Genomic DNA, 72089 nt, shown 5'->3' with positions numbered 1-72089 from the left:
AATTGCTCTTGCCCAGGGCAGGACCATCCCTATACTCAGCATGATGTTCCTCCTGGGATCAGCTCTTCCATCTCTCGCTTTAACCAGTGTCATGAAGGTTAAAATGCTCTTTTTCTAACCGCTAGAATGTCATTTTGTCCTTAATAGTACTTCATTCCTTTTGGCACCTAAGTAATATCCTAGATGTGGCCATACCAAAATTCTTTTTTTTTTTAAATATTTTATTTATTTGACAGACAGAGATCACAAATAGGCAGAGAGGCAGGCAGAGAGAGGAGGAAGCAGGCTCCATGCTGAGCAGAGAGCCCGACGTGGGGCTCGATCCCAGGACCCTGGGATCACATACCAAAGTTCTTTACCCATTATCATTTGATGAATGTTTAGGTTGTTTCCACTTTTGGGCCATGAAGAATAATGGTGCTGTGAACATTTCTGAACAAGTTGTTTTTGTGGACATAAGTTTTCAATTCTTTTGAGTATATGCCGAGCCCTACGGTTGCTGGGCCATGTGTATGGTGTGCACAGGCTTTCAAGAGAAAGGCTTCCTCATATACTCTTCTCTTAACAGATCTCAAAAAAAAAAAAAAAAAATCTCGAACACATACTTCTCTGGACCTCATTGTCTCTGGGATATTTACTACTTGCTCATGACACTTTCATGGGATGGATGTCAGGGTAAATTAAGGTGAGTGAAGTAGCATGAACAGCCTTCTCTTGTTCACTCTAAGGACTGAGAGCTCCCCTCTGAACACGTGTGATGCGTGTTCAGTTATGCCTCAACATTCTGGTCTCTCAGGGCACAAAATAACTGAACAAATCCTCAGGGTCAAAGCTGAATCACCTGTAGTGCTGAGTATAATGTGTCTGGTCCTTCTTCCACATCTACTCTCTAGAATGAGGGCTTAACTGAAAGTCGTGATTACCCGCAAACTCTACAGAGATTCAAAGACAAAGGCTGGCGCAGTTCGATGGAGGAGCAAGGGAACGTTCTCAGCACAGCACATCTTCTCAGATGCCACATGCTCCAGGGTCCTGGGATCACAAACAACATTTCTGAGACACTTTCCAAGGGAGGACTCTTAAAGCTCCAAGTCACAGGAACCGCTCAGGCCAAGTTTAAGCCATCAAAAGGGGAAACTAGCCTAGTGGGAATTTACTCCTATCTCAGAGAAGTCAAGGAAAGAGAAACCTGGCCTGAGGGAAGGGATAAGAACCGGGAGATAGCTTCTCCCTCCCCCTCTCAGCTCCATTCCTGCAGAATCCCTGTTTTTGTTTTCTTCCCCCCCCCCCCCCACCATATGTCATAGACACCAATATCTTCTTGGTCACGTAGCACAGGTCCAGCTGCCCGGAGAGGAACTGACCACCCATCACTCACCTAGCTTTAGATGCTTACAGATCTGATTCTGAAATCCCATCTTCCTCTCGTCCTCACGCCTCTTCCGGTGACCAGTGACCCAAACCAGAGTGACTGGCTCCAGACAGTGCTCCCACCACGTGATCTGGAGGAAGAGGCAGTCCCCGGAAGACGGTGCATGTATTGCAAGGCAGATCGCTGGCCAGACAAAACAACCTGGTAAGAGACCACAACTGCTTTCAAGTATGAATTTGTGGTTTGCACAGAGAGTATCCCCTGGTGTCAAGAAGACTTGCGAAAGCAGCATTGGGTCAGTAAGTCACTTATCTGGGTTGCATTCACCGGATGCTGATGTCTGAAATCCAGTGGTCAATGCGGTCCACATGGACCAATTATCTCTCTATGTCAATACCTCCCACAGTTGTTTATGTTCAGGGCTTTATGCTGGCAATAGGAGGATATGAGGAAAATAGCTAAAAACATACTATCAACTCCATCCATATTGCCAGCTTTAAGTCTTCCTAGATTTCAATTCTAGAGCCGCTTCTGTGTCCTGGTAACTCTAGTATAATTATATTCACTCAATAACACTATAAATACCATTTTGGTCTTAATTTCCTATCTTGTCTAGCTAAGGAACCTGGGCAGAACTTTAGCCAGTTCAGTTGGGAAGTTCTTTCCTGCTCTCAGCCAGATGTTGCAGCACTGAGATTTTCTTAATCCTTTCCTAGGGGTCCCTGTTAGCCTTTTCCTTTGCTGTTGCACTCAGAATATTTGTCTGCCTGTGTCTGATCCTCGCTCTTGGACTCCAAACCCAAGGTTAACTCTGAGCCAGCACAGAAAGAGAATCTCTATCAGAGATGTGGTTAAGGAGGCTGGGGTTTGCTTTAGCAAACTCGGCGAACCATGGGTTGCCAGTTCCTTACTCAAAATTAGAGAAAGCCTTTTCTCTCTTGAGTAACATTTAGCTTTCTCTCTTTTCTTTGGGGATATGCTGCTATTTCTAGCTGGATGCCCCAATCACCTTTTTGAAGCTCTAGGGTCAGTGGTGATATCTAATTACATTCTCAGTAATGGGAAGAGAAAGCTTCTTTGGTAAAATCTGGGTTCCCCCTCCCCCTGGTGCATAAGCACAAAGGCCTAGAAATTTCCTATATTCTTCTGTGACATACCCCTGGCAGACTAGAGCAGCCTGGCAGTTTATCCTGTAACTGTTTCCTGTGCATTCACATGTGGGCTATACTTATATCTCTGATGGCACATTCTTTTCCCTCATTAAGCTGGAAGAGCACGCTGGCAATAAAGGAGGAAGTGAATGCCAATCAATTATGGTGCTTTGGACAGCTACTGGCTGGAAGGCAGAATGGTGGATCATCTGTCCCTTCCTTCTCTTAATCCCCCATTTTTCAATCTGTCTACATCTAGCCAATGCATTCCATCCTCCCTACACAAATCTAAAGGGAAAATGAAATGGGGAAGCTTTCGTTTGGAATGCCAAACAGCTTTTGACATCCTTCTCCCCAAACGTCTCAAGGTCTTTTGGCAAAAGGAGTTTTGCATTCAAAACCTTTGGCATCGTGGTATCCCTGTCTGGGATTTCCTATGCTTGTCTGCACTGTGCTTCCTAGTTTCCTGTTGGGAAGAGCTCTGAAATGCTCTTTATTAAGTAACTGCTCTGATTCTGCAGCCCATGCCCCATCCCACCACTAGAAAATCACTAGTGTTTCAAGGTTGGCTACAATGAAGACTGCCCATTGTCACTTGTATAGAAGAAGCTGGGTTTATTTGCAAGGAAAAGATAGTTTGTTTCCATTATTCCATATTATTGAGAGGGTTGTTACAAAGATGAGTAGAGACCCCCAAATGATAGAAAACTTTACAACCACCCTCTACTTACTTGGTAAGAAGTATTCATTGTTATCTCTTAGGGCTGATGCACACTTGGTTGGGGGTGAGGGGTTGATAAGAGACTGAAGGACAGTAGTGACAGTGACAGTTGCCTTCTCCTTCCTTTTCAAAGTAACAACACATAAGGAATGCAAAACAAATCCAGAATCTTATTTGATGCCATCAATGACTCAACCAAATACCTCTCCAGAGACCCAGGCAACTTCGTACATTTCTCTGTGATGACTTTATCGACTCCACTGTTTGCCTATAAATGTAAGAGTCCATTTGAGGACAGCAGCTCCAATTGCTCCAGTGAACATGGCTCAGGCCATTTCTTCTAAACCATCCCCTGCACAGAATCCACAAGGCAACTCCATGTCAAATTAAAGTCTTCTCGTGAATGAGGCCATTGCCCTCAAAATGTATCCTGATCAAATCATGTGCATTCAAGCATGCTGTATGTGTTTTTCCCATTTTCTTTGTGTGGGAACATGGAGACGAGAGAGAGAGTCATAAAAAAAAAAAAAAGATATTGAAAGCAAGAAATTAAATGGAGTGGTTTAAATAAATCATATTAAGTGTCATTATAATGTATCCCAGTCACTTCATAGTCTTAGAGCAGGACCTGGCATACAGGGGCCACTAAATACTTATTAAATGAATGCATGACATGCCCAAGCAACCCATAATTAGGGAGGTGGGTTTAGCCTTACGTGACATCCAATGGGCAGAAATCATAGAAAAAGGAGCTCTCGTGTAGGAGTCCTACATTCCAAAAAAAGGGGGAAATTCCTTAATGTCTAAATATTATTCTAAAGAGACAGAGAAAAAGTGGGAAGCTCTTCTTTGGAATTCAACATTCTTTCCATATACACTCACCTGAATGGCTTGCTGAGTATAAAATACACATGTAGAGAAAAGTGCCAAACCACTGCCCCTTCCATCTCCACAACAGCAAGAGTCCTTTTCACCTCCTGGGTGGGGCAGCTCCCACCAGGCAAGCTGAGGACACGTTCCCCTTGCCGGGTCACCAGACAGAACTCTGGACTCTGATTCACCTGCCGTCTCCTTCCCATTCCCAAACTCAGTCTTGGCTTTTCTAGGATTCTGTAAGTGTCTCTTTTGCGTGAATTACCCCCAAATCCCCTTAAGATATGTGATCAAATTTCTGTTAATTGTGATGGGTCATGCTAAGGGGAATTCACAGACAACAGCTTATCTTTATCTTCAAGGTTATAGTAATCCAGTTAATCATTGAAATTATTCTGACATATGTATGGGTAACGTACCATATGCAAGGAAATGTGCCAGGTGCTGGGGATAACCTGTGAACAAGCCTTACCGATCATACAGCCAACTGGAGGATGCAGATAAGCAAAGAAGCTATTAGAAAGCAGAGTGATAAGGCTGTAAGTACAATGCGAGGATATTAGAGAGGCATACATTACAGATTTCAGGATACCAGGGAGGGCTTCCTGGAGGAAGAAACATCTGAATTAAAACCTGGAAGACAAGAGGAAAATGGAGAAGAAGGTTCCAACAGGAGGGAAAAGTTTGGGTCAAGATAAAGAACTTCATGCTAGTATGGGGTGTGCTCTGAAGAGTATTGACGGTGCAGGAGAAGCGGTGAGAGTGGGAAGGTAAGGACAGGAGACAAAGCCAGAAAGAAAGAGGGAAAAATCAGACAATGGATCATGAATGTTGGCATCAGCGTTCCCAGCAATGACCGCCCTTTTGGAAACTTCCAAACCCTGACCTACAGTCAGGTATGTGCAACTGTGCACCCAGCTAAGGTTATAGGCATGGCCCCTAGCCCTTCCCAGGAACCTTCTCCTTCTTAAAGGCAATCAGTGCTACACAGGTATGATGATACAACACTATTTTTCTAAGTGTTCTCTTTTCTTGAACATATTATTCATTCAATTTGGATTTTAGCTGAACCTCTGGGGAGTAGAATGCTGGTATGATCTCTCAGCTCAGACTTAGAGCTTCAGGCCTAGAATGAGTGTATTTCCTGAGCTAAAAGGGAGGAGTGCCCAGGTGAGGGCTGTCAGTGAGGATGTACCCAGGGATGGAGACCAAGAGAATCACCATGACCGTGCACCACCCTCCCCAACACCAAAGCACCACTTGGAGCTGTTGGAAGAAATGCAGATTTCTTCCTTACATGAGACCTCTTTATTTTTTACTTTCTATAACTTTATTGTGAAATAGTTTCAAATTTACAGAAAAGTTGCAAGTACTTTCATATGTCTTTTCCCAGATTCACCATTTATTAAAATTTTGGCCATATCTACAGTTTATTATTGCATATGTAATTTTATATATTATCTATAATTTTATATATTTTATTTTTATATTTTATATGTATTTTATAATACATGTATGTGTGTATATCATTGCTTCTCATTTTATATATGCCATTATATATATGCCATTATATATACTATATGTATATATATTATTCTCTGAAACATTTGAGAGTAAGTTACACACATCTGCTCCATTACCTTTAAATACTTTCATGTGTATTTCCTCACAACACTCACAATCACAGTGCAATTTTCAAAATTTTTAAAAATTAACATTGTTTAGGGGTACCTTGTTGGCTCAGTCAGTTAAGCATTCAACTTGATTTCAGCTCAAGTCAGGATCTCAGGGTCCTGGGATCAAGCCCTGTGCGGGGCTCTATGCTCAACAGGGAGTCCATTTGAAGATTCTCTCCCTCTCAATCTGCCCCTCTCCCTGCTCATGGTTGCTTTCTCTCTGTGTCTCTCTCTCCCTCAAATAAATAAATAAATCTTTTTAAAAAATTAACATTATTTAAAAACTCTTACCTTGGGACACCTGGCTGAATCAGTCAGTAGAGCATGAAACTCTTGATCTCAGTATTGTAGTTTTAAGCCCCACATTGGGTATAGAGATTCCTTAAAAATAAAATCTTAAAAAAAACAAAAACACTTAAACACCGTCCATTTTCAAATTTTGCCAACTATCCCAAGAAATAGCTTTCATTGCTATTTTTCACTAGCTAATGATCCAATCCAAGATTATACATTGCATTTAGTTGTCATTATTTCCTTGGTTTGCTTTAATCAGAAAGACTTTCTCAGCCTTTCTTTGTCTTTTATGACTTGATATATTGGAGGCACACAGGTAACTATTTTGTAGGAGCTATATGACATTTTCAGAACTGATTGTTTGATTTAAGATATAATTTTTTTTAAGATTTTATTTATTTGCCAGAGAGAGAGAGAGTACACACAAGCAGGCAGAGAGGCAGGCAGAGAGGCAGGCAGAGGCAGCGAGAGAAGCAGGCTCTCTGCTGAGCAAGGAGCCCTATGCGGGACTCAATCCCAGGACTCTGGGATCATGACCTGAGCCGAAGGCAGCAGCTTAACCAACTGAGCTACCCAGGCGTCCCAATATATAAATTTTTTGTAGACGAAAGAGATGTGTTATTCTCAAAGCCTTCTATCAGAAGGCACACATGAAGTCAGTTTTTCCCATTATGGCTGAGCATAAGACTACTTACAGTGGAATTTTGAAAGGTACATCTCAGCATTACCAGAGTTCCTAACCCCCAAATCTAGACCCACAAGTATAAGGATCTTCGTGGGGACATACCAGTCAGGATCAGAGGGAAACCCAATGTCTCTTGTATGTCCACCGCATAACAAGTTGCCCTCTACAAGCTATTTTATACTCATCATCCCCTTAGTCTTTGTAGTAACTCCCTAAGGTAGGTAGTCTCCCTGCTATGTTAGCAATTAAGAAAGTCAGAAAGACCATGGCCCTTGGTAAAAATCACATGAACTGGTGGGATTTGAATTCCAGTGTGTTTCACCTTAGATTACAGCTCACCATCAGCTTAAAAAACAAACACATTGAAAGTCTGAGGCAATCCACTTGAGGCAGGCAATTGGCTTTTGCTTAATCACCCCCTTACTATCGCATAGAACATTTCAGCCTCCCAGGCTGAGTATCCTGTCCTCCAACTCCACACCTCCCCCTGGAGGCTTCTCATCCTCAGCCCCTCTCTCTAGGGAAAATTAGGGCTGGAAATCTGCCCAAAGATCTCTTTACCTTCTTTGGTGTTTACTCTTTTTCATTCTTCCTGGGGCTTTGGAAACCCCAGGACCGTGGCCCCCAAAGCACAGGACTGTTCATCCTCATAAGTCATCCTGGGACTGCATTCCTGGGGAGGAGCTGTGTGCTTGTCTCCTCCCAGACGCTGTGTCCTACAGTGACCAAGGGGAGCCTCCCCATGCAGATAGCAGACCCTAACCCCTGAAAACTGTGAATGTTGTGTCATAGCGTAAAGTGTTGATAGATGGGAATAAATTAAGTCTCTTGCCATGAGGAGACTATTCTGGATTGTCCAGGTGGGCCTAAATGCTTTCACAAGTGTTTCTGTAAGAGAGAGGCAGAAGGAAATTAGACTTACATGGAGGAAACGGTGATGAGGAGACCGGGGAATGACAAAGCCACAAGCCAAGGAATACTGGCAGCCACCAAAGGCCATCAGAGGCTGGAAAGGCAAGGGATGGATTTTCCTTGAGGGACTTCTGAGTTTTCCTGGTCCTAGTGACCTAGTCCTTGTGACTCTAGTGACCCTAGTGACCTGGCTCTAGTGACCTAGTCCTTGATTTTGGGTTTCTAGCCTCCAGAACTGTGAGAAAATAAGCTACCACAGTGTTACTAATTGGTTAGAGCAATGACAGGAAGCCAGTGCTTCTTAAACATTTGTGGAGGAGGAATGTTGAGATTAATGGCCAAAAATGGATAAATATACAGCTCTTCCCATGGGAATCTGCACTTTGATAAGTCCTGACAATAAAACCTTAGGCATCCCAGAAGGCCACAGTGTTCTGGTCCTGGAAGGTGATGTTCTGAGAGAGCCCAGAGTGGACAATACCGAAATGGACCTCACCAGTCCTCCAGAGAGCCCAACCTGTTCAAAGATCCGTACCAACCACCACAGATGGAATTCAAGAGAATAGAGAGAATAGAATAGAAGAGAGAATAGAAGAGTTGGGGTAACTGATAACAGTCCTCCATGTTCACATTATTCACTGATCCCTCATCCTCTGGTTTCTCCTTTGACTCATTCATCCAGTTATCCAAGTAGTGGAGGAGGCCGACATCTGTTGACATGGGAGAAGGCAGAGCACTGAGTGTAAAGAGTATGGCTTTGGGAAATGCAGATGGACCTTCCACCTATCCCCCACTGCTCTCCACAACCCTGACCTAGTGAGGTTCTGGACTGTGCAGAGCCTCCATTTATTAAAAACATGAGACAATGCTGCCTACCTTCAGGGAGGGGATGAGGGCTGGATGAGACAGAATGTGTAAAGGACTGGACACAATGTTTGGGCAGATGGAATATTTAGTAGCTTCCAACTATCACCGCAGAGGGCCTCCTATCATCTAGAACTAGACTCTTTCTATCTATTTCTTAGTTGATTTATCAGCCATTACAGTTGTCATGTCTCTGGAGTTCACAAGAGGTAGATAGCAGACACCTGAACTGTTAAATTACAGTCCAGCAGGATGGCCGTGTGTGCAGGGCAGGACGGCTGTGTGTGCAGAACACAATGGGCACACAAAGGTGGGAAAGATGAATACACCTGGGCAAAGAGCAGGGGAGAAGCAGAGGGTCTGGGAAGGCTCCAAAGGGTAGTGACTTCAATGATGGGCATCAAAGGCCATGAAGGCCTGGATCCTGTGTAAGAGAACATCATCGCAAGTGTCCCTGAAGGTCTGTGGTTGTAGGTGGCATGTCCGTATTCATTTGCATCAACTCATGTGTTCTTGGGCAAGTCTGTTATTTCTGGTTTTCATCTGTATTTTTTCCTTCCTGATATTGGTTGATACATTGAGACAATAACTTAACATTTTTAGGAAGTTATTTATCCTTTCTGAATTTTGCTTTTCCTCTATAATGTGAAGGATACCTCAAGGGTGTGTGTGTGTGTGTGTGTGTGAGAGAGAGAGAGAGAATTAAATTTATACACACATATATACCTAGAAAAATGTATGTATTGAATATCAAACAGTGCCTGGAACCTAACAGCTGCTCAAAATTTCACTTATAATCCTCCTCTTTTCTGTTTAGCTCTTTTTCCTTTGCCTTTACACCACGGGGACAGTTGGATATAAAAGACAGTTGATTGGATTTAATGGTCTGGAACTTGAGGGCGACTTGACTTCCAAATTATTGTTGTCTCCCACAAAACCTAGCATGAATGGTTGGGGAGGGGAAGGGTGGGAGTAAAGTTAGAAGGGGAGAGAGAGAGAGAGATGAAGGGAGAGAGAGGGAAGGAGGAAGAGAAAGAGAAGGAAGGAAGACTGTTCCACATGTACCTTTACGAACCTGTATTCTGTAAGCTTTGTGTCCTTCTTCTCAAGAGAAAGCATAAGATAGCTTATTATTGTGGAATTAAGGGATTTCTACTTCCACTTTGCTGACTAGGGGTTCTTTATGTGCAGTGTCTTATTGAATCCTCACAACATGCCAAAAGTCACAGAGATTGAAATCCCAGTCTGGCTGATTCCAGAACCTTCTCTTTCCGTATATCATCCCAACTATGACTAAGACATTCTATTTCTCTCACAAGGAAACAAGTATTTCTCGGAACTATCAGAGAAAAGATCTGATTTCTTGTCCAAGACCTGTCATTTGCTAACTGTGTGATTTGAGGACCTCACACACTGCTCTTTGCCACACCTCAATTTCCTCTTTTGTATGATGAGAATTGTAAAGTAATGACTGACGTCGCCAGCCTCACAAGGTTGCCGCACAGGTCTAATAAAATGGGTGTGTAAAGGAAAACCACCTCCATAGATTGTAAAGCTATAAACATGCAGGAGCCTATTAGGAACATGTTCATACTAAGGTGTACATGACTGATAACAGATTTTACACTGAGCAGAGGCCAAAAGGGCAGAGCAAGGGGCCTTGAACAGAGTGGTCAGTCTACGAGAGCAAGCTGGGGACGTGTGAAGGACGTCTTTCGGCTCTTTCACAGCTCCTCTGAACCGGTCTTGCCCAGATCCCATGTGGTAGCCTTCACTTTTCCATATCCTGTTCCTACATTAACCTAAGAGTCCGGAATCCATAGGCTGCTCCTCACCCCTCAATACACACCCGTCCCTGGGGAGGAGATCCTTCCCTCTCCAAAAACATACCGAACCACCAGCCCCCAAGCTGGCTGTGGGCTGGCTGAGATCAGGGCTATTCTGGGACAGCCAGTTTGCATGCTGATAGGGGAGGATTAATGAGCCAGTCTGCTCATCCATTGCAATTAGAAACAACACTGGAACTATTCTGGGGCTATTTCTATGCAGCGAACTTGAACTGCTCATCAGCCCTCCTCACTCAGAGACCTGTGGGTAATTAGGGCCGTGTTAAATATAGGAGAATCAGCCCAGAGCCGTCCCCATCTGTGCCGGCCCCTCTGGTGCTGAGAATACGCTGTGCCCTCAGCTAGCACTTGGAGAGCAGTGAAAGGGGATTTAACTTGACCTGGAGGATTTGGGCCTCCCCTAACTCAAGTCGAAAATGCCCTGAACTTGTGGCCAAACATGGGCTGTCAGATGCAATGCAGGAGGGAAAAACCATATCAGCCCCAGGAAAGCATCCTGACATTTATGAGCCCTGATTAGCAAAGCCACAGGTCTGCCACCAGCCCATTAAAAAGGACAACCCAGCTGAGGACCCAAGGCGTGGAGGGAGTGCTGAGGCGTGTCTGTCAATCTTGTATTTGCACAAGAACCACTTACAAAACAAACTAACAAAGAACTAACAGGGGGTAAGCACGCAGTTATAGTGACACCCTCCAACTCCAAATAGCTCTGGGGGTACGGGCGTCATTCGTTATAAGGCAGTTTCGCATCCTTGTGAAAAGGCACTCTAAAGTAGGAGCTGAGAGTACTCTGGGTTTGAAACTCTTTAGCACCCATCAAGATCTGCTCCCATGATATTGATGAGGGGCTGAGAAGGAGCAAGTATCATGAGCTCCATTTCAGAGATTTTTCTTACCATTTCTATTTTCTTGGAACTGGAGTGTGGAGAGTGAAATCACACCTGTCCGCAGAGCCTGAGGTAGATCCCAAAGAGAGCGAGCGCTCCTGAGCTCCTGTGGCCGCTTATCTCCATGGCGATGACCTCTTTGTATAATGTGTCCTCAGAGGCCTGCTGCCCAAAACCAGGTCTGGAACCCTGGGAAGTGGGGTAAAAATGTAGGATTTCAGTCTTCATCTCTCAGCGAATCAGAACCGGCTTCTGCACAAGGTACTCAGCACATCTGTAGGAACATCAAAGCTTGAGCAATTCTCCAGAAAGCTCACCACCTTGTATCTGGGAGCAGTGGGGAGGAGGTGGATGAATGAGGCTTCCCAGATAAGTTCAGCTAGTCTGGGGGAAGTTGTGAGGTCATTTGCTGCAATGCCTATCTCCCTAACCTTCTGTTTATTTGTTCCTTTTTTCTTTGCTTGTTTGTTTGTTTGGATTTCCTAATGCCTGACAATCAGGAAATTTTACAACTTTTCAGCCTCCCAGGATGGTATCCTTGTAAACTCAGCTCATCTAATAACCAGTCTGGAAGTTCTTGATTGTCTGCAACTTGACCTCTGGGCATAGCCCTGAGATGTGTACATTTGAGGGTCCCGTGTGAGTTTCTGGGCCAAGTCCTGTTCATCCATCAAGCCTAAAAAGGGTTAAGTCATTCATTCTGGATGGGAGGGGGCGGGGGACACTCTCTAAATTGATTTAGGATATTCAATGGTGTTTGCAGTTACTGGATCTTATAGGGCCTCATTCTCCACTAATCTACAGCTCAGAGACGGGCATCTTCAAGAAAGAGAAGCAGCTTGGTGTGTTCCCACAGCTGCATACCTTGTCTCCACTGAACCCTTTTTCCCTTCCTGCCAAGTTGTCCTGGCCTGGTGAAGCCCCCGTCTGGTATCAGGCATCGCTCTACCCGAGGCAGACCCACAGGACTCCATTTTCAGTGGAAGCTGGCCTCAGCAGAGGTCAGCTGCCTCAGGTAGGCAAAGAAATTGCTGTCTATCAAGGTGTTTCGGGGGCTTGAGGGCCAAGGATGGTTATTCTTAGGACTTAAAGACACTACAAGCCAGACAACAGGCTCTAAGGCCACTGCAGCTCAGCCGGTAAGTCTGGTCCAGCTTCTCCATCTTGATAAACATTATGGGGTGCCTTTTTTGTAGACTTTTTTAACCTGATGAACTTCGGGCAATCGAAACCACCCATGTGATGCCCTCTCTTAGCTGCAGAGTACCCAAGGGTGACAGACTCCGCACCCCCTGGAGCACTTTGTCACACCAGTTTTGCAACTGCATAGACCCATCTGAAGCTGCCAGTGTGGGCAGCAAAGAGACTCACACGTAGAGGCATCTCTGAGAGCTCTAGAACTCTCTAGATTAACAAGGACTGTTATGATACGGGCAGGGGCTGCATTTCTCCAAATCCGGGGGATAGATGTGTGTCATCCTTTCACCCTACGTAGTTACTCAAGTCCTATGGCTGAGAAGGGCCTGGAGGGATAGGCAACGTCCAAATTATACGGAAGCTGGTGACATGTGGGGGGTCACTTCTAGGAGCAGTGTCAAATCCATGTCCCCAAGACATCTCTCTAGGCTCTAGGGAGTTCTTCACTCATATGGTTAAAAGACCACTGAAAGCTCTGATGTAGAGTATAGACACTGTCACCGTAATGAATGTGTTCGTATGCATATACAGTTTGCATGTGGTTCTGAGAGTTCACAGTCACCTGAAGTCTATTTATAATCTTTATAGTGGTCCAAAAGAGGGAAGGAGAAGAGACCCCATAGGCTATGCCTTCACCCCGCCTGCCACCCCCTGGCTCACCTGTTGCCTGCTTTCTGTCTTAGGTATTTGTTTTGGACTGAATTCTTCTTATACACCTGCCATCTGACAAAAATACTTCCGGCCTCCCTTGATTTTCCAGGAACAAAAGATTTCGTCTTTTATTGGAGTTCTGGAGCCACGTCATTTAAAATACCTCCAGCAAGAATGTGGGGCTGGGGGTAGAGACATGCTGGTTCTTGTTTTTCATCCCCATCTGCTTCCTGGCAATTGTCCCCCCATTATGTGGAAATGTGTTAGCACCTCTGTTTAATGCTCTCCTCAAAGATCCATACCACGGGACACCCTTTGTCAAAAATATGCCATAAAAATGCCCATATGTGTATGTCAATAATTCAGCTTCCAGGAAGTCCACTTTATATGAATTGAATTGTATGTCAGAGTAAAATTCTAATATAATTATGTTTTGCTCTGCCTTCTTCAGTAAATACTTTTGAATTTAAAAGAGATATTTACAAAAGCGTTGTGAGACCTTTGGAAAGAAAGTGCCATTTATATGCAGCACATTACAATTATAATAATAATTATGTTAGTCTGTCACTGATTCTGACATTGTCCCGTCTATCACTTCTACCCAGCAATTTTCTCCCTGCCATCCCAAAGAAGGGAAGACAGCTATAAGTTAGCTAAAGATAGAAAAATAGATCTTTGGGGTGCTGCCTGCCATGACAGCTTTATGAGGTAGAGGATAGCTTTTTGAATATTATCTCACATAAATACTCTGGCTCACACCAGCTCATGAAAGCCGATTTTTTAATATTCTGGAATTTTGTGAGCTGACAACTGTTTTAGATGACAACAACCAATGGGATAAAAATGTTCTGATTTCTTATTGAGCTCCTACTATAAGGAAGACATAGAACTAGATGTATTGGGAAACCCAAATGCCTCTTTGCCCCATGTAAACAGACATCTGTATAGTCTGAACAGACTACTGGAGGGGCTTTGGGCCTTCCCGAGGGTATAACCTTGATGAGCCCTTGTCATACCTTGGGCCACTGCAAGCTATCCATGAGGCAAGTGTTTGTTGAGTGAACAAATACATGGATATACGTTAAGGCACAGTGCTTCCTAGCTTGGGAAAATCACTGTCATGAGAATTCCAGCTGCTCATGTCCAAATTAGGAGAAAGGAAATGTCTCTGGGAAGACCCCTTGGGAACTGAGATGGAAGGAACAAGAGGTAACACACCAATAGTAGGGGACTCTTTTCTTTTGGTCTTTGGCTCTGCCTCTCTAGATTCCCTTAATTTGTTACAACATAAGTCATGTAAAATATTGCTTAATGTATATCTTGCCCCCTTCATGATAGGTTCATTGGCCATATAGTGTGGGTTTATTTCTGGACTCTCTATACCATATGAATTCACTATATATGGAATCTAAAACAAAACAAAACAAATGAATACACACACAAAAAACAAATAGACTCTTCAATACAGAGAACAAACTGGTGGTAGCCAGAGGGGAGGGGGGAGTGAGGAGATGAAGTAAATAAATAAAGGAGATTAAGGGGTACAAACTTTCAGTTCTAAAATAAATAAGTCATAGAGATGAAAAGTACAGCATAGGGAATATAGTTAATAGTATTATAACATTGTAAGGTGACTACACTTATTGTGGTGAGTGTTGAGTAATGTACAGAATTATCCAATCATGCGGTGTCAGGGTGGCTCAGTCCGTTAAGCTCCTGACTCTTGATTTAGGCTCAGGTCATGATCTCAGGGTCATAAGATCAAGCCCCGGAACAAGATCCTTGCTCAGTGGGGGATCTGGTTGTGGATTCTCTCTCTCTCCTCTGCCTCTGCCCCTCCCCACCTCAAATCAATCAATCAATCAATCTATCAATCTTAAAAAATATCCAATCACTATGTTATACACCTAAACCTAATATAACATTGTATGTCAATTATACTTCAATAAAATAAATTTTCAAAAATATATTATTGAGTGGATCCCCTAGTGATTTAGTAGATCTGGGAAAATAAAATCATTTTCTAACAAAACCTCTTATCTTCAAGAAGTAACATTTATCAGTCTCCTAGATTTGTATTCATCACTATGCTGGGTGCTTTGCCCACCCTTAGTCATTTAATCCTCACAACTATGTGAAGTAGGAAACTAAGCCTCAGAGGGGTTGAGTGAATTGGTCAATGTCACACAGGATTTATGACTCCTAAGCCTACGTATTTTTTATTATACAAAAGGAAACCTTAAGAACAAAAATGTGTTGTTTGATGTCCTAGGACATTTCAGTTGACATTTGTCCTGGAGAGAAAACACTTACCTTCTAATGAAAACAGTGGTGATAAAGGAAAAAATGGCTTAAGTGTTCACTTCCCCTTTGAACTTGAGATTTATCCACTCATAAAATGATTCAGAAAGAAATAATTGTCACTTAAACATTTCTTAAAGGAACTATATGTCAGATATGTTTGTGGGATGCTCAGCCAGCCTCATGATAAACACCTTCTCTTTATCCTGTCACCAAAGACAGCTGGCTTTTAGAGAATTCTTTTCAACCACATCTCCCCATTTGCCCTCCCCCCCAACAACATACTCCATGACAAAGGGGCACAGATATTAATGAATAAACATTGGAAACAGGTGCTGAATAGTTCATGGGCTGACTGAATGAAAGGTGAAGGAAAGAGAAAAATCAAGTGTCCAGGGCCTTGAGTCTGAATATGTACAGAGCCAATGATCAATAGAATAATATAGATCCAATAAATATCCTTTGGAAGTAGACTGTGATTTAGCAAGTTTAACTCTTAGTAAAAAGGATGAGAGAGAAATGAGATAAGAATTAGAAGAATGCAGGATATAGGGTCTAATCAGATATATACATATGTATAGAGGTATATCTCTATACATATATATGTAGTGTGTGTATATATATATGTATATATACACACACACACAGTTGATGAATGGAATGAGACAGAAGACAAGTAGACATTCTGGATTTTTGAATGAATATGGGAAGACATCCTATTCTTCTTTAAATATCTATTTTCATTGGGACTCAGTGTCTGGTTGAAAGGTCAAGGACCCCCAAGGAACCACTGGTCTACTCCAACAGCTATGGGGCCGATAAGAGATATATACAGTCAGCCCTCTCCCTATTCCCTATTGCAACCATTTCTAGAAAGACAGGTCAGTCTGACTTTTAAGTGCCCAGAACTGTGACTTTTTGCCTAAGGACTTTCTCTGGTCACTCTGCCTGTCCTCTAAGACTAGAAGTGCCAGGAACTAATGTTTCCTCCCCTACCCAATTAACCTTCATCTAAATTCCCCAGCTCCTTCACCTTTTGTGAGAATAATTCTGAGTTTCATGTTCTACACTGGAAGTAAGCTCCAGTTCACAATGGTAACCGTTGATAACTTATTCTTCATTGGCTTCTTTCCCTAACCAATGTCAGTTCCCCTCTCCCCTACTGACTTTATCAGAGATCACCTACTCAACTACTTGTTCTGGAATTCATCCTCATGGTCTACTTCTGAGTAAACAAAGATAAAGCAAAGACTATTTCCCAGATCCCACAGTTGGCTAATAAGAATCCAAGAACCAAGGCACAAAGGCCAAAAACTCATGCTCTGTGCACCCAAGTGGGGCATCCATTCTCCCAGTGGTGAGGGATTATTCCAGGTTCTGATACCAGGCCAGTAGTCTGGTCACTAATACTTTAGACATTGTCTAATAGCACATATAGATACAACATCTATGTTGACTTTTTTTCCCCCTTGAAGAATATTCAGGTTTGTCTTTATAGTATATCAAGCCAAAGGGAGGAAAAGGCAGTTCAAAGAATTAGCTGTGAGTTAAGGAATATAAAATACCTCTCAAAGCAGTCACTCCAAAAATCTGTTATGTCGTAGAAGTCTTATCTGGATAAAATAAGAAAATGGGTTATGCAGTTCTTAAGAAACTGACACTCCTATTGGAACAAGATGCACATAAAACCATAACATCGATATAACTCTCCTCTGGTGTCTTTATCTCCATTCCTTAGGGCTTGGGTTTCGAGGATGGAAAAAGAAAATCTTTGGGCCAAGAGTGGAGTTCACATGTTATCCTTGAACTACAACACGATTTAAGGTAGTTTATGCAGAAAACTAACATTATTCCTTTCTTTACCATCATTCCCACATTACTGTTTCCTTACTTTTCTACATATTGTCTTTGTTGTGCAAGGAACAGTGATGGATTACAGATGGCTACAAATTCTTTGCCATTCTTGTCATTGAGACGTGGAGTATAATGTCCCTCTCCTTGAATCTGAGCTTGTATTAGTGATTCACTTGATAATGGGACTTCTGTATCTAGGTGATCTTGAAGTTCTGCAGCTTTTCACCAGGCTTCTTGAAAAAGAGCTGCCATGTTTTCAGGAAGCCCAAACATCCCCATGGAGAGGCCATTGTGATGAGGAGCCAGGATATCCACTGGACAACGATGCCTGAGATCCAAGGCAAAGATAAGAAGTACTTGAGCAAGACATCTTGGGAGTAGATTCTCCATCCCAGATGACATTTCTTATCCCGGTGAGTTTATCAGAGATGAACTGTCTCTGTTGAACCCAACTGAATTTCCCCTTAATGAATAAAACAAATACTGTTATTACTTTAAGTAACTAACTTTTTCAGCACTTTGTTTACAGCAATAAGCTACATGCCAAAATAGTAAACAAAAAAGCAATATTGCACTCCCAAAGAGATTGTGGAGATTAGGACCGCCAACAAGGACTTAAAAAAAAAAAAAAAAAAAAAGAAAAGATGCAAGGATGGTGATTCTTGTTTTGTTCCCATTTATTTCTCATAGTTGCCCTATGCAGAAACAGATGAATTTTGAAGAATGGTAACAGGTTTTTAAGATCTCAGTCAGGGGTTGGCTTCAACTAAAGCTGTTATTCCACATGTGTTTTTACTGATGGGAGAAATCAACACAGCTCCTGGCACCACAGAAGTATTATTGATCTGAGAGATACTTATTTCCCTATACTTGTTATAAAGACCAGGAGTTGGCAAATTACAGCCCATGGGTAAAATCCAGGCTACAGTGTTTCTTTGTAAATAAGGTTTTGTTAGAACACAGTTATATGTTCACTCATATATTTATTGTCTCTGGCCCTTCTGTGCTACAACAGAATAGTTATGAATAGTTATGGCAGAAATGATATGCCCTGCAAAGCCTAAAATATTTATTTTAAATGAAATAAAAGTATTTGCTAACCCCTGGTAAAGACCATCAGAGGCAATTTGCTTTCAGCTGGCATGGTCAGTAATATGCTCTCACTGTCCAAGCTCAAACTTAGTGTCATTCTACAGTAACCATAACTATAATATGTCTTAATTTAGTCCACAAGGGCCATACATGACTATCCTTTCCATAAGACATCATGTAGGTACAGTATGTTAATGATATCATGCTGCCTATACCTGGGATGAGGATGAGGTAACTATTCTATCTTTTTTAAAGCTTTATTTACTTATTTTTTTCCAGAGAAAGAGTGAGATAGATAGAGCTAGAGTACAAGCAGGGGAGCAGAAGGCAGAGGGAGAAGCAGGCTCCAGGCTGATCCTAGGATGCTGGGATTGTGACCCAAGCTGAAGGCAGATGCTCTATCAACTGAGCCACCCAGACAACCTGATGCTTACATATCAGAGGACAAGAAATCCACAAAATTCAGAGGCATTCACCAAGCGAAATTTCTAGAGGTCTCGTGTTTTGGAGTGTGCCAAGGTATCGCTTCAATGTGAAGGAGAAGTTGCTGCACCTGACTTTCTAGCACTAAGAAAAAAGCATGATGTCTAATGGGATTTTTTTTTTGGATTTTGGGGGAAACATATACCTCCTTGAGCATGCTAGTCCAATCCACTTACAAGTGCCATAAAAGATCACTAATTGTGAGTGGGGTGCAGAACAAGAAAAGTCTCTGCAGTAGCTCAAGGCTGTCATGCAAGCTGCTCTTCTGTCTAGATCCAGTATATCCCCCAGTGCTGGAACTGTGTGTGTTAGACAGGGATCCTGTATAGTGCTATTCACCTGCTAGATAAATCAGAGCACACATTTAGGATCTTGAAGACAAACTGTGACAGTTTCTTCAGAAAAACTGTTCTTCTTTTGAATAGCAGTTTGAAACTGGAAGCTTAATCATGGACCATCAAGTTGTAATGCAACCCGAACGAACCATGAAAAACTGTTGTCAACCCACCAAACCTCTAAGTTGGGCATGAATAACAATATTTCACTATCAAGTAGATGTGGAATCTATGAGATTGGGTAGAAGAAGTTGAATGAGCCAGTGATCCAGATACCCATGGTCTCTAATGCTGGAACTCACACTCGTGGCCTCATGGGATGTTCTCTGACCAGTGACCCAAAGGAAAAGATTTGACCTTGTTTATGGAAAGTTTTGTGTGATATCCTGGTATCATCCAAAGTGAATGGCTGTATCACTACAATCACACTCTGGGGTGGCCCAGGATAGTGATGAAGGAGAATTTCCTCAGTGAACAGAACTTCTAGCAGTACCCCTGACTGATTGTTGCATCTAAAACAAAAGATAGTCAGAGGTAAGAATCTACATTGCTTCATGGGTAGTGGCTAATGGTTTAGATGGATGATCAGGGAGTTGGAAGAAACATGACTGGAACATTGCTGATAAGAAAGTCTGGGGAAGAAGTAAATGGATGGGACTCTCAATGGACACAGAATGTCCCATGCAAATACTCAACAAAGCTCAAGCTCCACACAGAAGGATCTTGATAATGGTCAAGAAGACACATTCTGTGGACATCTGTCAGGTCCCTTTCTGTAGTCACTATCTCTGACCAATGGGATCATGAACAAGGTAGTCATGGTGGCAGAGATGGAGAGTATGTGCAGGCTCAGCAACAGAAATTTCTACTCACCATGGCTGATCTGGCTCTAGCCACTGCTGAGTATCCAACCCACTCAAAGCAGAGCCCCACACTGAGCCCCTGAAATAGCATCATTTCTAGGGAATCAGCCAGCCTCTGATGGTGAGTTACTTACATTGGACCACTTCTGTCATGGAAGAGGAACTCTTTTGTTCTCACTCCATAGAAACTTACTCTTCATATGGATTTGCCTTCCTGGCCTGCAATGCTTTTGCTGAAATCAGTGTCTGTGGCCTTATAGAATCATTATGTCTTATTCACCATCGTGGTATTTCATAATGCTCTGCTTCTGGCCAAGGAACTTATTTTGAGGCAAATGAAGTGTAGCAACAAGTTCATACTGATGGAATTCACTAGTCTTACCAAGTTATCCATTACTCTGGAGGGATGGAATGGTCCTTTTGACAATTAAGTTACTGTGTTATGTGAGTAAAGACACTCTTTGGAATAGGAGTAATGTCCCTGCAAGGTGCAGGAAATTCTCTAAATTGTCAACCAATATACGTTGCTGTTTCTCCCTTATCCAGGATTGGGGGTTCCAAAATCAAGGAATAGAAATGGAAAAACTTCTCTCACCATTACCTCTCATGATCCACTTGCAAAATTTGTTCTGCCTACCCTGCAACTTTGGGTTCTGCTGGTCTAGAAGGCTTAGTTCCCAAGGGACAGATGTTTCTTCTAGAAAATCCAGCAATAGCTCCATTAAACTGAAAGTTGATAACCGCGTGCTGGCTACCTCAGGCTTCTCATGCTAAAGAACCAACAAACAGACATGGGCATACTGAGCTGGCGGGGGTAATTATGACCATCAGGGAGAAATTGGATCATTACTAGACAATAGGAGTGAGAAGTATATCTGGATGAAAGGCACATTTTACACTCTTACGTCCTGCAACAAAAGTAAATGGAAAACAACCCAATGCAGGCAGGACTGCCAAAAGCTCAGATCCTTCAAAGGTGAAGAGATAAGTCACCCCAACAGGCAAGGGGCCATGACCAGGTGATGTAATTAAGGACAAAGGGTTCATGAATGGGTAATGAAAAAAGGCAGTTACCAACATCAGCTACGACCATACGATCAGCTGTAGAAAGTAGGGTAGTAAGAGTTACAAATATTTCTTACTTTTATAAAAATAAATTTGATTATATATTAATTTTTTTCTCCTCCAGCTACCATCTAAAATAAAATGTGATAAAGGTAGTTATCTTTTCTTTTAGTTTCATTGGGCTGCTGTAACAAAGTCCCACAAACTGAGTGGCTTAAAACAACAGAAATCTGTTCTCTTAGAGTCTGGAACCTATCTGGAACCTAGATGTCCCAAATCAAGGTATCAGTAGAGTTAGCTCCATTTGGAAACTCTGAGGGACAATTCAGCAACCTTTGGTATTCCTGCATTTGAGATGTATCTCTCCAATCTCCACCACCCTGATCATGTGGCATTTGATCCTTTGTGTATGTCCAAATTTCCCTCTTTTTATGAGGACAGCAGTAATTGGTTTAGCCTAATCCAATATGACCGCTTTAAGAACTTGATTATATCTGCAAAGACCTTATTTCCAAATAAGATCACATTTACAAGGGGTCTGAGGTTTTTTTAAATTTCAAAAGCACATCTTTTGGGCAAACGTAATTCAATCTTTAATACCCTTATATCTCGGTATTTAAATTACAGGTTTTCAAAGGCAGAGTGATCTCAACCAGAGGAGGAACGAACTTCACTCAAAGATGGGTTAAGTCACAATACGTGGGCTCTGTATCCTTTTTGGAGACTGGGTTACAAGAGTAGAAGTGACAGCTGCATCTCATTAGAGAGAAACATCATTTTTTCTGTCTTTGCCTGGAAGTTATGTACGGTTAAAAGAAGTGTAGGTGGATGCCAAGTTGGCAAGGATGGAGTGTGGTGGTTTCATACAGTATCAATTTAGCTAAATGAGAAACTGCATTTCCCTTTCATGTTTCACACTGGGTTAAGGCTAGCTTTAAGAGAAATTTACATGAGATTTGGAAGGAGGAAGTGAAGCAGCAGCCACTATGCTCTGAAGAGGGCACCAGGCAACACGGTTGCCAGCACACAGTTTCACTGATCTGCTGGCTCACCTGGGCTTGCGGCAGCAGCTGTATTACTCCATTATTCCTCCTTCAGCTTTGCAAGTCCTATACCAGGTACACGTTCAGCTCCCTGGCCAAGGGCACCAGACCCTTCTCCAAAGTCACCCACATCATTGAGATTGCTGAAAGGCAAATGTGGGTTCTAGATCTTCCTCCAGATCCCACATCCCATGCAACACACACCTTGATACATGTGTCTTCCACCAGACATTGACAAAGGTTCTTACAGAAAAGGAAATCAGGAACCATGGGAAGCAACTGGCATGCAGTCTACCACTTCCATAGGGGCAGGAAGTCTTTTTTCCAAATGCTTTATTCCTGCTCGTTCTTCTGGGTTCCAGTTCTCAATACTCATTTTCTGTTCACATCCATATATAATGACTGCGTCCGATTAGAGCTTGAAACCAAACATCAACCCATATTTCCTGAGATCAGGTATTATATGTTTGGGGACTAAAACACAAAGATAAAATGTCGTGGTTTATCTACAAAAGCCTGTTCACAAGCAAGGTGAAAGCCATATTGCTTATCTCTATTCCATGGGGCTCGCCAGACAGTTCACCATCCGGAAGATCTAGTTAGAGCAATTTATCAGTGTTTTATCTTAATCAACTTCTGAAGTGTGACTCAGGTCCCGGTTCTTTATTCTAATATAGCTTTTCATTTCTGTTTTATGGTAACCTCCAATTCTCTCTTCCCCATACTTTATCTCCTTTTCAGAAGCTCATCTTTCCTCATGTATTGTCAATGTGTGATTGTTGCTGTTTTCCCGTGTACGTTTCTCCACTTGTCAGCTTTTCTGCCCCACCTCCTGCCCACTTGCCCTGATTCAAAAGCAGCTGGCATAAAGCGAGCACCATATCCTGGTTAATATGCACTGATTAGAAAAGTGTTAACTGTTGAAATAAATGTACACAGAAACTACTTTTCTCTTCAGCTTAAGGTAACAGTGCCAGCTCTATCTGCTGAATCTGTATGTAACAGATTTACTCTACTGAATCATTAAATTCACTCAGCACGAAACCGTCATTGCCAGATGCTGAGAATGATGTATGCTTCAGTCAGTCAGAGACACTGCTTTCTCAGGAAGACAACACTCAATTATTCCCCAGTTAGTGGAGGCACCTAGCGAAGCCCAGAAACCTGGGGAGTCTGGTTTTTAGAGCAATAGCTTGGTTAATCCATTTTATTTTCATGAAGTGGTTCACAGTCCTCATGAAGAAATGGAGGCTAAGTGACTCAAAACAGATTAGCAAAAAAGACTGGAGTCTCTCTCAGAATTCTTGGTATGCAGGCTGGCAGGATTCCTGTCTGCCCCAGGACAGTCTTACTCTCAAAATCATCAAGTTCAAAAAGCATAAATCATTTCCATGCAGCTAAAGAACAGAAATTGTACTGATTCCTCTCCTTGTTTTGTTTAAAAAAAAAAAATGAAAGAAAAGAAAGGAAAGGAAAGAAAAAAAAATCTTACACTCTTTCAGAAATTTAACATTTGGATTTAGAATAAACGAAAAGAAATGCCTAGTAAATCACCATGTATTTTAAATCACTAATCACATAACAACTTGTCTTCTTAAATATGCTGTAGCACCAAGGGAATTATTAGTCTAAAGAATAGAAAACACCATAAGAGAAATTTACTTTTCACCTGATTAACTCTTTGTCGTAAAAATAATTCAAACAGCTCTCAGTTAATTCCTGTTAAGTTCAGTCTTCACTTTTCTTTTTCACTTCCAGCAGAAAAGCTATTTAAAAAATAAATGTCAAAAAATACTGTTATGGCAGTTCTAAGCAATGTTCATAAAAATAGGTCAAACATAGTCATCTAGAACTGGACATGCCCGAACTCTTTAATTCTGTTACTCACCCCAGGCAAATTTCAGTTTGCTGTGAATCTTCTCCTTGGCCAAGTCCCTCTAGACATGCATTTTAATAAAACGTAGAAAACATTAAGATCATACTCTTCCCCTAGCCCCATGCCCTCTTTTCTCGGCATTGGGAACCCATGGAACACCACCTATGTATTAACCAAGTGTGATAAGAAAGTTGTATTCATGATGCTGAGCTCAATTTGCTGCCTTGCACTCTCTGTGGTTAATGTCACCAAAAGATGTCAAGTGCACAAGTGACAAGGGGAGTGCCAAGAGGGCAGGGGAGGGACTATCAAAACCCTAAATGGCAGATGGTCACAAATATTTCTCAGACAGCCACTGGAAAGGTCACGGAATTCTAACCAATCATCTGGCAGTGAGCTGTCACCAGAGCTCAAAGGCTGGGGTAGAATCCCCCTAATCCCTCTAAGTAACTTCACCTGAGGTTTTCCCTATGCGGAAAATTGCATTTGCAGAAGAGGGGAGAGATCTATGAGAACAGAGGGGATGATAACCAGGCAGATTGATTACCTGAGCCCTTTGGTTTCCTTGCTAATTCTCTCTGCGTCGCACTGAGAACAGAAAATATTTTCCCTTCCTCATCTCTCTTTCCCCTTACATAAACGTGTGTATTTCCAAGTATGTTACATGTACAAGTTACCAGAGGTAAGAGATGCTTGAACCTGAGTTGAGTTAAAGAGGAGGAAAAAAGACACGTCCCAAAATGAGTTTCATTTATATAATGAAAATAAATTTTTACACAATCAACAGAAACACATCAAGTTTTTTTTTTGCGAAAAATATTTTTAAATAAATTTTTGTCTTTTTTTTGTTTTTTTTTTTTACATTCTGATATACATATGTAACAAGGTTTATGGCACTGTAACCAGAATCAAATCAAAAAAAAAAAAATAAAGGAAAAAGGTGGGAAGGAAAGTAATTGATTTTTATTGAATTCCTTTCTATCTCCAAGCTGGCAAATTTGCACTATTTGTCTATTATCGACTGCCAGCTCTAACTTGTTTGCACACTCAAAACACCATATTATTGCACAAGAAGCCAGTGAAGGCATATGGTATAATGGTCATTTCCTCGCTATTAAAAAAAAAAAAAAAAAAAATCTCTTAAACCCAAAGAAGGGGGGAAAATAATCCAGAGTATGAAACACACAAAATCAACAGTATCTTTTGTCTCTTTAAGAATGTGAAGGGTTCTTAGACCACTTAAGCTGCCCTGATTTTCTCTTTGCACCAGTGAGTACTACAGGGCTTGGTTTGGTTGGGGTTTTTTTCCTGTGTGGATGGCCCAGGCAGCTCTCGGGCCTTTGTGATTCAATGTCTTTTCTGTCTCTTACTTTTGGTTCTTTTTAATTTGTTTAAGTTGTAGTTTCTTCGGTCTATGAACCTGCACAGACTATTTAATCATAAACTCTACAAATAGCTTAAAAGGAAAAGGGGGGAAGAAATGAGTTTTATTATATTTTTATTGTTGGCTTTAAAAAATTACTCTAGCTCTAGCCTCCCTGCTTTATCAGTTCGAGGGAAGGAAATCTCAACGGCATCAAAAGATAATTTCTTCTCACACTTGTGAAAAATAAAAAGTTTTTAAACAAGTTTTGTTTCCATTCACAAACTTGACCCCCATCTAAAAAAAAAAAAAAAAAAAAAGGAAAAAAAAAAGAAGAAAGAAAGAAAAAGGAAAAAAAGACTCCATCCTTCTTTCTCTTTGTCTCTTAACGGAGACGAGTAATCCTTTCCATCCAGACTTTTGTCAGACAACCGTTTCCACGCCCATCAGCTTTGGTGTAAGGATTCGCGGTGTCACACCATTGTTCAGGTCTTCCTCAAACTCCAGTAATTGCCCCATGAAGTTAAGGTTTGGGGAAATAATTGGTCGTTTGCCTTTGACAAATTTATAGGCATCAGTCATGGTCATCCGAGTGTGCTTCATCAAGTATGCGATGACGATGGTGGCAGAACGGGACACCCCGGCTTGGCAATGGATGAGAAGCCCTTTCCCACACTGGTGAGCTTCCTCTGGGAAAAGAGAGAAAGCCAAGAGGTGCAGGAAGGAAGAAAGATATGGAAAAAGAAAGATTAGCTTTCATCCAGACTTGACAACGTTCTCTTTTGTAAAGAGTAAAGAATAAATAAATTAAAATGGCTTTTAAACGAAGTATAATTTATGTATAATTTAAGTATAATTGTATGGACTTATGTTGCAACCTCCAGAACTGGCTAAAAGCAATATTAGCATGAATACGAATTTACATTTCTCCACTTAAAGAGAAGACGAGGGGAAGGAATCATTCCTAGTAACAGTTCACTGCACGGGTGGTGGTCACTTATGGCAGCCAGAGTTACAACACAGTTAACTTGCCTGCGAAGTGAGCCACAGATTAAGTAGACCCTTTTGATAAAGGATGTTAATTCTGATCACTAGGTTGTGTGGTTTATCAAAACTAGTGTTGTTAACAATGTCTCTCCCCACTGTGATAGAGGAAGAAAAAAAAAAAAAACATTTCTTTCTTTACATTATAGAATCGTTCTGTACAGGAACTGGTATTAAATAGATAAGGATTTCAGTTTTACTAAACTCTGTGGTTTGAGAAATAAAACCCAACGAGAAAGCAGCTATTTCAGCTTCTTACCGTAAAAGCCTATGTTGTTCAAGACTTGGAGCACTCAGGCACAAGGCATCACCTGCCCTGAACTGTCCAACCCCCCTGCCTCCCCGTGTTCTCTTCCAACATGGCGGTGATGACAAAGATGGAGGAATTCTAATGATGGCCCAGAAATCATTGCAATTGAAAGCAGCAAGACTTCGTCAGTTTTCAGATACATTAGAAGGTCAAGGGGATAGCTTACGGGCACTGCCTAAACGGATTCTTAATGACACTTCTAGACCAAAAGGCGTCCCAAAGAAAGCGTCCCTGAAGGAAAATCAAGTAGATGAAGAGTACGGGACAGGAGTGAGGAGGAGTGATCTAACTTAAACCACTTTTTTTTTTTTTTTTAGCTTATTTATTTACTTAAGTAATCTCTACACCCCATGCAGGGCTCGAACTCATGACCCAGAGATCAAGAGCTGCATGCTCTTCCAACTGAGCCAGCCAGGTGCCCCTAACTTAAACTAGTTCTACTGGCTACCCAGCAGCGGACTGAGAAAACAAACATCATGCAAAATTCCATCTTAAAAATCTGTGAATTAAGCTTACTTCTCATAGATAAAAGTATCTGAAGAAAGTATTTCCCTTTTGCAATTTCTTCTCTTGAGCACACACTATTCATTGACCTCCACTATGTGCTGCAAAGTGCTAGGTTTGACCACCGGTTCCACTACACGCTAGATGAGTAACCCAGTGTGAGTCACCTGACTGCCCAGAGCTTCAACCCCCCTGTCTACACAATGGGAGGAATATTCATTAACAGGGCTCAGGGAATGTGGGAATAATATCATCCAATTCAGGAATAAATAAATGGGCAGAGTTAAATCCTAAACATACACTCTGCTTAGTTTGTATTAGACTCTCAGTAAATGTCATCATGGTTGCAAAAACTGCTGCTTTCCCTAAAGCTAGACCATACGATTTCAGTTTATCTAATGATATAACAACAAAAATAACATTGTGCCTATACAGGCTGTGATGCCAAATTGTTCTTCAGGTTAAATGCTCTTTGTTACTTGTTTTCTTTTCCTTTTAAAAAAATCAGATAAGCCTGAATAGCGTATGAGGAATGCAGGGGCCTTGCTTGAAATCCTGTTGGGACAAGCATGTCTGATGCTACTCATTAAATGGAAAACAATCTCTTAACTTCCCCAGCTGGAATTAAGTCAGATAAAATTGCAGTCATAACATCATATATCAACCAGAAAGCTCCTCATCTACTCAGTGACAAATAGTTCTTCCTCGGGGCTCAAAGTTTGATTCGAATATAATTAATAAAGAATCTGAGGTGTCTTTGCATCCACAAATTAGTTAGTCGCCATTCAGGAACTAACAGAGCATTGGGAACACTGCCCCAGCGTATTACAGAAAGGCCCCTGCCTTGGAGTCAAGAGCCTTGTATTCTGCTCCCTTCTCCGACACTACAATTCTTACAATCTTGGAGAAGTCACTATATTTTTCTGAGTTCAGTGACCACCCAGACTATCCTTCCAGACTGAAGAGTCCATGGTCCTGCATGGAAGGCATAATTAGCCGGGAAAACAGCTGGGTCACGAGACCAGAACTGCCAACTCTACGGCAAATCCACCAGACCCAAGGTTTTGTTTTGTTTTTCTTGATAAAGGAGGACCAAACGTGAGTGCACTTTTCCTGGGACAGAGGCCAGTAACAACCTGCTACAATATTTAGGAAAAGTAGTGGATCACCTTTTTGTGGTAATGAAGGTTGGAGTCACTTTAAAAAAAAAAAAAAAAAACTGTGGAGCATCTGCTAGGTGCCCAGGTGTCCCCCCAAATGATAATTTGAGTCTTAAAACAGTTCAAGGCTATAGAAGCCGCAAAAATTAAAGTTAGGATTAGGGTTAGGCTGGTGTTTACTTCCTTCTGGAGATTAAAGTCTACCGTTGTTAGAATTCCACCCCTCGGGAACTACTCAGGCTACACAACCCGGTCTTTCGGACTTCGGGGCAAGTCTTATGAAATCTAGTACCATCTCGCTAATGCTCACATTCACACCCTTCTGCTACCCTGTGTTTAAGAAGTGAGACAAAGCAAGAGAAAGGGAGAAACAACTCAGCCCTCCACTCCTGTCTCCCCTGTGCTGATGTGACATGTAAAGATGTTCTCGACAGCACTGTTCTACTGCAAAACATTCTTTAGAAGCAGCCTTTCAGCAAATGCCCCCTTTGCCTCAACCTCCCATAAAGAAGCTATCCCAAGTGCAGATGAATTCAGCCCCAGGTAAGGGAAGAATGGGCAAGTGTGGAAGTGGTATTGTCTTCACTGTATTTTACCTCTTGCAAGGCGCTGGCAGACGTGGTAGACCAGAGAGCCACCGTACCAGCTCTGGCCTCCCAGGGCTTTCCTCTCCATTACTTCTTTTGCAATTCTGGGACAGAACATATCCATGCGCATCCCTACCATCTTTTCATTGAGAAGTAGAGGGACGTGGATTTCCCCACCAAACGGAATCACTGTTTCTTTAAACCCATCCCAGGGGCTCCCATGCACTCGTTCAACGGGCCGTGACTGAAAAGAGCACTTTGGCCACACCAGGTGGCAAAGCCTGAAAACACCTCAGAGCGGCTTTTTGGCAACGCGGGCATAAACCTTGGGCTTGATATCAAAGCAAAAGCCGGAGGGGCAAGGAAGGTGGAAGGCGAGAAGTCCCCTTGGGAGATAGTTACCGATGAACTCAAAAGCCTCTTCAAAGTACTGCCTCAGGTTCTGCTTGTTGCTGTCAGTGGCCGGCAGCCTCTTGTAGTTGAACAGGCCTTTCTCGTAGTGGTAGAGGGGCAGGTGAGTGGTGACGTTGATGACGTAGCCGATGTTCAGCCGCTGCATGGTGTCCAGGTCCTGAGCGTCCTGCTCATTGCCGAGGAACAGGAAAGGCAAGATGGGCGTCAGCTCCGCATTCTCGATGTCAGGGGTGGTGGGGATGGACTGAGGTAGCTTGCTCGGGGCTGCAGACGCGCCGCCCCCCACCTCCCGGCACTCCTGGAGCTGGAGGGAGTTGTCACAGAGGTTTTCATGGTTCTGCCTGAAACTGCTAAGTCCACCTGGAGCAAACACACAGAAAGTGACAATGACCATCCCTAGAACTTCAGGGATGCAGAAAATGCCACTGTCCCCAGAGACAGGAAGTGCATTCTTGCAGAGGTACGTTTTTAAAAAAATAAGATCAGAACAAAAATGCAAGGCCGTTTGGAGATCCAGGACAAGCTTCAGAGAATCTCACCGCATGTGGTACTGTCACAATGTGGCTCTTTACACAAACTGTGGCACGTTCCCCTGGAAAGAGTTCATCTGCAGCACCAGGCAATTTTATCAGCAGCAGATTTGACCTGCCTCAAGGTGCCATATGCTCAGCGGCCTACATAGAACCTTGTACTTTGGGAGCCAGGGAAAGCATGGCCAACCTCCGTGGGCACGGTAGGCACGTCTTGCACTCTTCCATAAGCTGACCTCGCCCAGAAAGACAAGTCAGCTCCCAATACGGAAGAGTGGCTATGGACAGGGACCTTGGAAGACCCAGATTACCTTGGCTATAGTCCCAGGAACACAACTTCTTGGCTCTGTGACTTAGGCAAGTTAATTTCTCTCTCTGCGCTTGTGGTTCCCCATCTATAAAATGAGGGTAATAGCATCTACCTTTTAGTGTGACTGGGAGTCTGGACTTAATGAATACAGGCAAAGTGTGCAAACCACCCCATGAACAAGTCCAGCAGGGCTTTGAGGAACAGAGCTTAAGAAAGTGATCCCAAAATATCCAGCTAGATGTAAAAAGAGGTTTACTATAGCATTATCTGTTTTACAGAAAAGGCCAAGGACAAAAACAAATCTTAAAAAATGAAAGGTTGTAGGGGCACCTGGGTGGCTCAGTGGCTTAAAGCCTCTGTCTTCCGCTCAGGTCATGATCCCAGGGTCCTGGGATCAAGCCCCGCATAGAGCTCTCTGCTCAGCCGGGAGCCTGTTTCCCTTCCTCTCTTTCTGCCTGCCTCTCTGCCTACTTGTGATCTCTGTCTGTCAAATAAAAAAATAAAAACTTTAAAAAAATTTTTTAATGAAAAGTTATAACATTCATCCAATGGAATATTATGTAGCCATTAAACATTGTGAAAGGAATATGGAAACAAAGAAAATGTTTCTATATGTAATGTTAAATGAAACAAAGGCAATTCAAAAACATTCACCATACTCGTGATCAAAAACTAAAAGACCATGCCAAAAAGAGCACTTGTTTAAGGTAGGAAATTTATGGGTCACAGTTTGTTTAACTTTTTCCTTTAACGTTTGTTAGGTGTATCATACACATGCAGAAGCCCAAAGGATTATCAGGAGGTTCAAATGACACAATGTACATATAAATCTGAGTTGATATTATTCCCCCCGAATGGGCTCTAATTCTCATCAAACAACTACATACCCTGGCCTTCCCTTTGAAAGGAAGGGGAAGTTAGAGCTCGCCTAAAACCTAAAAGCCTCCAGAACACAACATGTATGCCCTCTGATAGTTTTAGGAGATAAGGCCAGAAACACAGAGCTGGTACAGGATACGGTTGTGCTGAAACAGACAGGAAGTTTATCTGTCCAGTGGTTTCTGAACGCAACTTATGCCTTCCCCATTTCAAGTCTCATCTTTGGTATCTACAGCAGGAGCTCCAGACTATAACGTAGACCAAGTCTCAAGGCTGTGCTTGCCCAGTACACAGCCAGCTAGGCGTGACAACCCGGCAAGTCCTATTTTCATTAAGGTCCAGTGGTGGCACAAAGATCATTCAAAGAGGGTAATGTTAAGGTCACTCAGTTCATTCATCGGTAAGTGCCAAAACCTATCTTTGCTTTTTGAAAAGAAAAACAGGACCTACAAATTCGTTATAATGGATTTCCAGAATTAAACTCTGCCTTTACATATGACTAGTTTACTCTGCTATGAAATCATGATTAAAAAGTTTGCCTGTGCCCTAAGAGATTATTTTTAAAGTAGAGAGAAGAAATGGAAAACCAGAAAGACTTCAGTAGTGACTACTTTCTAAAAAAAAAATTGAAATGACCCACCATCACCATTACAAACCCCATGAAAAAGACTATGAAGAGTTATTTTAAAATCCGCTCAGCTTTGCCTCCATAAAATCCATGTAAACAATTCACACTGATTCTGTGATGGGAACCTAATTCACTTTTTTTTTTTTTCCTTAAGAAAAGGGCAGTGGTTACACTTTTTCATATGAGAGGAAAGACCAACAAAATAAATTCAAAAGAAGTCTCTAAGGGGTGGAGGGGGGCTTTTGTCTATTCTTATTTAGGGTACTCAAGCTGTAATTTGTCTTAAAAGCAGCTAGTTTTTTTAAAAAATGCATGCCAAAAAAAACCCACACACAGAAAAAAGCAGCATACAGCTTTTTAAAATTCTGTCTCTACACCTCCTTTCCCCATGACATCAGCTGGAGGCTCCCCACCTGCCCAGTTGCCATAGCAGTTACACAAAGACATACAATGACATCAGTTGGCATGATATCAGCTCTTTGAGTACAAACAATACAAGAAGAACTACTTTGTTTAAGGCCTTTGGTGCAACTGTGTTCTGGGGAGCCAATGATGTAATGCTAACAGGTGGCATGGGCCTTCCATTTGCCTAATGGGGGGAAAAAACCCATGGGGGAGGGGAGAAGGGAATTTGAGACAGACAGACACAGAATGCTTCGAATCCCAGGGGGTGCTCATGTGCAAAACTACATGTATATAGTATGTTTAAGCCATGTGGGAACTCTGCTCATCACTATTTGGAGATGGAGAGGATAGAAAAGGAAATGTTATGACTCAAACACATGAGTTGGACAAGAAAATTCTCCTTGAGGGGCATGAAGAAACAGTCTCCTGTTCACTTGTCGGTCTGCTGACCAGTGCAGGCATCAGTTCTCACTAAGGGTCGTGCATATCCACACACAGCCGTCACGCAACTCTCCCGGGGCGAGGGAAGTGCTCCAAGCCAAACCAACCAGTCAGATCTCATAATGGTGTTTTTTAGAGAAATGTCTATGGAGAGGATGGTTTTCTTCTCTTAGGAGATTGGACTTGGAAGCTGGGAAAAGAGGGCAGGAAAGGCTAAGGCTAATATGGTTTTCTCTTCCAACCACCTTCCCCCCACCCTATCCCACTAGGGGCTGTACAGCCTGATCACTTAATGAGGAGACTGATTATGTACTGTTCCGTATTACTACATAAGAACATTCTAACAGGATAACTAACAAGTGAGGTAGAGACAAAGTAGCTGGTGATTAAGAGCACATGTTAGAGGCAGACAGATCCAGGCTACAATGTTGATTCTGCCCCATGAGAGCTGTGAGTCATGGTGCAAATCACTGTCCCTCACTAAGCTTCGGTTTACTAATCTGTAAAGTGGGCATAATGTCACTTACCCATGGAGCTGTGGTAGGGGCAGCCTATGAAAACATGGTGATCTATGACCAGGCATTTGATAAATAATGTCTTCTTACCCTGCTATCATCACCGTCCATGTCCTCATCTCCCTTAGATCTGTCCACACTGCAGTCTGTGAGAACCCTAAGTGCTGGGCAGTAGTTCTCAGGCCAGATGGCGTGGATCTCAGTCCCAGCCCTGGCGACACAAGCTACCAGATCCTGAGCAAATTTCTTATCTCCTGGTTCCTCAGTTTCCCCAGGATAATAATCATACCTACCTCACATTCCTGTTTTGAGGATTAGACTGGTTAGTAAAAATAAAGTATTTTGAAACAACATCTATCCATGGTAAGCACTTTTTTGTTTTCATTACTTTGGGAAACCACTATTTTAAAGATCTAAAAAATTTTTTTTTTTCTTTTCCTTAATATAAAGACTCTAAATGATCGGTAAGCAAATGTTCCGGAGTTTTTACTTTTAACATTTTATGTAAAAAGAGCTAAGGCCGGGGTGCCTGGGTGGCTCAGTGGGTTAAGCCTCTGCCTTGGGCTCAGGTCATGATCTTGGGGTCCTGGGATCAAGCCCTGCATCGGGCTCTCTGCTCGGTGGGGAGCCTGCTTCCTCCTCTCTCTCTCTGCCTGCCTCTCTGCCTACTTGTGATCTCTCTCTCTGTCAAATAAATAAATAAAATCTTAAAAAAAAAAAAAAAGAGCTAAGACCTAATGGACCTGAGCAGTTTTGACATTTAAATAATACACTTTTATCATAAAGAAAGACACAGCTCCCTATTCTTCCTAAACAAATAGATTTGATTTCCTTTGTCCTCGCTTTCCCAATAAAAACTGCGTATTTTTTGAATTTCTGTGTGGTTGTTTTTTGTTTTGGTTTGTTTTGGTTTGGTTTTGGGGGTTTTGTTTGTTTGTTTTTTCCAGAGACAGAGTATGTTTTAAATAAAAGTGTTCTTGGCCCGTCCCTTCCCCCATGCCCTAGTCCCCACTGGGCTGAGCCATCTTCTTACGCACACAATTGCTTGCAGTCACACTGCAAATATTTTCAAGGCACGAGCAACATTGCTGGGGGCAAACATTTCCAACCTTATCTCAAAACTAGGTTCTCTGCCAAAATGAGCATGGTCAGCACTTTGATTCTGAATGGGAACAACAAAGAAGATTCTACCCCTAAAGAAAAATATGTAGAAATACAAGTCCTGGTTTCTTCCAACAGCACGGCCACAGACCCGCAGAAGCAACGGACTCTGGTTTTAGTGGCAAAGCTCTTTGTAGCTTGGTTTCGGCTCCTGCTGCTGTTTTGGCCATTGTGCAGTTCTAGAAGCAGCAGAGCCTTCCATCATATGATTCAGAAGCGGTGCTCTGGGCGGCAACGGAAGGAACCACGTCCAAATGCAGGAGCTATAAGCAAGAGATTTCCATATTCTGAAGACGGACAGCACTTTTGCACACACGCTTTTAGGTTTCCTGTGAAGCCCGGAAAGCGATCACTCTCCAGAAATGTCCGGACAACTCTCACTGAAGGCCAGCAAGTAGAATTAACACCCAAAGAGAGATGGAGGGGGATGAAAATGTAACTTCCACCGGCTTGCAGCGAGCATACCGATCACCCCTTTTTGTTGTCTATTTTCTCTTAGGGGGAGACTAGACTTTTATTTATTTATTTATTTAGTTTTTTAGTTTTTTTTAAAAAGACTTATTGATTTATTTCACAGAGAGAGAGAGAGAGAATGCAAGCAGCGGGGAGGGGCAGAGAGAGAGCAAGAGAGAGACCCTGTCTGCTGAGCGCAGAGCCCAACGCTGGACTTGATCTCACAACCCTGAGATCATGACCGGGTCCAAATCAAGAGTTGGATGCTCTACCGACTAAAGCCTGGGTGAGCAGTCTTTTAAAGTAAAATGGCACTTTTGATGACAGTGGTTAAGAACATAGACTGTGGAGTCAGACAACTTGGTTTCAAAATCCTACACTAACGAGCGGCCAGCACTAACTCGCTGTGTTACCTCGGGCAAGTTATTTAATATCCCTGCCCCTCTGTTTCCACATCCACAATACGTCGTTAACCCTGGTATCCATCTCCTAGGTCTCTTAACGTGGAAACAACGATACCTGAGTTAGAAATTATTACTACCAAGGGGGGAGCTATTGGTGTAAAACGGGCCCTACAGGATCCTATTTTGTGGGTCCTTCAGGCAACCGCAATGCATCAAAGCAGACCCCCGAGATTCTTACACACGAGGACCCTTGTGGAAGAAACAAAGCCTGGATCAAGTGGAGGGGACGCCAGGCTTCCTGCGCTGAAACGCTGCAAGACAGGGCCATGGTGATGTCATGCTTTTCCAGGCAGAAAACCACCCACCTTCACGGGAGAAGTGTTTGGGATAGCAGCTAAAGCCGTAGAGGATACTGTTCCTGCTTTACATGGAATTGTCTTCATAGTCCACAGACTGTATTTTATAGTAGGGATGATTCCCAGTTCAACGGCGGCTGGTGTCCCCTAAACTGTCCTATGACCCTGTCCCCAGGCAACGTGTGGGACATCTATATTAAAGAGAGAGGCTGCGTCCAGTGAGAGTGCTGTGTCAGTAGGTACAGGAAGAAACAAAGGGATCAAGAAACACTTCCGTTACCCAAGGAAGAGGGAGACTTGGGAGGCTGGGTCCCGCAGTTCGGTTAGTGAGGCCATGAGTCAGGGATGAGTCTCCCTGTGATCCCTACAATCATGCCATTTCATCGCTTACACATGAAATGTCCAACGTGTGAAAAGATATAAACAAAGAGGTATCATGAAGCTTAACCTTCTTAACGTCAGGATCTTGAATCCAACGGAACACATATTGATGATTTGGACAAATATTGTTAAGTGTTCCAGGAAGATATATCTCTGTTGCCTCGTGGGTTTTGTTTTGGTTTTTTTTTGTTTTTTGTTTTTTAATTCTCTGGCCTCTTTGATAGGAGATACAAGTTATCTAGAGATATATTTTAAAAGCCAACTCTATAAGGCAGTCTCTGATATATAAGGCAGCAGGGGGAAATCTTTGCCTTGATTCAGAATACTGGCTCGACCCCATGCCGGCTGTGTGGCTTTCTGAACGTTATTGGGTGCTTCTTACTTTTCCTTAAGTATAAAACGGGAATACTACTTACTACTCAGGTCTCCTGTAATGATTCATCGAAACCACTGGTGAAACATCCATCCTCCTATCTTTAAGAAGATTTTCAAACCCGTATCTATTTGCATAAGAATTGTCCTTGGGGCCACCAAGATAAGGAGCACTCTGGGTGGTCGGGTGCCAGAGGATGAGTGTACTCTGGAGGGCCAGAGTTGGGGGCTGAGCTAGATAGAGGTGGGACCACGAAAGAAGACACAGTTGTTTCAGAGACACAGAGACATGAAGAAAAGAACATCTGCTAGCACCAGTCCCAAGCAAGGGAAAGGCTGTCAAAGCAGAGCCCACAGGGCACCCTGCCTACAGCCCTGCTCTTGGAACGGTCATATTCGGTGCCATTGGGTCCCAGCTTACATTCCACTAATGCAAGAGGAAATGGCATGCAGAATGGGGGCTAAGTCTTGTGGTTGGTGGTCTCCCCTGGAAACTTCCTTATATTTAGTTATTTGTGTTCTAAGATGTCAATAGAGGGAGGATATATAGGGTCATCAATACACATAAATGCATGCCTGGCAAATTTTATGGAGAGAGAGATATATATAGGTACACACACACACACACACACACACACACACACACACATATATATACATATACACACACATATATTTCTAGAAATTTTAGAAATAGAGATATAGAAAAATTGTGTGCATGTATAACTTTTCCATTCCTATAATTCCTCAATTAGTTGAGATGTTCAAAAGTTTGCTTGGGGTCACCATATAAAATCTTAGTTCAAGCATCCGTAATATGTTCACATGCAACATCACTTCACAACTAAAACCGCACTTTTAATGTTTACTCTTTTTTTACTCTTTTTTTTGTGTGTGTTTCTCTTCCTATGTATATCTAAATTAATCGTTTTAATAGAACTTCGGTTCTTGGAGAGCAGGAATAGTCTTATTTAAATCCCTCAGTACACGGGGTTTTGCCAAATGTCACAGGAAGACAGGTGGTTTCTTGATACATTTGATACCAATAACTGTAGGGAAGAGATATGAGATAGATGATCAATCCCTTTTTGGAAATAATTTACGAACATTAAAAGATAAAGTAAAAAGTTCTCTCTGGTGTCGACTTTACCTAGTGACAAATCATAGGTAGCAAGTATTTCAAGAATGCCCCTCACAGGGGTGCTGGGGGGCTCTGTCGGTTAAGCTCTGCCTTCAGCTCATGTCATGATCCCAGAGTCCTGGGTTTGAGCCCCACAGTAGCGGGGAGGTCCTTGCTCAGCAGGGAGTCTGCTTCTCCCTCTGACTCTCCCCCAGTATTGTGCTGTCTTGCACACTTTCTCTCTCAAATAAATAAATTCTTTAAAAAAATATACATAGAATGCCCTTCACAAAACTGTCTCCTATAACAGACTATATAGGTCACTCTTGTTCTTATCCTTGATATTACTTAATCTAACCAAGAGGTATTTGGTTATGTTTTAAAGAAATTTCCTGAAAAGTTTATACTAGAATTTTCTCAAATTTTGCGCTTAAATAATAAAGTCCTTTCAAAGGATTTTCTACTGGACAAAAATCGTAAATTAGACCACTGAGGCTTACCCCAAATAAACATTGCTTGTTTATTGTCTAGTCATCGTAACTCAAGTAACTTCATCATTTTTATATCCTTCAGATTACAATCCTTGCTCTCACCACAATCTGGCAGATTAAAAAAATCCAGCATTCTGGAAAAGAAGCTAATACACGACCTTAATCTATATCAAGAACTAAAATCAGCCTTTGCTCATTCCCAGTCTTTGTACAATTTGCAATGAGCTCTCAGCTTCAATTTTGTCTCTATGTGCTTTTATAGCTATTTTTAATCATTAACTTGTTTGGGGGCCCTTCTTTCTTATGTTTTAAAAGACACTGCTTCCTTCTTTGATCGATCAAATCTTTGTAGTATCCTCAGTGGAAATATTTTTTTTTATAAATACATGCATAAATAGTTATTTCGAAAAAGCAAATGGAATCAGAAAGATCCAACAACTCAGGAACCGTGATTTTAAAAAGTTGAAAATGAAGATCTGATCATAGCCTTTCCAAGGAACGCTGATGCTGGCATGTTTCTGTCCAAATTCCAAAGATGCTGTCTCTGTCCCCACCACCCCACACACCTCCCAGCACAGAAGTTGCCTCCCTGGGCATCCAAGTGCCCTCACGGCTGAACAGGTCAGAACAGTGCCCAGATTCCCTCTTCAGCCTTGGGCAGGAGCTCTAGTGCACTAAAAAAGCACTTTCTCGGGAAGGCACCTGGGTGGCTCAGTGAGCTAAAGCCTCTGCCTTCAGCTCAGGTCATGATCTCAGGGTCCTGGGTTCGAGCCCCAAATTGGGTTCTCTGCTCATCGGGGAGCCTGCTTCCCTCTCTCTCTCTGCCTGCCTCTCTGCCTACTTGTGATCTCTGTCTGTCAAATAAATAAAATAAAAATCTTTAAAAAAAAAAAAAAGGCACATTCTCCCACAAAGGGAGGTGCACTTCTAATGCGCACCCCCCGCCCCCGACACACCATCCCAACTTTGAGGCTTTCATGGGTAACCAGGGTTTAGGATTCCCCAAGTGTAATTCCTGCATGTCCAAGCTGGATGGCTGGAGAGGATTCTTCACCAGGACGTAAACACAGCCTGTTTCTTTAAATCTGTGACCTCATGTATTTACATTAGAACAGAAAGCACTGCCAGAAGCAACAGCTGATGACAGTCATGTAATTTTCCACAAAGACAACAATCAAACAGCTTCGTGTTATTTGAATGAGCAGATGACTTTTCTGTGAGTGGGATTGGAACTGTAAGATTTCAGAGTTCCCGAAGCCCCAGGAACCCCCTCAGGTTCTTGCAGGAGTCACTTGGCCCCCTTCAGTTTGCCCCCTCTGCCCGCTTGCCTCTCCCTGCCTCCCTTGCCTCCCGCTTGCCTCTCCCCACCTCCTCTCTCAGAAACCCCACGGGAGAATAAGGGAAGAAACCGAGAGGGGAGAGTCTACCTGGAACAGGTATGATGCCTGACCTGCCAATAAATCCGCAGATGATTTCTGAAACCTAATTTTAGAGAGGGCGGGGTAGGGATGGGAAGAGAGATCAGGCCCCTTCTCCTCCCGGGCCCCCAGAGTGAGGCCCTGTTGATGCAGAAAACCCCATCTCGATACCCACTCTCCCCATTCTGTCAGGAAGGTTTCAAGAAGAACCACCTGGAAGGCAGGGGTGAGCATCCTTGGCTCCGGGGAGTCTGCGCCTCTGTCTGAGAGGCTGGGACAAGCCCCCCTCGCCCTACGGCCTGGCCTGGAATGGGCAGAGCGGCCATCCCTGGTGGGTCCGGTTGCCCCCTGAGGCCTCCCACTCCATCCGAAGACCGACTTGTGGAGTCTCATTCTCGTGGGGCATCTACCTGCCTCTAGAACGAGCTCCCCCCGCCCCACTACCAAAAATGCCAGTGAAAGAGAGAAGAGGTAACTGTTTTCTCTTCACCAGAGGGCTTTGGGACTCAATCAAGTGAATGGCTTTCCACGAAGAAGTATCCCTCTCAAAATACAGGCTGGGTGTGTGGAGAGAAAAGAAGGGAGGACCGGAGGAAGTTTCAGCCCCAGGGCCCTGGAAAACTGCAAGTTCGGATTTCCCTCTCAGTCCTCCAACCTTCCACGTCTAAACTGTCCCAGAGTCTCAGCACAGACCACCCAGCTCCCAGGGAGAAAGGTGAACCAGAAACACCCCGCTCTAGCCTCTGGGTTCTCTTAGACACACCAGGGATATCTGTAGATGTTTTCCCTTTATAATCTCTTCTATCTAAGAATGAGCCCTCCCAAACTTTCTGGGATTTGAAATGACATGCTGAAGATGTCCCTTCCCTCTCTCCCCCTCTCTCCCTCCCCACAGGTCAGGGTCCAACGGGAGGAGATGGATGATAAACATATAAACACACAAAGAAAAAGGTAATGATTAATTATGATAAGGGACAGGAGGTGCCCTCCAGTTCCTGGGAGCTGGAAGAGGGAACTAATTAGATCGGTTTCAGGGAGAGCCTCCCTGGGGATGAGAAGGGACTGGCTGGTTTGGGAAAGGGGTAGAGGGCAGAGAGAACCACACTGTTCACAAGGGCAGGACACTCGTACGCCTGTGGCGACTCAAGGGAGCCACATGTTTGAAGCCTAATGAGCAGGCAGGGGGAGGGAGTGACCAGCAGATTTCAAAAAACTCTGCAGAGGGCCTCTTAGGGACATTAAGCAGTGAGGAAGATTTTATTCTAAGTTCAGCAAGCAGGAAGCTCTTGAATGTTCAGAAGTTGATAATAGGGGATTATTATGTGTTTGAAAAGAAAAGGGGATCAAGAGAGAAGGGGGAAAAATTAATTTACCAGATGGTGTGATTTAACTCTACTCCAAAACCTGGGCATGAATCACACCCTTTCTTTCCCCAAATAATATCTTTTGTACCTACACGGACTGAACTGTGTCCCCCACTCCATGCCAAATTTGCATATTGAAGCCTGACACTCCCCCAACTCCAAAATGTGGTGGTATTGGGAGATGGGGGCCTTTGAGAGATCATTAGGTTTAGATGAGGACATGGGGTGGAGTCCTCATAAGAAGAGACAGAGAGCTTGGCGACTGTCTGTCCACCATCAGGGACACAGCAAGAAGGTGACCACCTATAAAGCAGGAAGAGGACACTCGCCAGAACCTGACCATTCCAGCCCCCAGATCTCAGACTTCCAGCCTCCAGAACTGGAGAAAATAAACTTCTGTTGTTTAAAGTGACCCAGTCTACGGTATTTTGCAGATTAATACAGTACCGCTTTTCAACAGCACCATAGCTGACTTGTTAAAAATACAAATTATAATTCCTTACTTTCCAAGAACCACACCCAAGCTTATGGAATACCTGAGAATCTGGCCCCTGGGGACCGAACCATGTCAGTACCATGTCTTAAAATCAAGCCAGAGACGTTCCAAGTCGGGATGAGGATGCTGCCTATAGGACCAGCATGGCCATCAGAAGCAAGTCCATGGAACCCTCCAGAACTTTAGCTCCATGAGCCGGCTGCAAGCAGAGAAGCCTACTCCACTCCCAAAGACACCTACATCCATACTCCTTGTGGATCAGCATTGACCCATGCTGTCCCCGCTGCACCTCTCGGGGCTGAAGAACATTTTTGTTGGACATTTTCTGTGTATTTAGGAAGCTACTCTCTACCACGGTAGGGCTCCACCTTCTCTGTTCTCTAAAAACCTCAATACCGGTTAATCCATCAAGGCGGATTAAGGGAGGGGGAAAAAATCCATGAGATCATACTGGAAGGCTGCAAAGGGAAGAATGTTAACAGGAGGAGAGTGTTATAAAACACAAAGCCATATTTTTCCCAAGAGCTCAACCAGATACTCTCCATTATTATTTAATTCTCTGAAGAGAGGGAAAACATTCTTTGCTTTTCAGTGCAGAAGTTTAAATAATGAAGCATTGCTAAACAAACAAACAGAGGAAAGCCCAGTGAAGCTATTCGTTAAACAACCCCAGTGTACAAAAAGGAGCATGGCTGCTAACAGTCCAGCTCCCCCGAGGACCGACATTTGTCTTAGACCCCAAATTAAACACATCACAACTTCACAGCAAAAGTATGTTTTCCAATGGGATTTAAGTAGAGCCCAATTAAATAAATCTCTAGAAGTATCAGGAGCAAAGCCTCAAGGGAGAGCATATTTCTACTGTGAAACATTCTCATTGGAAATTACATTCACAAAAGGTCATCTAGAAACAGCCATGGCAAGAGAAGGGGAGGACAGGCAGGAAGCAAGGCAAAGGGACACACTCGGAGCCCGGGCCAACAACCCTGGGCGCATCTTCACCTGCTTTGAATGAAAGCCCCATGTCCAAACAAACAGCTTTTATGACACTGTTTTTTTAAATATGCCCTGGAGGTCAAAGGCTGTAGCTCAGGGAATTCAGGAAGTGGAAGGGGAAAAGATCAAGTGTCAACATCAAAATCTGAATTGTTTTACAGAACCCATGTTTTCAGTTCACAAAAAGCATAGCAACAAGTTCCTCAAGTCACCAAGCTTAATTCTATATTTGGCAAGAATAACGAAGCAAGCCTGAGCACTCAACGATCAACGGCCAGAGAGAGCAGGCGTGAGCTCCCCCCACAGCAGATGGCACCCAGCCTGCCCGTGGCCCACAGTCGGACCCCCGAGGGAGGGAGGGCTGAGCTCAGAAGGGTGGGCCCAAAGCCAGGGGAGGCCTCAGGGCACAGCGAGAGACAGGAGGTCACACCAGATCAAAAGCTAGCAGGTCTAGGTCCACTTTGTGGACCACCTCCTGAAATTAAGGGGAAACTCACTAAGAGACCAGTGCATCTCTGAGGAGGAGGCTGGGACGATATACCACGGTCATGGACTTGAGTTGAGGCTAAGTGGAGGGCCAACCAAGTCATGGCCAGTTCAACCTCGGTCATGTGCAGTGAAGAGCTGGCTTGAGATGCTCCCCACATCTGGCACTGTCACACCGCCCGGCCACATACCCTTGAAGACCACGCCAATGCCCCACATTTCTTGGGGTGATAGAAGTCCCAACGGGCCAGCACTTGAAACACAAGATCAAGGGATCTGGGTTCTAGCCTGGGTCCTCTGCGGCCACTTCTATGAAATCAGAAGTTTCTACAAATTGCGATTCTGCGCTCCCAATGTTAGCACTCAGTGACTTAACACAGCTTCGCTAAACCAGCTCCGGGTGGACAGTGGCAAGAACGAGGGAGAAGGTGGCTTTCGGTGCTGCGGCGTGGGTGGTCAGCCTCCCACTCCAGGGGCCCAAGCACTTGCTGCTCTCCCTTCCTGGAACCATCTCCCCCTCGTCCGTCACATGGGTGCTTCAGACCAAGGATCAGACGCGGTCTCCCCCGGGGGGGTCTGCCGAAAACCCAGTCTACAGCGAACCCGCTCTGGTCACTCCTTCATTTTGTATCATCAAGTCTCAGAGTTTATTGTCTTTAGGGCGGTTACCACAATCGGAAATTACTTGTCATTTCTTCACTTGTGTATTGTGATTATTCAACTGGTGAGCCCCACACCCCACCCTGCCAACCCCACCCAAGAATGTCCATATGCTGTTTGTCTTTGGGGAACCGGAGCCCAACAGTTCACCATGCTGAGGCCTGAGCTTTCTCCAGGACATTCTAGCAGTGGGATCTTGGCCAGGCTGCTTAACCCTCTTGTACTCTAGTTTCTTCATTTGTAAAATGGGACAAATAACAGTGCCAATGGGCAACAACAGAGTTATTGCAAGAACTGAGTGAGCTAATGCTGGTAGTTATTAACAGAAATTATAAAGGTATTTACAGTCTGGCACCCAGAGTAATACCCGATTTGTACAGGGGCTCATGAAATATTTCTAGATTATGTGACCTTTGGAATGAGATGGGGAAAGGCCAGTTAGTTGACAAACGCCTATTATGCATGGTTCAGCATAATGTTAGGGACTTGAAAGATTAAAAAAAAATTATATATGTGTGTGTGTGTGTGTGTGTGTGTGTGTGTGTGTGTGTGTATTCATATATTCTCTGAGGATAAATCTAATGAGACAGAAGGAAGGATGAAGACACATTCGAGGAAACTTAACAAAAGGACTGGCAGAAATCTTTTAAGAACCTACCAAGGGGGCACCTGGGTGGCTCAGTTAGCTAAGCATCTGCTTTCAGCTCAAGTCATGATCCCAGGGTCCTGGAATTGAGTTCCACGTTGGGCTCCCTGCTCCGGGGGAGGGGGGTGGGTGGGGGGTCTGCTTCTTCCTCCCCCTCTGCCCTTCCCCTTGCTCGTGCTCTCTCTCAAATAAATAAATAAAATCTTTTTAAAAAACTTTTAAATAGGGGCGCCTGGGTGTCACAGTGGGTTAAGCCGCTGCCTTCGGCTCAGGTCATGATCCCAAGGTCCTGGGATCAAGCCCCACATCGGGCTCTCTGCTCGGCAGGGAGCCTGCTTCCCCCTTTCTCTCTGCCTGCCTCTGCCTGCTTGTGAACTGTGTCTATCAAATAAATGAATAAAATCTTAAAAAAAAATTTAATAATATTTTTTTATTTAAAAAAAAAAAAAAAAAAGAACCGTCCAGCTATGACTCATGGAAGGCGGGTGCAGGGCCAGACAGGTGAGGTCAGTACAAGGACACAGAGATGCTGGCACTCTCCGGCTGGGAAGGAGGGCCGACAAGGCTCCCGGAGAAGTGGCAGCCTGCGGGAGGACCCGGACCTGCATGTGACAAGTAGCTATGACTTGGGAGGGCTGCAGCCGGAGACAATGTGCACCTGGTGACTTCCAATGCTTTCTTCCCTCCCCAGACCTCCCCCTTGGACATTCCAGATGAGTGTTGAGAAGGGGAGATGGATGGAAAGCAGCCATGAGGGAGAAAAAAAAAGGCTTGGAGGACACGCCCAGCCTGAGAGATCTCAGGGACCGTGGTGGGGGAGGAGGGGGGCGGCGGCAGTTCAGTTCTACACGCATTTATAAAGCACTCGGTATGAGCTGGGGGGCCCGGGACTGAGTGTACAAATCCCAACGAGCTCTGGTTCAACCTCTCTGAGCTCACTGACCTCCCACCTGGGCACGGTGAGCAGGAACAGATAGACGATTCGGGGAGAAGGTCTTCACCACGCCGGGGGCTGTTTCTTCTGCCTCCCGTTGAAGAGACACAATGCTGGATCTAAAAATCAGGCATTCTGGGTTCCTCTCACCCCCTCATTAGCGCTGCTCCTTTGGGCAAGTTACTTAATCTTAAGGTCACTTTAAAGCATGATCATATCATCAAAACTTTTTCTTCAAACACAGGAGCTTCCTCTTCCCTAAAAAAAGGGCTGTGACAACCCCTGCTCTCTCACAGGAGTAACATTATGTCTCCTCCTGTCTCTAACATTGTTACATGTTACTCTGTTTCATTGTTCATGTCTCTGTAGCAACGTTTATGTAACATTACAGTCTGCTCGTAGGCAGAAAAGGGGCCTCGGGAGCTCTGGACCTCTGGAAAGGGAGAGGCTCGCGGGTCGGGGTGAGAACAGAATGCCTAGCTTTCTGTACCCCTTTAGTTGTTTCCGATGACCCAATTTGCCTCTTAGAAACTGGGACTGACTGACATTCCACAGTCACTAACAGTGGCAGGGAGAGCTGCTCAAGGGTTAACAGTCCCCTACCTTGAAAGTGACCAGCTCTGAAGAACAAGCCTCACATAGGGACAGAATGACGAGCACCCAGGGCTGGTCCAAGTTGGAGAGAAATCAAGTCATCTTGGGTATTTCAAAAGACCTCTTTTATACCTCTAGAACCCTTTTGGTTTTATTCCTAGCTTTCTCCGGTAAAGGATCTTTCCCTCCTAATCACCACACAGTTTAAGTTTGTCTTTTCTTAGAAACGTGCCTTCGAGGGCCACTCCAAGATGTCCTTGCAGGACTCCACTTTCTAGGAGTTGGTGACCTAGGAGGCCTTGCAGGACAAGGGCCAGGCCTGAGTAGGAACAGAAGGGTAATGGTTAGTAGAACCACAGGCAAGAGACAGTGTCTATTTTAAGCAAGGAAGGAGAAACCAAACAAAAATAAATCAATAAAGCACACAGGATCATGGTTTAAAAATGCAAACAAAAGCCTCCAAAGAAAAGACAACAATTGATTTGAACACAGTGTTTATGAGATGTAATGGAACCACAAAAGTATGGTTCTAGAGGTGCCTGGGTGGCTCAGTCAGTTAAGCGTCTGCCTTCTGCTCAGGTCATGATCCTGGAGTCCTGGGACAGAGCCCCACACTGGGCTCCCTGCTCCACAGGAAGTCTGCTTCTGCCTCTGCCCCTCACTCTGCTTGTGCTCTCTCTCTCTCTCTCTCTCTCTCTCTCTCTTGATTTCAAATAAATAAATAAAATCTTAACAGCAAAAAAAGTATGGTTCTAGCTATGAAAACTAGTAAAAAATAACCTACAAAAATACTCCTTACCCATAGCATCACCCTTTATCAGTTTCCTATAAGGAACTCCATCCCAAATCAATATTTAAGAATCTCTGGGATGAAGGAGGTGCTGGCATGTCATCTCTATATGCCACCACCATCACGTAGTGCTGTCTGCGGAATGAAGACACGGAGCAGACCCTAAGGGTTGGAGGCCAGGAGCTACAGGCTGCGGTGGCGTCAGAGACTTCCCCATCTCCAGGCTGAGCCTAGTGGTCAAAAGCATTGACTGGTGGTTAATGACTCAAAGGCTGAGTCATTTTACACGTCTAGAATGGAACTAGCCATTGTCGCCCATGATATGGGGTTAGGGAAACAAGCAAGTCCTTCATTTTCCCAATCACCGTGCCCCTAAAATATATATCCAGATGAAAGGTGTGTTCTCCTGTAAGGCTGCAGTACAATCCTGACCCTAACAACACGGAGTCAGCACAGACTCCACAAGCGAAGGCCACAGTCCCCAACAAACTGTCCTCACTTCAGATGCCAATGCCAAGTTCAGGAGTCCCAGGCCATCCACACTTCTGACCAGTGGGCTAAAATTCTGGGATTCCCACACCCCCTCAGTTTGGATAATTCACTACAATGACTCTTAAATTCAGGAAAATGCCGTACTTACTCTTAGAGTTTTATTACAAAGTGTACAAATCAGAACCAGGCAAATGAGGAGACCAAGAGAGGGAGGTCTGGGAAGGTCCTAAACACAGAGTTTCCATGCCCCGAGGACCCCCATCACCCTCCCAGCACATCAACGTATTCATTAATCAGGAAGCTGAGCTGAGCTCTCATGTTCAGAGATTTTACTGGGGTTTCATCACATAGGCATGGTTGAGTGAACCATTTGGTCATGTGACTGAACTCAATGTCCAGCCCTTCTTTCTTACCAGGAGGAGGTCTGGGTAATAGCGAAGCCCCCATTCTCTAATCACATTGTTTTTCTTCCTGATGGTCCACCCTTATTCTGAAACATCTCATTAGCCTAAACTATCGTATTAGCCTAAGCTATCTTATTAGCATAAGCTCGGGTGTGATTAGAGGTTATGACCCAGGAACCAAGGACAAAAGCCAGACAAATTCTCTATCATACAGTTCAGCAGTGGGGAAGGGTGCGAGCTCCAGAGTCAGATGGCTCTGAATTTGGCTTTCTGCTGTGTGACTTTGGGCAATTTACCAAACCTCTCTCAACTTCAGTGTCCTCATCTAAAAAGTAGATCTGGATAATAATACTGTTATTACTATATATAGATCAGCACCATGTAACAAATTTTTTTTTTCTAGTAGCTGCATTTATAAAAGTTAAAAGCAACTGATAAAATTAACATTAATAATATATTTTACTTACCTCAACATGTCCCAAATAGTATCATTTCAACATGCAATCAATGTTAAAACTTTTTTTTTTTTTTTTTTTAGAGAGACAGAGAGAGGTAGGGGAGGGGCAGAGGGAGAGGGAGAGAGAGAACCTTAGGCAGGCTCCATGGGCACGGAGCCCAACATGGGGCTCAATCTCACAACCCTTAGATCATGACCCTGAGCCAAAATCAAGAGTCAGACACTTACCAAGTATGCCACCCAGGCACGCCCATGTTAAAACAATTATCAATGAAATATACTACATTTTTCTTTTACACAAAGTCTTTAAAATCTAGCATGTATTTTACAAATGTGACATGTTTCCATTCAGACTGGCTACCATATTGGACAGCGCAGATAGAGATCATTGGGAGAGCTTAGATGGAGGGCTGTTACTTCCACTAAATGAGTTGGACCTCAGTGCCATACCATCCCTTTTTAAAAATGTGAACTGAAATATGTATGTGTACAGAGGCAGTGGCAAATGACTAAAACCCACACCACGCTATGTCAGTCAGCTCCACAGAATGTAAAATAGTCCCCCTCTTCTCAGGAAAAGAACCACTTCAACTTGGAGTAGAGAGGCTCTTGGATAGTTAATCCATAGCGTGCTTTTTTATTCCCATGCTCCCACATCTCCCTGACATAGGTTTCAAACCGGCAACATCAAGGGACTGCAGGCGATAGCTTTCAATGGGAAAAGATGCCCCAAAGCACAGAGCAGGCGGATGAGGAAGGGCAAGTAAGTAGCTGTGAATGGCTGGGGGAGAGGGGGAGGGGAGAGGGTTGAAGAAAACCAGAGGGAGGTGTTTAGGCTCCTTGAATCATTGAGGAGCCCCTCCTCACCCTGGGCCACCTCCCAGAGTCACTGCCCAGCCACCAGCTAGTATACCAAACCAGTCACCCACCCTGCACTCCTGGGAAAAAGTTCTGCACTATAAATTCAGAAAAATGTCACTAGTAGGGGACAGATTTCAAGGTAATTATTTAGGCAGCTTTGTAGGATCTGATTCTCAGGTCCCAGAACATTCTCAAAGGTTCTTTTTTTTTTTTTTTTTTTTTTGAAACTTTGCAGATATTAATATGGAAGTGCTGTCTCTTTTAATGGTGGTGCCCCACATTCAGCTGTGGGTCCCAACTTTTGCAAGGGAGAGCTGCCCAACACCCTGACATTCATCTAATTCATTCAATTCTCACTGGAGTTGGGGTGGGGGCAGTGCCAGCCACCCTCAAGGTAAGAATAAAGAGATCCACCTAATAAGGGCAGACAAATGCATTTTTACATAATACGCAAGATTAATTATAATAAATGCAATCCAATTCACATACCTTATCAAGGAAGACAAGCTAATTATCTGTCGGAGAATTAGCTCCTATTTAAAGGGCATTTTACCTCAATTTGGCAAAAAGAACTAATGGGAATTGTCTCTCCAATCTGATGTATTCTTTTGACTGCATTTGCTTAAACACTCAGAAGACTTCAACACTGTCCTAAAACCCCAGGGTTTAAGAAGGAGGGAAGAGGGGAACCCAGAAACACATATTAGTCAGCATCTCACAAAGTCCCACTCTTTCTGCTGTTAGTGTAATGATGTCCCTTTTGGAGTATCTTATCAGCAGCATGAAATTGGGGGTGACTCCTATTTACAAAACGAGGGGGTGTTGACCCTGCTAGACCATCCACTTCCACAATGGCTTCTGTTTCTTAACAGCGCTGAGTGGTATCTCCACACTTCCTCACTCTGCACATCAAAGCAGAAGCCCAAGATTTACCAACACATGCTTTATTCAGGGATGTGTGCTGCACACACCACTGAGATGTCTGTGGAGACCTATGCTTGAGGTCAAAGCCTTCCCTAAAAATTAGTAACTTTCCTGGGTAGTTGGTTCTTGTATTCTGGAGAGAAAGGCAGGAATGCACAATATAAAGCCAAGGTAGCTGGCCCAACCCTCTATTCCTCAAGGTGGGGGTGGGGGTGGGGAGGGTGGTGAGGAAGATTCCAGAAGGGACTCCCTCAAGAGGCTTCTCTTATAAAATCAAAAACTTGGAAATAATCTTAATGTCATTGATAGGCAGATTCGTTAAGTAAAATGTGAGGAACCCACAAAATAAGACATGTCATAACATTTAAAGAAAATCTGCTGGTGATGGGGGAAGCAAAACTACATGCAGTATAAAGTGAAAATGAATTTCAGTTTCCATATGAGAAACTCTGCAAACTATACACATATATGGGTAAAGAATGAAGAGAATATGTAAAAATGAAACCAGGCCAGGCAAGGGGATGAGTATATCATCTGTTTTCTCCTTTCTAAAATTTTCTTGATATTCCAACAATGGGTATGTAATTGAGTCTTTGCTGAGACTTAATTTTATAAGATTTCCTCACAGAGAAATAGTCTATAATTTTCCAGTATGGCACTGATTCAGAAAAAAGTATGGATGTACTTCGCTATCCACCCCACTGGGTTTTTCCAAACCCTTAAACCCAAATCTACCAAGCGTCAAGGAGTTGTTTCTATTTATATTGTACCAGGGGCAATGTCAATTCATTTTTCTGAATTAGATCACTCATGTATCCCCTGGACATAAATAGACAACGATGAATTATTCTTGTGGCTCTTTCAGATTATAATTATGGGACATTTTTAATAAATGCTAGTTGTTATGTGTCTGGCATTGTTCAAAGCATTTGTGCAGGTGTTATCTCATTTAATCCTCAATTAATTCCATGAGGAAAGTATCCTTATCCTCCCCATTTCTTGGATAAGAAAAACAAGGTATACCAAATTTAGTGCACTCAAATTCATGCTTCTAATAAGCAGCAAACTCAGAATTCAAACTCAGCAGTCTGGCCCTAGAATCCGTGTGGTTAACCTCCCTGCCATACGTGGTGTGCTGGGAGAGATTTAAATTCTGAAGAAGGGTGATGACAAACACAAATCCGCAGACCACTTCATTGAGAAATCACATACTAAGCTCACTACAAAGAAAAAGGGAATAAAAACGTGGAGTGATCTGGCCAAACGTGTGGACCCCTAAGAGTCTCTTATTTGATAACAATTCAGATACAAACTGAAGGATTACACTCCCACTGGGGTTAAAACAAATTCTTGAATCAAGAGTAAGGAAACATGAATCCTGTGCTAGTTCTGCTACCCGCTACTTCGATGCTTTTGGGTAAGTCATCAGTGTCCACATCTGTAAAATGGGACTGTTGGAACACATACTCAATAATTCTGCTGCTTCTGGCCCAGGTTCCCAGGGGTCTGTTCTGCTAGCTTTTGAGGGTGTCAGTTAGGCTTTTTCTAGGGTTCATCCCTGCCATACGCCCTGATGATCTGAGCTGTACGTGCAGGCTTAGGCTATAGAAGGGAAGAAGAAAGATAAGAAAGGAAAAGAAAGCAGAAAAGAAAAATAATAAAAAGTAAATAGTTTAAGATCTCTGTTCATTTATCCCAGAGAATTGACTCTCTCAAAGGATAATGATAACCCTATTAGAAATTCCTTCCTCACACGACTGGGGGGGCGGGGGAGAGATCTATAGTTAACGTTATTATCCACACTAACAGAATGGATTATGACTACAAAGCAATCAAACGTCTTTGGGTATCGAAGTCTGCGGGAGGTCATCACATATCATCTCACTCCATACATCATATCACATATTCCATCATACTTTCTTAGTCTAACTTTGTACCTATCTTTTTTCTGGCTCATCTAATTCCCCCTCTAGAAAGTAAATATATTAATATGTGCAGAAGGAACATCACCTCCATATCCACAGGCTACTAGGAGAATGCATCCAAAGTTTCTCTTATATTGAAAACGCACCGAGCAGAACCATAACAGTGCTGGGCCCAGGCTCTAATGGCTGAATGACCTTGGACAAGGGCCTGAACCTCTTGGAGTCTCAGTCACTCCCGTATAAGCTAGAGTGTTATCATGAGATATAAAGCTTCGAGCACCGAGCCTGGTATATATAACAAACATTTCATAAATGTTAGAGATAATTACTGCAGTCTTCAAAGTTTCTTTATTCAATCTGTTACTCCTTAAAAGCCTCTGCCATCACCAAAGTTTGAAGTTGCCAAAAGCTGAGATATAATTCAGAGCGAGGTCACAGGGAAGACAGCTCTTCTCTGAGGACACAGAGTGGGCCAATTTTCTAAGCAGTGGCATTCCCAGTGGAGGGTAAACAAGAAAACGGAGGGGATGGGGGAAATAATATAACTTAGGGCACCTCAGAGATAAAGCACACTGACAGCAACCATAAGAAACGAGATCTAGAGCTCACTTATTTATGAATAAGCATGCAGTCAGCTTGGAAGGAACTTGGCCCTCAACATCCTAAGAACCGGGGTTCCATTCTCATTCACCAACTCACTGGTTAATAACATGGAAGAAAATATTGAATCTGTTCCTCAAATTCTGCATCCGTGAAACCAGGGATCTACAACCTCGCTCACAAAGCTGCACTGAGAACAAAACAAGACACAGATTATGACAGTCCGATGCCCAACTTCCCAAACTATCTGGAAAATAATTTTTTTTAAGTTTCAGGGATGACAGGTTGGCTAGACCCAGAGTAGTTATGTGTGATTAAATGGTGTTCTGCTGTCAGATGAAAATATCACTTCATGAGAACCATAAAACCCTTCTTATAAAGTCTTATCATAAAAATGTGCTATTTTCGTAAGACTAGAAATACAAGACCCAAGAAAATGCCCCCCGGCCCTTCACGGAAGCCCCCTTAGAAGTCTGTGTCTAGACTTAACTATTTTAAGAGGGAAGCAGATGCTCCAATAGCTAATGACAGTAATTCACTGTCTTGAACATTAGAACATTAGAACCCAGGACCAAGTCCAGGACCTGGAAGGCCCTGCCACCCCGAGGGGACTGCCATCGTCACCCTGTTCTGTTCCTGCTACTCCACTGCCCCTCTCCTGCCCCTCCCACCTGGTTTTCTTGTCACTTGCCAGCAGCAACAGCTGGCAACGTTCAGCCCCGGGGGCTATGGACCTTGGGGCCGTGATTCAAACTATGTGGGATGAGTCCTTCCATAGAAGAACTATAAAGGAAACTGGAGAGCGATGCCCTGCCAAAAGCGGTGACTGCCTCGTCACCTGCAGACACCAGGTGAGATCGGCTGAGCTCCTGGTACAACCTGAGAGGTTTATGCGCTACAAAGGGGACACCAGCCAGGGACAACCCCTGGGTCAGGCATTTTTATCCATGTCTCTCGTTGAGAAACTGGGCAAGAGATGCCCAACACGGGTCCCATCTGGAAGGCGAGACAAAGAAACTGAAACCCTCTGGTGGAGCCCTGAGAAAGTTTGGCCTTGTTTTGTTTTCCATGAAACTCGAGTCTCAGAAGGCAGAAAAAAGACGATGAGGTCTTCACTGAAAGTAAAACCTTAAAGGCAATACAGATAATCTGAGGAATCCACAAACCCTTTGCTCCCTGTTAGTGATTTTCCACTTTGCCAGAAGCAGGGCCTGGGGTAACGTCCTTTAGCTTCTATGAAAGTCCTGGGCTACAGGGCTCATTTCCTGACCCAAGAGCAGAAGCTCCAGATTCCCTTTCCTTCCCATTACACATGAAAAAGGGGTCTTGCTGGGGTAGAGGAGTGGAGATATGTGTGTGTGTGTGTGTGTGTGTGTGTGTGTGTGTAATATGTATATTACATATGTAATATGTATATATTACACACACACACACACACACACACATATATATATCCTCACACCTTTAAGTAATAACAGATAAAACAGACAGAAGCTAGGAAGAAAAAGGATGCTATCTTCCTCTTGGCTGATGGATGAAAACATCTCAGAGTCAGACTTCATAATTAGAAAATACACATCAACGTCAACATAAAATGTGTATTTCTAAATGTATGGTCAAATTCGTGTTTTGATTCACACTCATCATTTTCTCTTCCCTCCAATTTTTCCAAATTAGTAAGAGTTATATAATATGAGTGTAGTAGAGTATATAGAGTATATGGAAATGCACCAGTGAAACTTTGCCCAAGAGGGACCCACATGGTTCAGGGGAAATAACGCAGGCTTTGAGATGACAGACTTGTGTTTTTATCCCAGCCCTGTCTCCTAGAGTGGTTTTTAATTGTACTTGCAAACTTTTTTTTTTTTTTTCTCTTTCCCCTGAGCAGGCTAAAACCTTGTCTTTGAAATATCATTTACAACACTTGTTTGCTTAGCATGCCCTCTTTTCATAGATAGCATGCAGGAAAAAATAAACACCAGCCATGTTCCTATCAGCAACACGTCCAAAATTAGTGAGGTCCAAATTACAAAGTTCCACTCTAATGCACGAAGAAGGTCTGTCAGCCTCGAGCTTCTAAAGCAGAGAGAGAACGTGTATTCCCTTTTCCATTAAAAACCTACAATTAAAAAAAAAATCATTTCTCTTTGGATCAAGTCTTTGGGAAGAAATTCTATTGGCCCATGAAGATGTGCTTAGAAAAAGCCAGACTTTATCTTGCAAGGGACAAAGAAAGGAATGCCAAATGTCCCACAAACATGTACTTCCCAGGAGAATGACAGCCCTGAAGATGAACTCCTCCCTGAATAAGGTTGTGTAGGACAAGAGGATGAAGAATACAAACAGGTACATGATCTCCAAGGTAGAAAGATCTGGAATACTGGCCTGGTCTGGGTATGCTCTCACCGAAGCATTAAGATTGTAAGGGTTCTGGGGGCAGAGTCCCCAGCCTGAAAACTAGTGCCCAGCATGCAGAAGGCATTCAGTAGTATTTGCTGAACAAATGAATGAGCCACCTCCATGCACAGACTGTACCTCGGTGGAGACCAACATATCAAAAAGTCCCTAGAACCCTGAGATTCTTTGGTACAAGGGTGCACTTTGATACATGTGTTCCAGCTCATTCTTAAACCATTAAGTTCCCCAGAAGACAAGTTTAAATCAATGTTAATATTTGTCCTATATTTCCAGGACCCAGGCAAGTATCAGGACCATGAGTTGCTGCTTTCAAAACAGCTTAGACTTAGATCCCTATAGTTCTGGACTGAAAGGGTATCAATACTAAAAATGATTAATTAAGTATATTATTTCATATTTGTATGCTCACATTAGATACTGTTATCATTAGATAATAACACACACACACACACACACACACACACTATTGACCTGGCAAGACCTACTTTAGCACTAAGGATCTAGGCTCTAAAATTTGTCATGCATGTGACCTTGGGCAAGTTAAAATCTCTCTAGGCCCATTTCAGTAACTGCATAATGAAAAAACAGGACTAGATCAATGGTATTCAAACTTTGCTGCATGTCAGAATCACCGGGGAAGCTTTTAAAATTCTTGATGCACAGGCTGTACCCCCAGACCAATTTAATCAGACTGTCCAGAGGTGGGAACTGAGCATTATAGGTTTTAAATCACCCCAGGGGATTCCAGTGGGCAGCCTGCAGGGACAACTTTGGGACTAGGGGGCCTCTAAAGTTCCTTCTTATTCTAAAAACTGGGATGCTTGAGTTCAAAGAATGTGAGAAGACCTCCTCTGGGATCAGAATTTCCATCCCTAGTGCACAGTGTATCCTTGTCTATCTACTTGAAGTCAATTGCCTAGGCACTGCAAACTGACCCATTTTTATGCCCAAACTGCTGCTCCCCCAGGCTGGGGTAGGGAGCCTGGCTGCGGCCAACACTGAGTCTTAGGAAGCAGGGCTGGCTTGGCTTCTGGTCAGAGGCTCACCCTTAGCTTCTGAGGGTACGTGCGCCACAGGCTGTACAGAGAGTTTCTCTGCTCCCGTGATTTTGTCAACCCTCCCTGCCCTTACGCTCCTTTTTCTAATCTAAAATCATTATCTACTACTGCCAGGAAAGGAGTTTCTTGAACTTGCCCTTGACAAGCCAGATGGTTAACTTAACTGATCTGAACTGGCAAGGACAAGTGGTTGATATTAACATGCTCCCATAGTACTATGCTTGGAACAACTTGCCATCTTTTCCTCTGACCAACATCTAATGTAAGAGGATCTGAAAGGGCACAAGGGTAGTGGAACAGGGCCCAGTGCCGGCTTTACTGAGAGCTATTTATGTGCCCAGGTACCTGATTTCCGTTGTCTCAGTCCATCCTGGGATGGGGGAATTATCCCTCTTTTACAGTGGAGAAAGAAGTGGGGCTCTGGGAGGTGACCTGAGCTCCCTAAGGACACCTACAGTTGGTCAATAGAAAAGCCTAGATTTGAACTCAAGAGTAAATGGGCTAAACCCCACTTTGCTGAGCACACAGTGAACGAGGAACAGACAGAGCAAGGACCGAGATGGGGGAGAGAGCTCACTTACATCTTTCCACTTACATTCTAATTAGGAGGCAGGATAGTAAATCCAAAAGCTCAGAGTACAGGCCACTGTGAACCAGTTCAGAGAAAAGGATCCCGTCTCACTTACAGAAATGAGCAGGTCTTCCCACGGTTCCCTCCTTTTCCCTTCACGCCATATCGTCACAACTCAAAGCTTCGAGAACTTTTGAAAATTAAGCACACTTCCCCCTCCTTCCACCTACCCTTTTATAGTCAGACTACGATCCTTATTCCAAAAATAAATCAGCCTGATGAGAGGCCAGAAAAGGCGAAGCTTAATAGTTTTCCACTTTCATTATTGACTTATGGGACACTAGCTGGACAGACTCATCATCACATTTTTACAAATTTCCCCTACAAATAAATAATTCTAGTATATGCCCAAATAACTCTGGCGTCTTGGCCCAACATGTTTTTATAATTACTTGGCACTCCAACCGTATGCTACTTAAATTAGGGAACAGTCAACAAGTTATTTTTAGTCCATAGCTACACACACACACACACACACACACACACACACTCTGTGTTATACCTAGCTTGTCACTTATACTCCTTTGCAAGGGAAGCCCAGATTGTCTTTATACTGACGCCATCATTTCTGTTCAACCAATGGTAATAATAGTATGAAGCTTCAGTTAGGGAGCACTCACCATGTATGAAAACTGGTCTGGGCCCTCTGTACACATGACTTCTTTTGACTCCTAGACTAACACTGTAACATAGCTGCTGTTACATCCTCTTTTATAAAGGAGGAAATTAAGGAAGTATGGGATGAAGCAATTTGCCCAGGGGTGCATGGCTAGTAAGAAGGGACCAAGGCCAGAATCAGACAGACTGGATCCAAAATCCTGCTTGAATTTCCCCACCATTTGTGACAAGGCGAATGTCTGGCATGTTTGGATGTTAAGCAGGGGCTCAGAATAACAACACTAAGTTTGTGCCTATAGGAGGTATGTCTTTATTTCACGTATCTTTTAAAAAGTTCCTCCGGACATCCAGAGACACAAGAGGAAGACTGCTGTTCCCCCACGACAAACAACGCAGAAAAAGACTATTTTCCTGGGGGTCTCTCATTACTGAGCACAGCCTTTCACACTTGGTCATCAAACTCAGTACCGCCTCTAAGTGTTACTTCAGAATCGTTTGTGATTATGCAAGAACGTGTACTCTGCGTGGTTCATTCCTCAGGAATTATGATGGAAGGTTTTATAGTTTACAAATTGAACTCCCTGTGTTATCGTATCTTCCCTACAGGTTAGCCTCCTGAAGTGATTGTCTCTCCTCCCCTGCTCCCCACTGAACGCTGCTGGTGCAGCAGCAGGTCCGCGGCAGGTCCGTGGGGGGACTGGGTCTGTCGGTCAGTCTTTGTTTCCTGACAGCACAGAGCCAAGTACAGGCATGGGCCTGACACATCCGCGTGGAAGAGGGAGCTACAGCCCCCTGAGGAGGGGCCCAGAGCCCTCCCACGCCGAGGGAGAGAGGCTTCTCCACAGACCTGAGAGCTAGCTAGTCAAGCTAGCAAGTCAAGCTTAGCTAGCTAAGTTTGAAAAAGTGGGCGTAAGACACTGAAGTATTTAGGAGTGAAAATGTTGTCTGCACTGTACTATACAATATCTGCAGCCTTATTAATTCTAGAGCAGTAACTTTAAACCTGAAACATATCTGGCTATATTAAAATGTTGCCTGTACTATAAAATATTTCAACAACCAAAAAAGGAAGAGAAAGTCAATAGGGCAAATATGAAAAACCGTTTCATCTGCGTGGTAGGTATACGGTGCTCTTTATCCCCTTTCTTATTTTTCGATATATTTGAAAATTCTTATAATAAAGGTTTTAAAGGCACAGAGGTCTTTAAGGAGGAGGCAGGTGGCAGTAGATTATCCTTTTCAACACAGGTAAATGATTATTTTCCTGAATCCAGCTTTCCTGAAAAGGGAAGGGTACCTTATAAACATCGAAACAAAGATGGTGGCTCTCCTTCTGGGAGGTCCAGAACCATCTAGCCTACTTATTCAGTTTGGTTAAAAATCATACTGAAAATCAACTTGGGGTAAAACAGACTGTAATTCTCTCAAAGATTTTGCAAATCCCTAAATATTTATGCATTTGGATCATTCTCACCAGAAGAAGTAGAAGCACGGGTCTGATGCCATTTATTCTTCAGAAGATGAGAATAAAACATAGATTCAGACACAGGTCACAACGGGGAGGGGACTGTAAATTAGAACAGTAACTTAATCCCAGGGGCTTCTGCGCCTCTGATCAGTTTCTTCCCAACCTGACACAGCATTACTAAAATGGTAACTGAGCAGCCGCTCTACTTGAGAGGCAGTACCAAAAATGGAGAACATGGCATTGAAACAGGGGGACAGAAAACTTGGACAGGGGAGGGTAGCAACCAGTGTTTACAAGTTTACAAACATAAACCAGAGAATCAGTTGGGCCAGCCATAAATTACCCAAGATTGTACTGAAATCTCTGAAAATAAATTAATGAGGCCTTCAAAGTTTCTACCCTTCATTCTAACTACCTTCACCACCATAGTTTCCCTGCAAAAAAAAAAAAAAATCACTCATTCCAAAATGGTACCGCTACCACTTCACTAAAATAAAATCTTACATCACCTAGGGAGGGGATTAGCAAAATAAACTTCAGCAGAGAAGCCAGACCAGAATGGTCTGCTTGACCCACTCAAGAACTTGGGAGAAGTCGCTGGCCATGTCTTCTGAGAGATGCCCACCCTATTCCTCACCTCCACGGTGCTATGGTATTAACCTTTGGTATACTCAGATGAAAGGGTAGCTATGGGTATCGTAATTACGATCACTCTCCTTTCTTTCCCATCTTGGTCCCAATTTTAAGCCATTTCCCCCAAAGAGACCAACATAATAATGATGACAATAATAAATAAATTAAATTACCAATCCTTTTGCTCCTAAACTATTTTCAATCAAATTCCCAGATATTTGAAGGAAAAGTACCCAAAACTACGAATAATCCAACCTCAACCACCAGCGCGTCTTCCAGGTCGACCGCCGCTGTGTCTCACCAACCCGAAAATGACGAGCCCTCACCGCGGCCGCCTGGGGTGCCCAGTGGTGAGGTCAGCAGCATGTCCGGCCCCGCCCCACTGAGGCAATCTTAACTTCACTGACACTGAGGAGCAAGCCCAGGCTGCCCGGACTCTCAGCTACATCCACCGGGAAGGAACCCCACTTTCTTTGGTAGCACCGGGGAGGTTCACTTCCAAGCAATTGACAGGCCACCCCTAAACACAATAATGTCCACTGCAAACAAGAGGGTAAGATCTCCAATTCCGCCTAATCATCTGCATGTTCAAGTCCAGAGTCACCTTAATTTGTATTGTTTGATGTCTGTCCTCAAATCACATAGACACAAAAGGTCTGCTTTTTCCTAACATCGACACTACATGAGCAAAGAGATGACCCACAAGGCCACTGGCTACCCCCTCTCTTTGCTCCCCAAGATAAACTATTACAAATGAGAAATTTGGGGGCTGTATTTTCTCATCCAAAAAAGACAAAACAAGCCAAGATCACGGTGCGAGAACACTAGCTGGGTACGCCAACTGGGAATCACTCAAAGTCAACCAAACAAGAACAGAAAACAATAAAATACAGAGCTACACAGAGGAAGTCTGAATGTGTCTGTAACCCTAAGAAAATTCATCAACCACAACAAAAATGCCTGGGCCCTGCTGAAATTCTCTGGATATGACCTCCATCATGCTCTCCTTCCCACCAGAGCCTACCAACCCTAGGAAAAGTTATGCCTTTGTGGCAGTTGAGCCCAAAGACAGCAAGCTCAAGAAGAGCAGGAGGGGATGGGATGGGGGTCGCGGTGGGTGGGGGATTTGTCAAAGTAATCCAGAACCATATTTCCAAGAATGCTACTTAACAAAAGGCAGACTGCATGATCGAGAAGACAAGAAGGAGAATGGCAGAGCTGTCACAGAAAGACCAAACAACTGACTTACTCATCCCAATGGCCTATTGCATTTAAATATGCAAGGTGTTCCAAAGAACAGAGCAGTGCCTCTGGTCAACACGCTTCAGGAGACTTGGTAGTGATGTGCCCCAGAAACTGTGTACCTTAGCTCAAGACACAAGAGAAGAAAAGAGAGAAGATGACCATCTCTCAGTGCCCTCAAAGGACAGAAGGCACCAAAGAGAAAGAGTGGTGTGTAGTGCCCCAAATGACAACATCTGAGGGCAAAGAGCAGCGAGTCAGATAGACACGAGATGAAGGCTCCCCTGCTATGTTAGGCAACACTGTGTGGAAGAAGCTCAGAAAACAGTGGGTAATTATTTCTTCCTGCCCAGGCTCAGCAACACTGACATGAGAGTTATTCTGCATTCAGTGTAAGGGGCCAAGTGACCGACCACCCCATCTTGGAAGGAGCCATGATGCCAATGGTTGTCAGATGAGGCCAGAAAGAACAAAGGGTTGAGGAATATTTCATAAAACTGTCTCTGTCCCCTTGGAGCTCTGGCAGAAGAATGGATGTCGTTGGTACACTTACGCTTTGGTGCTGGGGGGGGGGGGTGGGGGTGCTTACAGGAAAGACCTCTGCCCTTCTTGAAGGTCACTTTATAAACCATAGAAAAGCCAAGCTAGTCAGAAGTGAGAAAGAAGATCTCCTATAAAAAGCACTGGTACCTGAAGGTTTACTGATAGTTCACCATAGCTTCTGCTTCCTCTGGTCCATCAACTTTGGTTAAATCTGAGAGACAATAACTTTCCAACTGGTTATTGACTGGAATAGAGCTACTGGACCAGCTGTGACTTGAGATACCATCTGGTGGTACACAGCCCCGCTAAAAGGTGAGAGAACAGTCTCAGAGAGGTGAAATGCTCGCACAGTACAAATGAGAAGCTGCACGGAGGCTAGAACCCGGGTCTTCCGGCTTCTGGTTCCATGTGACTGGTTTTTCTCACTACAGCAAAATAGTTAAGGGCAAAGAAGGGAAGACAAGAAGAAGGAAGTCTATTTTGGTCTCACGTAGCCACGGTAAGGAGAATCCTGGCACTTCTAAGACAAACCCAAAGTGAACCCAGGCTAACCAGGACTGTGCTTGGGAGGGGGACAGGGGCATTACCTTTCAACACCAGAGGTTCTTTGCCTTCTCTCTTCAGGGACTCGAGGACTATGTGCAGTGGCTGGGAGGGCATCACTCGGCTCGGCTCATTGGTATTCTCATCATAAACTATAATTTCTTTGGAAAAGATCCTCTTGAAAGAGTCCTTGCCTTCCCTACAGGAAATCAAGTCTAAGACCGTGATCTTGCCCTGCTGCAGTCTCCGCCGGCTGATCTTATCGGCACAGTTAATGTGGACAGCTCCTTGGATGTGACTTTTGTTGTACTCCATGAAGGGCCTGCAGTCAATGATGACAGGACCCTGGCTCGGCAGGTGACTCTTGCTGCATTTGGTCATCTTCTTCGCCAAGTCATTGGGGTAGATTATTTTGATGCTGGCTAGCTGCTTGGGGGTCCCTGACATGGGGCTGCCCACCCCACCTGATGGACTTAAAGAGCCTGCATTCTCATTGTTGTTGACCATCTGGTTGGCAGAGCAGGTGGTAGAGGTTCCGATGGCGGTGGTGGCGGTGCCGGCAGCGATGGCTTGGGTTTGGGCCTGATTGTCCTTGTCGTAGGTTGCCACAGTGCAGCAGCTGGCACTGCTGCATCCACAATTCAGGGAGCGGGCAGAGCCGCTGGATGAGGGCATATACGTCAGATTCGCAGCCTTGAGGGATACGACGGTGGTGGCAATGACAGGAGGGTGGCTGTTACTGCCTGGGGCGGCAGAGCCAAGGTAGCTAGAGTCTAAACAAAGGTTGAGATCCTGAGGTCGGACGGGCCTAGACAGTGCCACTACTACCCTGTCGTCTAAAGGAGACGGAGGCATGAGGAGGCTGAAAACTGGCAATTGAAGAAGAACTCAAGACAGTCTGTAAAGAAGGGGAGGGGGAAAGAAAGAATAAAGTCACGTGACACAAAAGGCAGTCTGATCCAAACCCTAGGAAAGGCCTGTGCATCCCTCTGAGTGAAGTTGTCCTAAGGGCCCTTTATCATGCCACTCTCCAAGCCCGAGACTCATTTTTAGAGATTCGAAGATGATGTCAACCTGAGGGCCCCCACCTATTTGGTGATTAAGTCTTAGGTTCCACGTACGGTCTACACAAATGTTGATGAACGACCTCTCATGGACCTACATCGAAGTTCAGCCTCGGAGAAAGTACAAGCACAGAGAATCAGAAAAGCCAAAGACAGAAAGGAAGGCTCTTAAGAGGCATCTATTCCGGGCCTCATCTCCTGGGCAGAAGCATAGTGCCACCATCTGAGAAAGACCCATTTGTCCCCCCTTGCATACTTCCCGCTTAATTCCTTCACCCACTGCAAAGGCGAGGGAATGACCATGAGCACTGGCACGGCTCACCGAAATATACAGCAGCTAAATATACATCAGGGGCGGATGGCAACTTTCTGCGAATCAGAATGAAAGTATCCCCCAAGTGAATCTCTTTAACTAGGAGCTATTCTTACTTTGCATCCCTTTGAAAAGCACAACACAGTCATATTAAAACCTCCCATGTTTCCGTTAGTCTCTTATAAATTATTCTGCATTTCCCCTTTTGTTACAAACGAACTGTTCTGAAACAAAGCCTCAGGTCAAGAAGCCAGGTCTGGTAACCCCCCAACCCTGGCAGATGCATCACCCTTGGCTCCTCTGCTGCCCACCTCAATCCCCCTCTCCCCCGCCCACACTCCTGCCTTTAAGAAAAGGACCACTTTGCCTGCCCACTCCTTCAGTTCCCTAGTGGCACAGACTATGCATCCCAGAGCTTCTCTCAACAGGAGGCAGCCACTGTGTATAATATTTCAATCCCCCACAGAAAGACCCCTGCCCCTTGAAGAGGATGAATTCCATAGAAAGGACTTCAATTAGCCAGTCCCTATTAAAGGGGGCAGTGAGGTGTTGCCCCCTGGGTCCACCTCCTGTCACCTGAGAGGACGCCTGCAAAGGAAAACAGTTCCTTCCTTCCTACAGGCACAGGGGCACTCTACAACCCGACCCTACAGGCTCCTCTTTTATTAGACATACTCAGAGAAAAGAAACCAAACCCCATGCAAGAGTCCTCACCTAAACGAACTTTAAGAGATGTCTGGGGAAATGTCATCTATCATCCGTCTACACAAGACTGTCACCATTCTCTGACACAGAGCCAAAGTGTCACAGGCAGAATCCACACACGCACGCACACTCATACAGTCAGAGACACGCACCCGACACGTCCACAGATCCCCACCGACTCACGTTTCTCTCACCCACCTTTGGATGGGAGAGAAGGATTCACCCCCGTTCCTCCCTCCTGTCCTCCCACCCCTTCCCTCCCCGCCCCTCCTTCCTCCCTCCCTTGCGTAGTATTTTTTTGAAGAGCAAGTACTATTCCAGAAGCTATAACTGTTTCCCAGCTGGACCAAGCGGTGAAAGTCTTTGCTATTGTGTTATCAGGTAGGATACGTCCCAGGATCAACAGCCCATTTCCTTTGCGAGGGACGCATAAGCGTGTTCGCAGAGACACAGGCTGGGACCCCCCACCTCCACACGGAGTGTGCGGCTGGCTCTCTCTCTCTCTCTCTCTCACACACACACACACACACGCCCGGAGTGTATAAAGAGATCTGCATCCCTGCAGCAGAGGGTCGGGCGTATATGTTGCCCATGAAAGCATCCAGACTGGCCCAGGAAACCTCCCAGAGAAACAATATGCTATCCCCTCTCCCTTGCTAGTCGTCCTTCCACCTCTAGGCAGGGGCTGGAAAGAAAATTAAGTCGTTAGAGAATGCTACTTCCCCACTTCTGGGCGCTTATCCCCCTTCGCAACACAGCGCACTAACAAGCCCCTGGCATTTAAAACTGCCGCAAAGCATCCCAACAAACCTCATTTTTTTTTCTTCTCCCCAAATCCAAGTAGACTGCAGGGAGAGTAAACGCACAGGGTAGCGTGAGCCATCAGCCGGAACCCTATAACCTCACCTGCTGTGGCTCCCCCGTGAGCATCGCATCACACACACACACACACACACACACACACACTCACTCACACTCACACTCTCACCGCCTTACACTCCCGGGCTCTCAGGAGTAGCCGCGGTGACTTCCACTTACTTTATAAATAAGTGTAGCCCTCCACCATCTGGCGCTCCGCTTCAGCTAAGGATTCGCCCATTCAGCCCCCATTCACTTGGCTTCATTGATCTCCAGCAGCAACATAGTTACTTTCTCTTTTGCTACACTGTAAATGTAAGATTCTGAGGGGGCGGGCCGGCTGCCGACCGACGGCACGTTGGGCCAGTAGAAATCCGGAGAAAGCTGACCGCTACCTCACAGCGGCCCGCGGCCAATGGACAGCCTGGGGGGAGGAGCAGGGGGCGTGGCCTCGTCTCTTTAAGGAGGGTTTATCCGACGCCGCTCCGGGTCCACTGTGTTATAACACGGGCGGTGATGTCATTGGCAACCAATCAAAAACTTAAAAGGGCCAGCCGGGGCCCGCGCGGAGCAGCTGCTCTCTATTTACATGTAAACCAAACGGGCTGGATGCAGTTAACCCTTTCTGGGGCTGAAGTGTCAATGGGCCAAGCTCGCCGCTCCGGCTTAAAACTGGCTCTGTCCCTTTGCCCAGACCCCGCTGAGTCCCCCTAGCCCGGGGGCAGATCGCGCTTTCTTTTTCCTTCTTACTTGGGACGGAAGATCAAAAGTGTCGAAGTAACTTTCTAAAGGCAAGAAACAAGAACGATCGCAGTCCCCAGTGGGGAAACCGGGTTCTCCGAGTCGCTCGAGGTATTTTGACAAACCCTAACCCGAGATTCACAGACGTCGCCGAGCCTCCTGCGGTGGGACCTACGTGAGCGGGCAGCCAGGGGCGTCGCTTCTGCACCGGCCCGCGAGCGCCCGCCACGCGCTGGGGCCCGGGACCCGGGCGCAGCTGGCGAGTCGGTCGGCGGAACCCGGAAAGCGAGGCCCGCCCAGCCAAGCTGCGCCCCGTGTCTTCGGGCCGCCCCGCTCGGCTCCGCGCCGCCGGGAAGCGTCGGCCGCCCGCCCGCAGATGTCGCTGCCCCTCCGGCTGACCTACTGCTACCCGACGCGGCCGTGGCGCGGCGGCCGTGGCGAGGCGCCCTCCGGCTCGCTTGCATCTGCGCCCCGGTCACGCCCCCGCTGTCCCCCGCTGTCCCCCGCCCGCTTCCCTGGGCTCGGCCGGGAGCACGGAGGCGGCCCTGTGGAGGGCTGCTCAGAGGCGGCTCCAGAATCGGCCGGGAGCGAGCCCACTAGGCCCGGCGTCGCGGTGCTCGCCACGCGCTTGCCACACCCCCGGGGCCGCGTCTCCCGCCTGCCGCGCAGGGTCCACGCGCCCGGCCTTCCGCCCGCCTTCCCCGCGCCCTCGCCAGCCGCCCCGCCACCCCGAAAGGCCCCAGGCGAGCCTAGGACAGCCAGCCCGACGTTTCTGGAACACCGCCGCGGGCGGAAAGGAGCCGGAGCTGAGTGTAAATAGCCAGATCCAGTGTAGCCATTAGAGCGTCGAGCAGGCGACGCCGACCGCTGGGTTTTCCAAACTTTTTTTTTTTTTCCGCCCGCGGGGTGGCCAGCCGGGGCACCCATCCAGAGGAAAAGAGTTGGGGGGCGAGGCAAGCTGGCTTGCGCCTGGGCATGAAAGTATCAGGGAAACTGCCAGGAAAGTTGTGATGGGGTACGCAAAGGAGTGGAGATGGGAAGATGAACTGCGGAAAGCCAGCATCAGAGAACCGTAAAGAAATAGAGCGTTTCCTTTTCCCTCTCCTGTCTCAGAGAGACAGAAGCGAAGGAGTTTAATAATGACAATGGAGTACATTAGATTAGGAGCACTAGAATATTTGGCTATGAGTTTTCTCTCTTATTAGATTGAAGGTGTTTGGAGACATACTTAAGGCTCCAGGCCTATTAAGTAAACTAAGTGGCAGAGACGTATTCATATAATTCATTTAAGTGCAGATCTGAAATCAGAAGTTGCTAAAGAGAAATCAATCCCCTTGGATTCCTCGGGGGATTGGCGGGGGGCGGGGAATATATGTATAATTTTTATGTATGTGTATACACATATGCAGTCCAGCTTTCACACCCGTGTTTCCACGTGCAGTAAATGCATACAATCATCTTTAAAAGAAAAGGGTTTTGTGTAGCCCTTTTTGCATTCACACACCAAAACACATACACGTTCACCCCCTTAGTGATAACTAATGAATACTTAGAGCACACCTTTTGGTCCTTACACCTTGGGGATCAGCAGGTCCTGGCCAAGGAATTGCTTCTGGGTAATTTCATTGAAATTAGAAAGGAAGTTCCCAGAGGGTCTACCGGGATCTATTTGGAGCTGTAATAGCTTGCCTTTCCCTAACCATAGACAATTATTGAAAAAATGTTCACTAATTTAGGGTCAGAAAGTTCTGGGTATAAGTCCTGATTCTGACTCTCACCTGTAGTGTCTGTTCATCCAGACTCACTGTGTGCATTTATTTATCTGCAAAATGGTAACATCCCAGCCCAGAAGGAAAAGGGAAAAGTCCTGGTGGGAGCGCTGGGGGAGGGGGTTTGCACGGGAGGGGACACTCTGATGACTCTGCTGATAAAAGGCATTCAGTAAAAAAAGCATTGTCTTTGCTTCCAGAAACTGGGTGCCTCTGTTTAAAAGCACTTGTGATCTGTAGATTATGAATTCATTGCTAATGCCTCACTATCTAAGCCCAACAAAGTAGGGATTTATACAATTGCAGAAGAGTTTATAACAGCTTTTCCCAGAGACCCAGAAGGGGAATGTCACTTCACAAACAAATTTAACTCATTTAATGAGATAATTATTTTATTATAGTTTCAAACTAGTGGATTATTATAATTTAGTTGACTAAGAGTCGAAGCCATCCAAGCTGAAAAATTAGGAAAAATGGCAAAATTCCTCACCATTTATCAAACTTGAAACATGGAAGAATTACCAGATCATTAACATATGCAAACATGTAATTATTTTTTTAATTAATCATCTCTAAAGGTATAGCTTATGTTCAAATTATAGTGTGGTAGAAAACAGATTACAGATGGCTATTTTCACAGTCATTATACTTTTGAGCTTCTTTTGCACAAAAAGAGGTGATTTTGTTTCTTTTATTTTGTTTTCAGTCATAAATGTGAAAACACTATCTGAAATACTGCCCTTAGATTTAAATTTGTAATACTAGCCACCCAATGGCTATGAACCTGATCTGTATACATATTGCCAGCAAAGCCTTAATGTTCAATTTTAGTCCCAAAGAAACAGCAAAGCATCTCCACTGCATTTGAGTGTTCTAATATGATTATGCTGAACCACATCTTTGTTCCAATAAACAACATGAGGAAAATACTGTTTTGGTGGAAAGCACTATGTGCTAAAGCCAAAAGATGAAGATAACTTAAGCCAACATATAGATATAATATGGATAATTTGAAAAAAAAAAAAGAATCTATTAATTAAATGACTTCCTTGATGTGCTCTCAAATGGATAAGTATGTGGGATGATGGCAGAAGGTAGGGGTGGATGTGAGAGCTTGGTTTTCAAAATAATCCTCAAGGTCAAGGTGGATTCCTGGAGGTACTAAAATTAAGGCAGAGAAAAACTTAAAGAAAACTTAGAAATAATACATCACAGGGTAAAGGTGTTAGTAAATTACCAAGAAGTGGGGAAAGAGCTGAGGAATAGAAAGGCAAGGTGTCCAAGGAGCTGAGGTCATTGAGGCCAGCCTTGGGAAACATCCTGAAACACGTTCCAGGCCCAGAGAAAGGCTGGTGAGAAGGATCCACTGGAAGAGGTGGCCGCTGCTGTGTTTGTGGGGTGATGGAAACAGAAGCCGGGCCCTCTGCTGGTCTCACTCTCCATGAGTTTGGACACAAGAACGCCTGCAGATCTTTCTCGCTAAAGTCATGAGTAGGTTGCACCTGTGACTCTGGAAAAGGCTCTGAGCCATGGAAGGTTCTAGATCTGCATTTTCCAGTACGGTAGCCATTTTCCACAAGTGACTACTAAACACTTGCAATGTGGCAAATATGATCTTAAATGTGTTGTAAGTTTAACATACTTGCGGGATTTTGAAAACTCCATGTTAAAAAATGTAAAATATCTCAATTATTTTTATGTCAATTACATATTGAACTGTTTGGATATATCAGGTTAATATAAAACATTTTTTTTAAGATTTTATTTTTTTATTTGAGATCAAGAGAGAGAACATGACCAGGGGCAAGGGGTGGAAAGGGGCAGAAGGAAGAGCAGACTCCCTGCTGAGGACCCTAAGATCATGACCTAAGCGGAAGACAGACGTTTAACTGACTGAGCCACTCAGGTGCCCCTCAAAAATATGTTAATGAAATTAATTTTACCTGTTTCTTATTACTTCTTAGAATATGACCATTAGGAAATTGGAAAATACTTACACACTTTACATCTTTTTGTGTGCAGTGCTGTTCTAGAGCCTATAATCCCGCCTTTGATTTGAGGTCACGTTGATGCCAAAGGCACCAGAACCACAGAATGTTAGAGTCAAAGCGGACTTAGAGCTTATCTAGGCCTGTGGTTTTCAAGCTGTGCTAGGATGAGCCACAGGGAGTGGAGACAGCAAAGCCAGGGGGAGGGTAAAGTAAGAGCTGGGGGGGGAGGTGGAGGAGCTCTGAGACCAGGCCAGCAACCCCAACCCACACTTGAGATGTGTTCTTCTACTCCTGAGACTCTGAAGTAAGAGTTCACTGAAGAAAGGACTCTGCTTGGTATTTTGGTGTGGTGTGGTGTTTTGTTTTAATCCCGGCCCATCATTTTACCTGTAAGGCAACTGGAGGCCCAGGGGATGGAGATGACTTGACCGAAGCCATCCTTGACCTTAGGACTTGACCTCAACTTCATCTCAAGGTCCAGCATGGCCTCTACAGTAGAGGAAGGGACTGACCTCTTGGGGAATTAATAAACTCCCTGTTTCAACTCTGGCAAACTGGTCCCTCTCCAAGCACTTAGCTGTTCCTCCCCTTCCCCTCATCCCTCCATTGGTGACCTCAGAAATGTCTCCTGCTGTTTGTCAAAAAAGAATTCTGGCCAGGCCCGCATGTGTGGATCATTGACACAAACTTCTTTTCTTTATGAAAATACCAAACAAAGAACTCACTGGCGGTTGGTTTCCAGCAATGCGTTGCTCTGGGATGGATGGCCTATTATTATTATGTGTTGCTACATCAAAGACTTCACATTCTCCCCTCTGCCAGGCTGAGCAATCATTTTCTCATTAGAAAATGCCGTCAGACCCACAGCCGCTCAACCCCGGGAGGCTGTGACTGAGTACTGTGAAGGGACCTCCTGGGATGCCTAGACAAGCAGAGGTAAACACACCCTCTAAGCATTTCCAAAGCCCCTCCCACCTGGATCAGGTCTAATGCAAAGGAATTACTCTAACATCCCGAGCATCTTTTAGTGGCTTACGGCTGTGTGGCTCCCAGATAGAACGAGCTCCTTCCCATGGCCCAGTGTGTCATACTGTGCCTTACTGATCTTTACAAATTAAACAGGGACTGAACCGGCTTTAAAGATCTGGCATTTGGAAAAATAATAATAACGGGTATGGAGTCTCCTTTCGCTCTGTGCCCAGCGCTGCTGCACGTGACTGGCAAGCATCAACTCTCTTAAAGCTTCACATTCACATCGGGGCCATAAGTAGGTACTACTTTTATTAGCCCTAATTGAAAGATGAGGACACAGAAATACAGACGGGCGAAGAATCCGCCCCCGGTCACACAGCTACAGAGCAGCAGAGGCAGCACTGGAACCCAGACGATCCGGCGCCAGAACATCTGCTTTTAACCATTACGTGTGATTTAATTCACTCTCTCTGTGATTTTATAAACTTCTTTCGTATCCCCCTCCACCTCCTGACTGCCAGCGTATTTTTTTAATTGCCTCTTTGTGAGAATGCACTGTTTTTTCCCCTCTGCTTTCTCCGGAACCGCTTGGGAGTCCCTTCTGTCCTCACATGGTCTTTGTCACTGCTGGATCCTCCACATTCCGGACGGCATCAAAACCTCCACTTTGTTTCCAGAATCCTCCTGAATAGGGCTCTAAACTTGGTCAGTGTTTTTGGTCCCTGCTGCAGGCAGCAAGGGAGAGCCTAGGACCGCTCCGTTACCCGGACCTGGACTAGTTCACAGTCCCATCCCCGACCCAGGCACCGGAGCTGGCACGGAGTGGAGCGTGAGCTCAGGAAGTTCCCAGGGAATGACGAAAACGAGCGGTTGAATGAACGATGAACGGAGCATTTTTCTTCCGCAAACCCTTGCACTGTTTTCCCCTAGATGCACACCTGGCTCGTCTGATGCCTTTGAAGCTACTGATCGGGGCCTTCCGCCATAGGAAGAAGTTAAGGCACCTCCCGACGTCCCGAAGTCCAGCCTTCTTATAAATTACTTATGCAGATACCAACCAAAGGTCCATCCCCACGGAGCCCCATTGCTTGTGCCTCTGTTTGCTTACCAGATTCTCCCCCTGCATAGCTTAGCTTCAATTTCTGTTTCTCCTGGCTTCTACACAAATATCAACAGCTTTCTCATTACCATCCATCTCATCATGATCCTACTCGAAGTTTGCATCTGTCAGCACTCTGCACGGTGATCGTCTTCCGTGCTCAGGAAAATTTCACCCTTCTTGTTCGCTGAGTTTTAGCAGAAGGCAGGCATGCTCCTTTTCTCTCTCAACATCTTCCCTTATGGAGCGTTCAAAGACATCTGTTTCCATGTGCTTCTCTCCCAGCCAGGCAGCTCGACCAGTGTTTATTTTCCAGCATGTGACTGATGTCGATGAATAGCTTTTTTCAGAAAGAGGCATTTCATCCAGACCCGTGCCTGGAAGCCCGCAAGTTCTTCGTCCTACTGGGAGTGGGTAATGTGCTCTTAAAAACATGCTGTTCCAGTTCTGGACTAGACAGGGAGCAATGACCTGAGAAGTCCTGTTTCTCGTGTTCGGTGAAGGTGGCCCACATCCCCTTAGGCACGCAGCATAGGGTGTTCATTGTTGCCCCCGATTTATGCAGTGGATAAAGCAACCACTTTAGAATTACATTCTCGGCTTGCAAGCACTAAGAATGTACAAATGTGGCAGAAGAGTCCGTTTCTGGGTGAATTGAAGTTGTCCACTGTGGACTGAGTACTGAGCCCATGGGAACATCCAGGCACGTCATAGATGCTCAAATGAATGCAGGTCAGGTCAGGTCCTGTCAATGCAAGTTATTCACAAGAGTAAAATCCCTGTTGAAGTTGACTAGATTTGTAGTTCAAGTAGGAATCTGAGAGAAGAAGAAAATGTTATCGATGCCATAAACTCCCAGTTCACAAGAAATTCAGAATTCAAAGAAGATAAATAGATCAGATCAGAAGGTGGCCACACAGAGCTGGTGCTGTGCATCATTCATCTGCCAAAGCATGGAGCCTGGGACAGGTGTGCGTGGGGGACACATTAAGATGTGTAAATTCACAAGGAATTCTTAGCCACCTCCAATACTGCCTTTTGCAATTCCAATTCCTAGGAACTAGCAAAACAGATACTATTGGATAAATTACTACACTAAACTTTAAATTGGATTCATAACAACAACCCATCCAATGAAGTGTTTTCTCTATATTCTTCACAGCGGATTCGGAGTCCCTTTTCCATGCATCATCTCAATCCTTGTGTAGTACATGAATTCTCCAGAATGTGGATAAAGAAGTTGGACACTTAGACATTTTGCTCATCAAGATCTTCCAGCAAATTCCACCAATGGTTGCTTCCAGACCATCTAGTACTTGGGACTACTTTCCAGAAGCTCAAACTTTTGCTTCCCCACTTTCTGCCTTCTAATCATCAAAATTAGTTGTGGAAGGAAGAAGAAAGGACCAAAAGAAGGAAGGAGAGAAGGCAAAAGGAAGACAGAAATAGCTGGGAATTTTTGTTCTGTTTATAATTTTTTTGCTGGTACTTTTGACTGCAGAGTTG

At 44.3% G+C, this 72089-nt stretch overlaps 1 protein-coding gene across 1 annotated transcript; it reads right to left on the bottom strand.

The window, feature by feature from the left end:
* Window positions 1–24784: 24784 nt before the first annotated feature.
* Window positions 24785–64349, bottom strand: DUSP10 (dual specificity phosphatase 10). Its single transcript, XM_080824295.1, has 4 exons — window positions 64192–64349; window positions 61116–61969; window positions 29413–29784; window positions 24785–26094 (listed from the first exon to the last, which is right to left on the bottom strand). Exons 2-4 carry the CDS (start codon window positions 61924–61926, stop codon window positions 25829–25831), a joined length of 1449 nt encoding a protein of 482 aa, XP_080680421.1. The 5' UTR covers window positions 61927–61969; window positions 64192–64349; the 3' UTR covers window positions 24785–25828.
* Between the last annotated feature and the right edge of the window lie 7740 nt (window positions 64350–72089).

The sequence above is a fragment of the Martes martes genome, assembly GCF_963455335.1.
Source record: "Martes martes genome assembly, chromosome: 15".
Classification (NCBI taxonomy): Eukaryota; Metazoa; Chordata; class Mammalia; order Carnivora; family Mustelidae; genus Martes; species Martes martes.
Note: the sequence above shows the minus strand (reverse complement) of the source record. Positions and strands in the feature narration are given on the sequence as shown.

Coding starts and splice junctions, on each gene's coding strand:
- DUSP10 (XM_080824295.1), bottom strand. CDS start 61,926: ATGCCTCCGTCTCCTTTAGACGACAGGGTAGTAGTGGCACTGTCTAGG. Junction 29,785..61,115: donor AGAACCTCTGGTGTTGAAAG/GTAATGCCCCTG, acceptor TGTTTGCTCCAG/GTGGACTTAGCAGTTTCAGG. Junction 26,095..29,412: donor AGAGGCTTTTGAGTTCATCG/GTAACTATCTCC, acceptor CTCTTTTCCCAG/AGGAAGCTCACCAGTGTGGG.